Source organism: Strongylocentrotus purpuratus, unplaced genomic scaffold (assembly GCF_000002235.5).
Source record: "Strongylocentrotus purpuratus isolate Spur 01 unplaced genomic scaffold, Spur_5.0 spur5_scaffold_8, whole genome shotgun sequence".
Lineage (NCBI taxonomy): Eukaryota > Metazoa > Echinodermata > Echinoidea > Camarodonta > Strongylocentrotidae > Strongylocentrotus > Strongylocentrotus purpuratus.
In genome coordinates this window covers 2,998,747-3,070,835 of record NW_022145614.1, presented here as the reverse complement: position 1 = coordinate 3,070,835, position 72,089 = coordinate 2,998,747, and the positions used below count along the sequence as shown (strand labels likewise).

Genomic DNA, 72,089 nt, shown 5'->3' with positions numbered 1-72,089 from the left:
GTTTCTGCCCTTTCATATGACACCTCAATCAGGAAAAATGAGCGAGGAATAACTAAGTTCTGTTTGTTTAAAGTAGCCCTTACATTTTCATAATTTTAACAAACGAATTCGTTTTCACTGGGTGCCTGCCGTAGCAAAAAGCAGATTTGACAAAAGACTTAAGCCCCAGTCCCATATAAAGCCGGACCAGCACGGACGAGCACGGACCACTCCGGACCATCCCGGACCATGGTCTGGGGTGATCCGGGATGGTCCGGGATGTTTTGTTAAAAAAAGTGTGATGCTTTAAAAGCTACAGTCCCATATACGTCCCGGACCGTCCCGGACCATCCCGGACCCCATCCGGGGTGATCCGGGATTCGGTCCGTGTTGACACCGTGTTGGCACCGGGGTGGTCCTGGATGGTCCTGGATGGTCCTGGGCGGTCAATAACTCACTCCCGGACTGCCACGGATCAACACGGACCGCCCCGGCGCCACTACGGATGACCCCGGACCCAGCACGGTGGCTACACGGATCACCCCGGATCAAATTTTTGTCCCGGACCGTCCCGGACCACCCCGGCAGTTTTTGACCGTCAAAAACATCCGGGTCGACTCCCGGACCGCCCAGGACCATCCAGGACCATCCAGGACCATCCAGGACCACCCCGGTGCCAACACGGTGTCAACACGGACCGAATCCCGGATCACCCCGGATGGGGTCCGGGATGGTCCGGGACGGTCCGGGACGTATATGGGACTGTAGCTTTAACTCCGTTTCGTTGACAATCAGCCATGCAAGAAGTCTTTCGTCTACGGCTGATTGTCAACGAAACGGAGTTAAATCTTTTGTTAATTACGTTTATTGATACGGCAGGCAGCCAGTGAAAACGAATTCGTTTAATAAAATTATGGAAATGCAAGCACTACTTTAAACAAACAGAACTTTGTCATTCCTCGCTCATTTTTCCTGATTGAGGTGTCATATGAAAGGGCAGAAACTCAACTTTCTAGAAATGTGAATTTTTTTTCGAAATTCAGATACCGCCCGCCAAATGTCTTTTTAGTTTCCTTCCTTCAAATTGCTTTTAATCACTCATGCGTGAAATATGCATAATCTGAGTAGCATCACATAAAAGAGGAGACTCTAAGCTTTCCAAATATGTATCATTCATTAAAAATAGTTGTGATTAAGTTATGATAGAACATCAATACTTCTCGGTTTCGTTTTTTCTGGGACGCACTGTATAGTTTAATCCCATAAATTTCCCTTTTTATCCCCCAAAACTTGATTTCCCCATGCCTTTGCCCAGGTTATACACTGTCGCTCATATAGTTGGAATATTTTTGTTTTACCCCAATTTATATGGAATTATTTTAAAAATAATTTAAAAATAATAGATCTAGATAATAGTATACATTCTCAGATTTTATTGAATAATAATTTGCAAATGTTTGTTTAGCGAGACTGCTAAAGCATGTGTATGCTACTATGCTTATCAACTAGGGGACCTACGCCCTTAAGTAATAAATGACAGTAATAATAATAATAGCTCACATTTATAATGCGGATTAATGCCCCACAAAAAGAGGCCATTGCTTTGTCACTGAACCACGACTGTACGCAGCGGGGGCTAGGGTAGGGGGCAGTTTCCATAAATAAATAAAACACAAAGAAAATGCAATACATTTTCAATAATTTATTGCATTTTACCCCGGTCCCCAACATAAAAAAATGATAAGCATAGTAGCATACACATGCTTTAGCAGTCTCGCAAAACACACATTTGCAAATTATTATTAAATACAATCTGAGAATGTATACTATTATTTTTACATTATTTTTAAAATAATTCCATAAATTTGGGTTAAACAAAAATATTCCAACTATATGAGCGACAGTGTATGATTTGTATCATATTGCGTGAATCCCCAGTCACTTAGAAGCGCGTCGGTAGCTTGGTCGGCCATGATGTGAAATAAAGCTTTTAGCCAACCCATTTTACTGGCACGTGACACATGATGTCAAATGTAAACAACACTGTCTAAAAGCTCTCGCATAGTAAATATAGCAGTAATATGAATTATTGAAAAATTATTGCATTTTCTTTGTTTTTTTTGTTTTTGTGGGGGCGTCGACGTACCCTAGCGCCCGCTGCGTACAGTCATGAATCATTGGCTAAGCAATGGCCTCGTTACTGTGAGCCCCCAGGATCGAAACCGTGTCGATGTGCTTTATTAGTGCCCTTTTATGAGGCATTAATCCATATAACTGTTAGTTATGACTTAAGGACGTAGGTCCCCTAGTTGATTAGCATAGTAGCACACACATGCTTTAGCAGTCACGCAAAACAAACACTCCCCAATTGTCATTCAATAAAATCTGAGAATGTATACTATTATCTAGATATATTAGGAATAAATAATTGTCGAAATCATTCAATAAATTGGGGTAAAAATAATTATTCCACCATTATGACCACTAGTGTATATGGCCTACCTATATTCGTTCCATCAGCCAAAATTTGATACAGGGCGATATTGACAACATTTTTTTTTAAATGAATTTTTAAATAGGAGGTACCAAAGTTGGGTACATTTTTTTTTGATGACACGCACTGTATACTATACATTTCGGTCTCTCATATTCTTAATGTAATTGTTTTGCCCTCTCTCTCCGTGTCATTAATTGAACTCTTCTTCAATTCTTCAAAGGCGTGCTTATATATACTTTTCTCTGGACTGGACTAAGACAGAAAATACACACTTAAAAATAAGATTTATGTCCGTTCTTTAAGTAGTGTTTATTAGTTCTAAAATTACAGCTGGAAGAAAACTTCGTGACAATAATGAATCATTCATGAAAGTAGGAGTCATCAAGGTTAACATTGATTATACTTATTGAAAGCTCCTATTGGTTGAAGATGGGCCTATATAGTCCAGTAAAAGTGATAAAAGAGGTAAGGGTAGGTTTCAGTATAACATGTACATAGAGAGAAAAAGTCACAATTATCATATTGCACAAGTGGCCATTATAGTTGATAAGTGCATTACAGTAGCAGGTCCGAGCGTTTAATAGTGTAAATAATAGATGATTGGAATAATGCATCTTTTTTGTTTGGTGCATATCATTATGATATAATATCTTTATGCTCTTCCATATTTATTTATACAATTAGCTCCGGCAAACAGTTATCAGTGAGTGTTTTTTTAAAGAGAAATCCTTAACTTCCAGGTACGTATTTAACACCTATGGATCAGAGAGAGATTAACTACAGATGATAATTATATCTTGTCCCTGTGCAACTGACAGAGATTCGAACCCTTTCTGGTATACAAAGAATATAATGGACAATTAAATGAGATCTAATTTCAAAATAGTTATAACATTCGTGCTCCAATTAAGAGTAATCCCGTTAAAAGAATGTGTCCCTTTGAACTTGGTTTAGGCCTAATTCTGAATCTTATGACGCGAAAGCACAATGGGTATGAGTTGAGTGTCCAGGGTACCCAGGGCCAAGGTTCTCTCGGGCTCCTGCGGCTGAGCAAGTACTCATCCAAGAGGATGCGTAGCCAGAGTCACCGCTTTTAATCTGGAGGTCCACACTGGTACCTTGGTAATGCCAAGAGGTTGATGAGTGACAGGCTCCAGCGATTGCGTTGATCTTGGAAAGGGAAATAAGGAGATGAACAATTATTTTACCAAATGAAAATTAAAAAAAACTCTATCTTACTATATCAAATGGGAAATCCACTTTGGGGGAGGAATTACCACCTCGTTTGGAGTGGAAAGACGCGATCAAACGTCATGGAATCCACTTTCGAATGAAAATGACCAATAAGAAAGGCATAATTGCAGGTTTTGTATTGTAGGTGTTCAGTGTACCCATGGAGACTTGTTAACATGGACCTTCTTAGTAGGTACATACTTATACAGTACATGCACTTTGCTCCACAACACTCCAAAAACAGCTGGTAAGATATTTCCATTTAAAATTTTTTTTTTTTTTTAAATATTATTTATATAGGTCTTTATATATATATATATATATGTTTTTTTTTTGGTTTTTTTTTTTTTTTTTTTTTTTTTTGGGGGGGGGGGGGGTTGTTTAATACGTGAAATTTACATGATATTGGTATAATGTACCAAAAATGCCCTATTGGGTAACATTTTAGCCATAGCAAATGCATGTTACCTTTTCTACCATCAAGAAAGTATGTTACCTTTTTACTAGTCCACTGCCTCAGGGCTGCAGCTCTCTATTCGTACGTCTATGTGACGTACGTGCGCGCCCGCTCACACACTAGCTATAATTAATGACGACAGAATTACGCACGAATACAGACCCCCCCCCCCCCCCCCCCCCATTTTTTTTTTTCGGGTTGGTGAATTTGTGAAGAATGGTGAGTGTGCGCGCACGCAGTCAAAGTTAATATTTTAAACGACCAGAATTTGGTCTACCTTTTAAATCAACATGGGATAAAATTTCTACCAATATTTCTGAGAGTGACGGTTTCACATTATTCTCCAAGCTTTTAAATGATATTCATGTTTAGTGGACATATTATCATTGCTTTGTAGAATGTTTCCAAAAAAGGACTAAAAGTACATGTTTGTAGCCCGAAATTTGAATCACTGCATGATGGGAAGATACCTGGAGATAACTGTTGTATTGTCCACTATTGGCAACATCCAGGATGTACGAGAGTACGCTTGCTTTCAGAGAGACAGATCCACCAGGGGCACAACCAGATGAACAACAATATCTGCAAACATAATATCTCATCATTATTGTTCTCTAAAGATCTGTTGTGTTTTTACGACTTCTTTTTCTCTTTCTCCACCCCTCGTTCTCTCTCTCTCTCTCTCTCTCTCTCTCTCTCTCTCTCTCTCTCACTAAATTAACCTAAATTTGATGTGTTAGGAAAATCTATTCTCATTTTTTCAGTATAGAATACCTAAATAAAAATGTATGTACACGCGTTCTCACCATACATTGTTTTTGTATACGTGCCTTTTAAGAATAAGCTTCACTTGTGTGTTTTGTGCACCCCTTTATTGTATTGATTAATTGATTTATTATTAGAAGAAAATGAAAAAGATTTCGGTATTTATTGTTTCAATGAATAATAGTACCATATGCACTTTATGAGTAAATTATCGACATTGTTTTTGTTTGTGTTACGACCAATTTAAAGAATATTATTAGCAATAGCAAATGTTAAGAAATTTTCCTCTGGAATTGCACATGGCACACGAAGTGTTTTTTTTATGACGTATGACTGCGTTATACCCCTTGCGCACATTGCGTCATTTTGATGCGTTAATGCCCTATCAAGCCTGGGGGTGTTTCATAAAGCTGTTCGTAAAGTTACGCATGACTTTACGAACGACTTGTATTTGAAGTGCCAAATGAGATGGTCAATCATTATTAAATTTATCAACTAAATTTGAAATGTGCAGATATAGATTAACATTTTTATGATAACAAACATTTTTAATGCAAAGTATATTTTTTGCCATAATTCAATTGAGGTTATTGAAAATATCAGAAAAAACTTTGGGCATGCTATCTGGCACTTCATAATATACAAGTCGTTCGTAAAGTCATGCGTAACTTTACGAACAGCTTTATGAAACACCCCCCTGGGAAGAGAAATAGACCATACGCCAGTGATTCAAAACAATTTGTACACCATCTAGTTTGCATTCAAGTAACACTGTGAAATGGCACGTCCTATACCGCAGTACGTCGTTGACGCAATGCCATGTCAGTATATTGATGTGTCATGCGCTACGGGCACTAGAGACTGGATGACCTTTGACCCGCCAGTGTACTGGTGTACTGGCAAATGCGTCAATTACCTATATGGGTGGACATTGAAAAGATGCCCGTGTGCAAAAGAGATACAGACATGGATAGATGGGATATGAACTTACGAGGAACGTTTAGCTGTGCCACCGTTACAGGTATCCCTGATGTTAGACTCAGCATCAGCTCCATCATTCGCCCCGTTAGAGTTGAGATATCCGTTGTTTTCCAGGAGATATATATTGTTGTTAGCCAGTATTTGGCAGGCCATCTCCTGGGCAGCTATAAGATGGGGGGGGGGGGGGGGGGTGACAAAAATTGAATTATTTACGACTAACTCAATAAATTATTGTCATTAGTTAAATTTATATTTTTGAACTGGTGATTGATCTATTTCATTTCATTTAAATGTTTGTCCTGATAAATATCCGGGTCGCGCACCTGGGCCCCGTCTTATCGAGTAGCGATTGTTTGCAGTCTCGTATCTTTTATGTACCTAGCTGCGATTGATATCAATCGCAAATAAGTTGCGATTAATATCACCTCTTTATAAGACGGGGCCCTGAGACACCAAACTGTTGTATAAATATTTACATGGAACGTATTACAAGATTAGGTTGTTATTTAAAAATACACGTTGATTGTTTGTAATATTATAGCACTTGATGAATGACGTAATACATCATGCTAATTTGATTTGATATGATTATGATTCATTCATTTATCGTGTCGTCTTCAACGTTTACACAAATACAAATATTTCAGAAATTCATTCTATGATAACAATACACCTTCAACGGGGGGGGGGGGGGTCTGGAGGGTTATTTTACGTTCATCTCTTGTCTATCTTAGAAATTCTCTGAGGGTTTAACCTCCGCCCCACCCCCGTCTCTACGCCTACACAGTAAAAACGCTGCTTAAAAAAGTGATGTTCACTTACAGTTGTACACTATCTTAAACAACAGTTGAACAAATTGTAAACAATGTTGCTCGAAACGAAAGTAATTTTGTTAAACATTCGCTGTTTAAAATTTAATGACTGCTATATTTACTACACGAGAGCTCTTAGACAGTGTTGTTTACATATGACGTCATGTGTCACGTGCCAGTAAAGTGCGCGTTGGCTAAAAGCTTTGTTTCACATCATGGCCGACCAAGCTGTAGAGGTGTCGTGGATGAGTGGAAACGTCGCCGGACTGTCGATCACAAGGTCCACGATTCGAGTCCCGCCGCGGCACTAATATCCTATGGCAGCCTAGCATAGCCGGGTAATGTTGGAGCGCCTTGAGGACCTTGCAAGGTCGGTACGTGCGCTATATAAGAATCCAATAGTATTATTATTATTTAACAACAGCTCCTTTTTAAACAACTTTCTTTAAACAACCCAGTTGGTGTAAACAACCCCCACTGAACAACAGCTCCTTTTTAAACAACTTTCTTTAAACAACCCAGTTGGTGTAAACAAGCCCCACTAACCAAAAGCTCCGTTTAAACAACTTTCTTTCAACAACCCAGTTGGTGTAAACAACCCCCACTGAACAACAGCTCCATTTTAAACAACCGTCTTTAAACAACACCGGTTGTTTAAATTGTGATTTTAAACAAGTTGTTCAAAATGTTGATCAACTAAGTGTTTAAACTTTAAACAACTCGAGTTGCTTAACATTTTAAACAACTCTTAGATCAGGTCACCCGTTAATCCAAAGTTGTTTAAACTTTTAAACAACATGTTCACTAAAATTTTAACTGTGTATATGATATTGTACTTGAGGGCGTTCTTACAGCCTCCGCCTCCGCCTCCGCATGTTCCTTCTGGCTTGCTGAAGCAGCATTTGATACTGTTTGCCTTGGTTGGACACAGATTAGAGATGTAGTTGCTGTGAGGACACTGACTAGATTCAATACAGCTTCCCACCTGTCCATACGTCGAATGGTCGTAGTTTGCACAGTCTGCATCAGAGTCCGCTGTCGTCATATCGATAAATAAGAAACTGTATGATTATCCATTAAACGATGATGATAGTGATTTCTTTCTCCAACAGGTTTGATGGAGACCTAATTAACATTTCTTTTACGAAAATGATTGCCATAGTTACAATACTGTCCCTGTCATCCGAATTTTCAGCGGAAAAATCACTTTCATTACGATATTTTGAAAAGATTTTTGGAGAAAATATCACAAAGATTACTTTACTTTATATCTTACATCCTACATCTCAATATGCAAACTTCAATATGAAACAATTTTCTTGAAATTCTTGTATCTAAAACACGTTAATGATCAAACTTAAGAAATGGTCCTTTATTGCATCTCGCACTAAAGCAGTTGCCCGCAGAGTAGTAAATTATTACATGAATTATCAAGTAGTTTTATCCAGAGTTTTATCTACTAGTGTTCATGATCAACTAGTGTTCATGATTCCCCACTTCCTTTTATCTTATGTTGATAATGAACAAACATGTATATACTTTTGTTTGATATAGAATGAAATATATGAAATGAAATGAAAACTCAGACGAATTGGTTTAACCCTTACTGTACTGGGCTATTTCGAGCTCTCTCTGACTGGGGGGGGGGGGGGGGGGCTGGGAGGCCCCCCCCCCCTATGATCTCGGCCGTCGAATGTCCGATGAACGCGAAAATTTGCATGTTTGTAGATATTAACGTAAGGAACAAGATGGAATAATTGGTTTTTTCCTAATATGCAAATTTTGTCGTTATAGCCTAATTAATTATGCAAAATGCTAATTTTATGCATAATACAGAAAACTCTACATATTTGTCCGTAGACTGGTGAAGAATCTTGAAAATGTATTGAATAAATGTTTCCTTCATCTCAAATTCATGAGGTTTCATTATTTTTATGATATTTGAAAATGCATAGGTTAATTTGCATAAATTATGAATACGCATTCATGAATATCAAATCTGGAAATATATATATAGGGAACTAGAATCATTACAAAAATTGTCAGACTCCACTTTTTGAATGTTGAAACTCATTATTCATATGAAACTTCTTTTCTAACACAAAATAGTTATTTGATGTAATTAATAATGATAATTTATGCAAATTTGATGCAATTTTCAACTATTTAATTTCCTATGTATTTTATTGTTTTTGATTTCTTATTATATCTATTGTTTTATTTCTAATGTATTATTTTGTTCTGAAATACATCAAGTTACTTTGAGAAACATATAAAGGCAATTTGATATCAATTCATATCTTCACATTTCTGCTTGTACATGAATATATGCATATATACACTTTTTTGATGACATGCGCATACTAATTACAGGTATATCCGACGAAAATGGTATCAAAATGTGCGTAAGACTTGAGGGAAAAAAGTCATGAAACGACAATTCAAAATTCCGAGCGGTTGCGGCACAATCTCCGAAAATGTCGAGGGGGGCCTCCCAGCCCCCCCCCCCCAGTACAGTAAGGGTTAATGTAAGATGATCTCTGAGGTTTAGTTATTGCATGATTATTGCATGGTGGTATGTACAAGTTTGCGGTTTCAGCATATGGGTAGTTCTGTAAAAGAACGTTGGGTTTCGTACTTTTCTTTATTTAATAAAGAAAAGATAGTGTGAGAGAGAGATGGGGGGGGGGTATTCTTTCGGTTTCGTCCTATTAAGGCTCCATATCTCTTGCCGAATTCATTACCTGGCAGCTCAGGACTCCACTCACGAAAGAATACATCTTTTTAATTGTCTCTATTACTATCCATAAAAATACCAAGTTGTCCTTCAGAGGACAAAACCAAAAGTATACCTCTCTCTCTCACTCTCTTTTCTATCATCTTTCAAACCCAACAGTCCTTTCGAAGACTACCCACGTGGTTTAATGCTAGTGTTACTTCTTTTATTCTGCCCTACCAAACTAATTTCGATCGTATTTACCTGTAAAGCAGCATTTGACATTGGCTGGCTGTGTGGGACAGAGATTACTCTGGTACTTAGAACCAGGACAATCACCTGTAGAGATACATTCTCCTACACACCCGTACGTCTCATGGTCGTAGCTCGAACATTGCGAATCAGTATAGGCAACTGGATGCATGACAGAAATAAAAAAAATCATAAAAGCACACTACGAATCTCGTACAAAATGTATGATGTCATATTTAAAATAAATATAAACATAACGTACGGATAAAAGATATATCATGTAGACCTTAAAAAAACACAACGCACGGATACAAAAATAGATCATGTACGAATACAACATAACGAAGCAACTGGGTGACTTAAAGAAAAAAAATCATAAAAGCACAGACGGAGCTCATATAAAATGTACAACACGGATATATATATATTTTTTAAACGTATGATGTACAGAAATAAATACATAATGCATATTTTCAAAGAAATGTGTTATACAGATACATCATAATTATGATGTAGATCAAACTAAAAACGTTATGGATACAAGGGGCCAATACAGAGATACACAAAAAATTGTGCATATAGATACAAACAAATAGATAATGTACGAATACAAACATTTTAATTTGTTTTATATAATGTCGGCTGATTATCATATGCATTCATTGTCAACAATAATATTTCATTGCATTAAATACAACTATTACAGGTTCATTCGATCAGTTTGAATTGAAAGACTTATCAAGGAACAATTAACTATAGGTGGTAATCTAATATTTGGGCCCCTTTTGTATACTCACAAGCCGGGGCTATGATGCCCAATAGAAGAATGAAGGTTTTCATTTTCAAGCTGATACTTTCAAGAGACTTGACTTGTTCCTGACGGTAACTAATAGCGTTATGAATCCTCAAGTGCTTGCTACCCTCTAATATATCCACAGCTCTTTCACGCGTATATCGATTTTTATTTCTTATTTTTAATTTCTTGCCTTGCACTTTGTCGTGTGAAACGCCATATTATTTTGACAGTGATTTATCGGATATAGATACTAATCTTTTCATATATCCTTCCTGAGAGTCACCTTTGGAAAGCGAGCTGATAAAACTACGACGCCCTCGCCATCTATACTAGCCAGATATAAGCTACATGCATTCAGGATACAAAGCCCTCTTGTGTCAATTGATTTGTTCCACTAGTAATAAGAAGATTTGGATTCAGTTCTAAAGATTGATGGCTTAATATGGGCCATTATCAGATTGTCGAATAGAGGGGGATGAGCGGAATCTTGTCAACAATTCAGTAATGCGATAGGACGCCTCCCTCCCCCCTCTCTCTCTCTCTCTCTCTCTCTCTCTCTCTCTCTCTCTCTCCTCCTCCCTCTCTCTCTCTCTCTCTCTCTCTCTCTTCCAATCTCTCTCTGTGTCTCTCTCTTCTATTCTGATCTGATTATCATGACTCTGTACAGAAAATGTCATAATCTTTGATTTTCTAAGTTATTGATGACGGGAGATATTTAGTTCATTCAGGGGTTGTATAAAATTATTAAGGGTGAATATATGATTGAAAATCTTCTTATGGGAAAATGTTTCTTTTTTAATTACAAGGCAAATGGGTGGGGGCTCGCAAGATACGTAACAAAGTTGCCAATTTGTGTTTGATTGATTCACCTTAAAAATGCATAACTTTCTTAATTGTAATCTTTTTTTTGCTAAAACCAACTTAATATCAGGGTGGACTTCCCACTTTAATGCAATGAGCGCCATTATCTGCCACAGTCGGAGTAATACGGGTTACCTTCAGTATATTTACGTCAAAGACATACGGGATATATATTCGTGGTAGTTACAGCACATCATGCATCATACCCCACATACTATTCTATGTATGCCTCGATTAATCCCTTAACAAACAAAGAAAAAGGTATAAATGCTTGGATGATGCAAGTCATGTTCTTATACCAGAATGGCACTTATAGGAATCACTGTGTTGATGCTCGTGGCTTGTGCACAAGGTATGAGTGGTATACCATGCGTGTTTCTAATTTGTTATACAGGTAGAGTCCATGATATTTTTGTATATATTGTGGAATTGGAAACAATGTTTACGAATCAATATTCATAGTTATGAATAGGCTATGGAATAATAATCCATCATATAATTCAATAACTTATCTTAATAGGCAGTTTCACTCAGCGCTTTTAGAGATGTCAGCGTTGAGTGGCTAGAAGTTGTGGGTTCTAGCCCGCCGGACGCATAATGTCATTTGCCACATTGTCCATTGGCCAGATGACGAAAATAAATTGCATTTGAAATATTAGATATATATACGCTTCCTTAGAAGCATATATAGGCAGAAAATGAATCATATCTATTAGCTCTTCCGCCACCCAAAAAAATATTGATACAATTTCTTTCAATAATTACACAAATTTCCAGGGTACACGGACCCCGAGTGCTCCAGCCAAAACCATGATGATTACGGATGCTCCGGAGAATGCATCGTGACCTCATCATGTCCAGGAAACAATTACATCAGCAACCTTTGACCTTCTCAACCTTACAACGTTAAATGCTGTTTCACTGGTTAGTATGCCTACAATATTTGTTAAAAACATTTTGTATCTCTTATACGTAAGGCCATTAAAAAAACCGGAGCAACTTCAGAATACCCCACCACAAAAATTGACCAAACGTTCGTAGGGTACCAAGCGCTTCACCAATGAAGCTAAATCTCGAGACTTAAGATTTTTAAGTAACAATAAACCTAATCCTAACCATAACTTTAACCCTAACCCTAACCCTAAGTCTTTGACGTTTATATACATTAGCCCCATTGGTGGGGTATTCTAAAGTTAAGCCAAACAAAAATCGTGTTTAGCGTGCCCGCCCGCTTCTTTTTTGGGGCCGCCTTCCTTCGTTTTTTTAATAAAAAAAACAACATGAAAAACGTACTGCTAAAAAATGATCTATCTCTGATTTAAACAACAAGAAGAAAAGATGCCGGCGGCCATCTTAAAGAATAGCCCGGTTGTCAGGGTAAAAATGAAAAGGGCCTCCTCCTTCCTATTTTCAAAAAGGCAGGACGCTAAACATGTTTTGTTTTTTAAATGGCCTAAGTATAAATAAAGACAAGGAGAAAGCCCTCCCCCCCCCCGCATTCCACCTTTACATTTAAAGATCACTGATTATAATGATGTAGACAGCAGAATTTGAGATTAAATTCAAGCTAAAAAATTTAGTCCCTCCGAAAAGGTGGTATATCATTGTTATTATCATCAATTTTGATTAAATATGAAAGTCGTGTTGATAATTAGTTAGTGGCGTGTTCGGCAAAGGCTTGAGTTGGCGTTCCCCCCCCCCCCCCCCCCCCCCTCCTCCTACAGTTTGAAAGTATATCTATGAAATGCAACTTGTAGACCTACTTAACGGGGAACTACGCAATTACAGATGCCATTATGCTTAGAATCAAATTGGTAACCAAAGAAAAATATGCATAAAGTGAAATACATTGGATTTATACATGTCAATTATTTTTTATTAATTTTACTAATAACTTAATCAATAACGATTAATAATGACAGCTGCGAGTGACTCGGAATGCACAGACTACAATCACTGGCGTTATGGTACTGTTGGTTCATGTGTTGAGACATCAGCTTGTCCTGATGACTAGTGGGTTGTGTCCTACCAAGCCTGCGGACATCAAGTGCTGCTTCTCTAAACCCATGGGAACATGTAAGTTAAAGAAACCAGAACTCTCTTTTCACTGTTCTATATATCTCAGTGACACCGCCTAACCTAGTAATTTGCCCATACACTACCCCCCTTACCGACCCCCCCCCCCCGGCCCCCTAACCTCACCATCCCATCCCGCCACCCTCTCGATACTGCCAACCCAAAAAAATGTAATAATTATACATTTTTTGTAATACGTGATCGCACACGCCCCCCCCCCCCCAACACTGAAATTTGAAAATTGCCATTCTCTAAAAAGCCATATGGAAAGCGGCCTATGCGCCACATGCGGCTGTAGGCGATACGATTTGATGCCGCCGGTCAAACTACCAAGTAAAACAAAACAATTTAAAAAAAACATTATTATATAGTTGATTTTTATGCTATAACTAGATCAATAGTTCTCATTGATCTGCATGCCACGATTAAAAAATGGCCCGCCTGTCCCAGTAAATAAAAGGTGCAGAGTGAGCCGATTATACATTATAATTTTCTCTTTTAAATCAATTTTCAATCATTTCGATGCATTAGTGGATGTAGGTCAAAAGTAATTTAAAAAGCTATAAAGTTCGATCAAGATTGATACCTGTCAAAAATAGATATCCGGCGATTCACTGAGAGCAAGCCATCTGTGCATTGTTTAAACAAGAAATAAGTCCGACAAAGATAAATATAGTTTTAATTATGATAGATGAATACGAGAGGTCGTTCATTGACCCGTCCTTGGCAGTAGGATTACCAGCGATTGGTTAAGTCAAAGTAATCCATATAATCCCATTCGATACAAATTATGTAAGAAAAGAAGTTGAAGAAGTGGGCCTATATTCAATCTGACTATCATTTCAGTAATAGTTATAAAGAAGTAGCGGTATAGTATTCGTAGTATTAGTTGAAACAGTTTTAGTAATACTGGTTATAGTCTTAGTAGTGTAGTAGTACTTGTAGTAGTAGTAGTAGTAGTAGTAGTAGTAGTAGTAGTAGTAGTAGTAGTATAGTGGTAGTAGTATTAGTAGAAGTAGATATATTAGAAAGTAGTAGTAGTAGTAGTAGTAGTAGTAGTAGTAGTAGTAGTAGTAGTAGTAGTAGTAGTAGTAGAAGTAGCAGTAGTAGTAGTAGTAGTAGTAGTAGTAGTAGTAGTAGGAGTATCACTAGTAATATGGCATTTAAAAAAATGTATTTTAACATTTGTCTCTTTCCTCGGTTCGTTTTGATAAATGTTAAGTGAAGGCATTTGGAATTTTTTTTTTTTTTTTAATCAAAAGGGGCAGCAATTATTTACAACAACAAAAATATCATGTATATTATTATCACTTCGCTCATCATTCTGTGGTTACAAAAGCCCAGTTTTTGATAAACTTCATCGTAGATGGGGTACTCTTATCATTTCCATTGTATTCATTTCAATCACCTAATATCCACCAGGCCTAAAAATCATGATGATCTTTTAAAATGGGGGTACTAAATAAGAAGGAAATGCATTAGAAGTAGGGGGTACTCGTTCCCACCCAGGTTCCCTTTTTCGATGGCTTATATATAATAGCTTTATATACATTACAAAAACGGGCTAAGTTGTGTTGATTGGAGTTATCGGTGAATTAATAGATAATAATAATACATGTACTAATCAAATATTTAGATTATTAAATACTATGAACAATAATGTTATGTGTTACAATGAATGATCACCCATATTGAATAAAGCAACATTGATACACTATAAGACTTATGCATCCGTCTACCAGGTACTGCTGTTCATCGGGTTGTACGCCTGGTGGTTCAACCTGTCTGAGTGAAACCCTCCTTGAATACATCATCGATCTCGCCGACGATGGGCATTATCTACAGGTAAGGATCCAATCAGTCCACTTCTACTTAACAATCAGGGCATGTCGTCATAAGAACGTTGAAGGAGCGTTTTAGGGAGTTCACATGATTGTAAGGGAAAAGACTGTTTGATGCGCATTTCCTAGGACTGGGAGCTGAAATTGTGCGGGTGGCGCCCTTTCAATTTCATACTGTGGCTTTTTGTTTTCTTGTGTCATTATAGAGGACAAAATAAAATATAGTTCTAGAATCTTGAGAACAAAATTTGAAATAATTTTTGCAAAATATGTTTAATTTGTTCAACTGAGTTGAGGATTTTGATCAAACTCTCTGAGATCTTTCTAGTGTATCATTTATTATCGAAAGATGATGGCGCCAGTGTATAGTTGCCATCTACCCGACATGCAACCTGGAGAAGAACAACATGCTGATCGTTTTTTCCCAATTATCGGACAGGTCATATGAATAAGTTATAGGTTACCTATGACCTAGTACGTTTACTTCAAAATCATATATAAAGTGGGTTTGTGTGTATGTGTGGGGGTGGGGGTAGTCTGCCCCCCCCCCCGACAGAAACCTAATATAAAAAATGATAATAATAGCATTTTGATAAACGGACAGGGAAAAACAACAAAACTTAGTTCTACCATGAAGGAGGAAAGGTTTATTGGGTTGGCTTTGATCAGCATAGTATGCCGAATACACTATTCCAGCGTCATTGGCCGTATTGTTAGGATGCGCATGCGCAAGTGGCGAAAAAAAAAACTATTTTAAGGGTTAAGACAGATAAAAATGTTTACACATTTAACCTATGGTTCAAGGGGTATGATTTAATATATGTTTTAACACATTTGTTAAAGAATAGCCGAATATATCGCAAAATTAGTATATTTTTCACCAAATCAGAGACTTTCTTAAAAACAAGAGATGAATAATAATTCACTGTTGAACGATTATTTTGAGTTGAAATATCTACAGCTTATATTTAATAGAGCAAAACCCAAATCTTTTTTGAATAATGAAAACCTTTTCAAAGTCGATAAAACATACCATAATATGCACCAAATTGCACGATTACAAATATCAAAATGAAGGGGAAAATGCTCTCATCAAGGAAGGATGGAAATCCCACTCGCTCACTCCGCTTTCTCTGGCTCGGTCGCTTCGCTCACTCGTCCCCTACCTCTGACGCCAAATCCCAGATACGACACTGGACTATTTCAATTTAAATCAGTTTTGCTGCACACCTCTTCATAATAATCATCATGATCTTAATCTTCTTCTCCTTCATCTTCTCCTATTTCTTTTTCTTTTTCTTAATTCTTCTTCTTCTTCTTCTTCTTCTTCTTCTTCTTCTTCTTCTTCTTCTTCTTCTCCTCCTTCTCCTTTTTCTCTTTCTCCGTCTTCTTCTTAACTTAAAGATCAACGCAATCGCTGGAGCCTGTCACTCATCAAACTCTTGGCATTACCAAGGTACCATTAATTTGTGGACTTCCAGATTTTCAGCTCTAGCAACTACCAAGCTTGGATGTCAAAATGTTCTGCCTACGGAGCCCGAGAGAACCTTGGCCCTGGGTACCCTGGACATTCTTCTCACACCCACTGTGCCTTCTCTTCATAATATGATGTGTCCCAGCATGGACCTACACGAGTAGGTCCATGCACCCATGCACCCAACCAGTTGGCTTATGAGGGCCCGGGAGGGGGGGGGGGGGCTAAATTGGATGTACTCAGTTCATCATTTTGGTTTATCTGTTCAATTGTGTGCAATACATATTATTTTTTTAGTCTTCCTCACTGTTCTCCTACATTATTTGCACTAGTTTTAGAATAAGATTTTTCAGTAAGGTTTACTGTTTACTTGTTGAGTTATATTCAGGTTCTAAGAAGATCATTAACACCCCCCACCCCTCGGTCCTCACCCTTCTCGGATTCTATGTCATTATCTTACCTGAAATTGATTTAATGGAGTATGATTCTATCGACCACCAGATTCTGATGAGGTTATGGATGGAATTAATGTCGTACATACCTGACCGATATGATGGTACAATATACAAATTATTTTTTAAGCATAATTAAGTGCACGATTATTGGTGTTGTAATATATTGAATAATTCTTAGTGTGTCAAACTCATTTATAGATTTATTGTTACAACACATCAGTTGGATAAACTTCAGAGTGAATGAAGTCGCATCATGATGATCATTCAATTACATGCTTTTATAGTACTTCAGTTGTATTAACTGAATAGTCCTTATGTCCCCCTATAGAATCGTCAGTTGTCTTTGTTTGATCTAGTCAAAGTAATTATGCAATATGGGTATCCAATTTTGATACTTCACAAAATTGTGATATTGTTAGTAAATTCATCATTCATGAAGAATTTTAGTTACATTTGTTTGTCATTTTTATAATTAATCATGATAAATAAATCAACGATAACATCCATGAACCATGCATGGATACGATCACTGTCCTCCTGGCTAATTTAGTTCAGCGTTTATAAATTTCATAAGCGTCCTATCTAGTCTTCTTAGGCTGGTTTATATTTATTTATTTATTTTAATTTTATTTTATTTATGCATGTTCACAATTTCACAATTCATTGAAGTTAACATCACATGAAAAATTAATATAAGATGACAAATCATTTTCAATTTTACAATACATTTGAATTAACTTCACGTGAAAAAGAATGTAACATTGTTTTATCAAAAACAAGTTGCAACTTATATACAGTTTGAAGAGTGAACACACAAAGGTGATGAAACATAAGCAAATAGAGCTTGAATTGTTACAACACCTTTCAAATATATAATGTATGACAAATAAAATTCCTAAAGTTTTGTAGTGAACTATTTACACTATTTACAAAGTTTTAAAAAAAAGAAAGAAAAAAAAAAGAATTTCGTTAGGCCTAGTAACAAAATTATGTTAGATTTAATTAGAACTGATAAATAGATTATAATGTAAGTAATATCTTACATCTGTGAAATGATAATACATTTGAGTGATCTTTTAAAAGAGTTTGTTGATTTTATATTTCGAATATCATTAGGTAAAGAATTCCATATATCTGGACCTCTGTGTCTGATTGATTTCTGGGCTAATGTAGTGTGAGGATTGACCACATGTAAATTTGATGACTGCCTTGTTGAATACGAATGAACCATGTTATTAGGTTGGAACATTGAAGATAATGACGTAGGTAATAATTTGATATTAAAACGGAACATAAATATGGCAATTTGGAGGAAGTTAATATCATCAATCTTTAAGCATTTCAGTTTAACAAATAGTGGGGTAGCATGGTCACGATAACCAGCTCGGGTACGTATGCGTACAGCTTTCTTTTGGAACAGAAGAATATTATTAGTCACACACTTGGATGCTGCCCACAAAATATTACAATAAGAAATGTGTGGTAAAATTAGACTATTATTATATAGCATAAGTAATATATGATCATGATCATTTTCATTTTCATTTTCTTAAATATATTGCAACCGTTTAGCCCGTTTCATCTAAACGTATATCAAATTGGTTGAATAAAAATATATTGAATTTTTTGGTATTTGTATTTTGTTTAAAAAAAAAAATAAAAACTAACAAAATATCAATTTACATTAGCTGCAGCCACGCTCTCAACCAGGATTAAGGGCCTAGGATTTTAGTGGCATAAAATAAATGTATCAAAATGTTTTTTTTTCTTTCCGTTTATTTGGTTATTAGAGGACCAAATCAATTGATTAGTTTTAACGAAGAAAGCATACAAAAAGGTCGAATTTATCAGAGTTTCTGTTAATCCCCATCTAGCTCCCCTAGCTGAGAAAGAGGGTAGAGAGAGAGAGAGAGAGAGAGCAAGTATATTTCACTCATCTTCTGTTCCATCATCCAATTTAGGCCCATGCATCCAAAAAAATGAACACAACAAAACAATCCAATACTCCACTCCTCCCCATTCTTCAAGACCTGTTTTATAGGCCTATGATAAAATTGAAAAATATGATCGAATCAGCCCATAAAATTATGTTCTATGAAGGAAATATAATGTTTCTGTTGAAAGATGGCGCTAGAGCAGAGGGCTCTGCTCCCACTCGAAACAGGTGTATCTCGATCTGTCTTATTACCCCTATGCATATTGTACGCACTCGAATAAAAGGCCAAGTGCGGTGAGTTTAGAGGAGCGAATCCAATACGTGCCTTCACGGTTGTTTCATCGCAAAGCATGCCGGGACATAATTCTAGTCCATTTTCACCTTCGCCGTGATCAGCTGTCCTGTTGCAAACAACGGGATTCGTATCGAATCAACATCATAATCTTGTACATAGTCCGCTATTCTGCAGTGATTTTCTTCCAATCCAGTATCATTTGTACGGTAAGAAAACCAAAGTTTGTGGTTATTCATTTTTACGACTAATAAAGCTGATAATACGACGTAATGAGAGTGGGCCGAGATCCAACTTAAGTAAATGTAGGCCTAGATCTAGTCCCGTATGTTCAAATGTGTGTGCATTTTAAGTAGACTGATTGTCTTTTAAGCTGCTTAAGTACACTCGTCTCGTGTTTTAGGTAGAAATGTACAGTAATATGAGATTTATGTCTCATGAAATATGAATAGACTTTCTAGATCCTATAATTGATAATGGAATAGGGTCTACTAGAATGGCCGACAGTTGGGCCTAGAAAGTGATTGCAATTAGAAATTATAAATGTAAGAAAGTAAAAGAGGCCATGAAACGATAGATCTGGATCTGAATATAATAGTCTGATATCAATGAGCTCTAACGTTACTTGAGGATCTTCATGACGGGGGCGTACGGAGGATTTTTTCGAGGGGGGGGGGTAAAATTTGAAAATCACGCAGTCAATTTCACAACGACTCGGCCAGCCGGTGAATAAGCCGGGGGGTGGTAAGAGCACTTTTTTTTTCCTTCTTTTTTTCCCCGAAAATATGAAATTTGGGAGACCGATATTTTGTTCAGTTGGTGGGGGGTAAGGTCACCTTTTTTGGGTCACCCTTTAGCACAAAAAATGTTTAATTTATTTTTGTTATTAAAAAAGTGAGGGGGGGTTTCCTCAAAAACACACACACACATAGTCCAAACAAAATTGGAGGAGGGGGGGGGTTCAACCCCCGAAACTCCCTCCCTCCTGCATACACGTCTGCTACATGATCTAGTGTTGAAGAAGTGATGAGGGTTCTTTGGTCACAAACTTAAATTTGATTTTCTTTTCCCTTTTATTTATCAGTTGCAGCATCATCGAACACTATGACCCATGAATCAGAAGATAACGTAGATGCTACGAGAGAGCTCGTTTCACAATGGACAACAGAAGTGTTACGTGACTTTCTACAAGGAGGGGACTCAAGCTTGGAAATCGAGTACCGGTAGTCATTATTTTATGGGTGTTCTCTGCCTTGACTCTGGGGGTACTGTTCAGCCATCCGAGGTAGAGATAAACTGGACGATGGATGGAGAGGGGCGGGGGGGGGGGGGGGGGGGGGGGGGGGAGAAAGGCATGCAGACTGCAGAGCTGGTCGTCTACTATGTATAGAGACATTTGTGTGTACCTAGTAGATAAGGACCCTCCATCACTAGAGGGAAGAATGAGAGACTACAAAGAGGGAAAGGCATTTAGTTATTTTGCCAGTTTCTGGTTAGGGAGATATTTTTTTCATCTCGTGGGAGAAAGCTGTCTGTAATTCAAAATCATTTGATACTTGAATAAATTTAGTTCATTTTCTAGACTGTTTCATGTCAAACCGTTGATTCTACTTTCTTGTGAGTATAGTCAGAGAGATAGAGAAGTAACACGAGTAAAGAATGAAAAAGAAGCTAATATTTGAACGAGGAGGAGAAAATGGAGATTACGTTGTTGCCCATAGAGTTGGAATAATTGTTCTTACCACTTTTTATTAAATGATTGTGACCATTTGGTTTATTGTTTGTACATAAAGGTCATATGTTATAAGAACTGTATTGATCAATCTAAAGAGTCTTATAGATTGATTAATACAGTTTTGAGATGATGATGATGATTGTGATGATGAACGAGAAGGAGAAGAGGAGGAACATATCATGAGTTGATGGAGAAAAGATTGATAGAGGGGTTATCATTACAGAGAGAAAGAGAGATGGACTAACATGAGGAAGGGAGAGCAAGAATGGAGGCTATGACATCGGGGAAGAGATAGAAATCAAAATTATATTTATACTAACATTTACTAAATTAGAATAGTAAATTAGAAGATAAAGCTAAAGGAAAGAATGCAAACTAAAATTAAGCAAAGACCATCACAATATCGTTTACATTATAATATAAATTAAGTAAAGGTACATGGAAACGTGTACATTTGTAAAATTTAATCTCTTGTTCTCTTAGATCTTCCTCTTCACACCTAATTCTTGCTCTCCCTCTCTATCTCTCCCTCCCCTCTCTGTCTCTTTCTCTCTCCTCTCTCATTATCACTCTTTCTCTTTCATTAAGCGTCGACATCTCTCTCGATGCCTCTCTCTGTTTCTATGATTTTTCTCTCGTTAAATATTTAAAACATCAGGTCTGTCTGACCTTCCTCTCTTGAATAAATCATGAATAACTTCAACTCGGCGTCCTACATACAGTAATGATTGCTTAGTACTCATCTACAACCTTCTCTGTGTTGTTTTATTTTATTGATAAAATAAATATAACCATGAGATGAATACAAGTTAGATCAATATTAACAGGTTTAATGCAATGCATATAAGTTGACATCTTATGAAGAAGTAGTACCACCCCCGGCCCCCCCCCCCTCCAGGAACGGGAACGGAGGTACCGCATGCGTGTTCCCAAAATCACTGGCTCGTAACAAAGAAAAAGATCTGCCCGTATTGACTTTACACACTGGACTTTTGCTGAGAAGGGGGGGGGGGGGGGGGGGGTACCACCTTTAATGCAAACACATTTAAAGGGATCGGGTAACTTACTCTCAGATTCTGAAACAAAATCCTGGATTTAGCTCATGCTGCAATGATAAATTTAGGTCAGTCAGGAACTCAATGACTTTTACAATCCGATCGCCTGTCTGATTATCAAGATATTTACGATTGGAAATCAAAACCAAATTTTGTGTTTGCCAAACGGTTTTCATAACACTACAGTTTATTGGGGAAAACGAGTATGGTAAAAGGGGTCAAACAAAGATTTTTACTTTTTAGAGGCACTTCTTGATCATTTTGAAGCACAATTTTGTTAGGGCTTCAGTATTAATACACCATATCACAGACACTGGTAGCACGTAGGGCCATACGTCCATCTCGGTTTAAACATTGTTATACATTGTTAAACAATGCATTTTACAATACCTTTACAACATACACCACACACCATTTGCTGTCACATGGTTTGGAAATCACATTACAGATAATAATTCTACAACTGTGAGGTTTCACCCGTCGTCATTTGATACCCGAAGGAACACTTTTTTAGGGGCAAAATAACTATATGCCTTCCCCTCTTTGTAGTCTCTCATTATTTTTCCCTCTAGTGATGGAGGGTCCTTATCCAGTAGGTACATACAAACATAGTAGGCCAGTTCTGCATGCCTACCCCCACCCCCCCCCCCCCAATCCATCCATTGTCCAGTTCCTCACAGTGTCTACCTCGGATGGCTGAACAGCTACCGCGTCAAGGCAGAGAACAGCCATAAAATAATGACTACCGGTACTCGATTTCCAAGCTTGAGTCCCCTCCTTGTAGAAAGTCACGTAACACTTCTGTTGTCCATTGTGAAATGAGCTCTCTCGTAACATCTACATGCACGTTATCTTCTGTTTCATCGGCCGTGTTCGATGATGCTGCAACTGATAAATATAAGGGAAAAGACAATCATATTAAGTTCGTGACCACAAGAATGATTGTAACAAAAGAATCCTTATCACTTCTTCAACACGTAGATGCTCAAGTTGAGCTCATCGATATCAGAATTTATATCCAGATCCAGATCGACAAATCTATCATTTTCATGGCCTCTTTTACTTTTTTACACTTAGAGTCTAATTGCAATCACTTTCTAGGCCTAACTGTCGGCCATTCTAGTAGACCCTATTCCATTATCAATTATAGGATCTAGAAAGTCTATTCATATTTCATGAGACATAAATCTCATATTACTGTACATTTCTACCTAAAACACGAGACGAGTGTACTTAAGCAGCTTAAAAGACAATCAGTCTACTTAAAATGCACACACATTTGAACATACGGGACTAGATCTATCATCTAGGCCTACATTTACTTAAGTTGGATCTCGGCCCACTCTCATTACGTCGTATTATCAGCTTTATTAGTCGTAAAAATGAATAATCACAAACTTTGGTTTTCTTACCGTACAAATGATACTGGATTGGAAGAAAATCACTGCAGAATAGCGGACTATGTACAAGATTATGATGTTGATTCGATACGAATCCCGTTGTTTGCAACAGGACAGCTGATATCACGGCGAAGGTGAAAATGGACTAGAATTATGTCCCGGCATGCTTTGCGATGAAACAACCGTGAAGGCACGTATTCAGCGCGGAGGTCGAGGGTGCAGTGCAGTGCTTAATGCTTGCGACAGATATCCGACGGACGGTGTTCATCTCCCGAACAATTTAAAATACTACTATTTTGTTTGTTTCTTGTTGGATCTTAAGACCACCGAATCATCGGAAAGATTTTGAATTATGGAGATTATCGACACTAGGGTTGGAGATCAGGAGAACGATCCACCGAGGAGAAAGGTAAGGCATCTCATTTCTTTCTTGAGAGTTTCGATGATTCAAGATTTCGAATTCGCGGCTGCGGTTTCTACGGTACATGCCACTGTTTGAGCAGCCGTGCGTTTGGCGACGGTTAACGGTGGCTGTTGCGTGATGTTGTTAGTGGGTGGAGTCGTTTTTGCATGACCGTGAACGCCTGGTGATGACATTCCTTTAAATCCGCCTCATTTATTGCTGACATTTTTGCTGATTCATGTCATAGGCATTATCAGTTTATAGGAAAGTTTTAGTGATGTAGGAAACTGCACAATAGAATACAGTGTAGATCTAGAATCTCAATCTCAATCTCATACATATGATGTAGTTGTAGATCTAGTAGACCTAGATCTATGTAGAGATTCCAGATCTAGATCTAGACCTACTCTGACTCTAGGCAAAAGTTAACAATTTGACAAAGGAGTATAATTACATATACATGATAATGATATATTCATTTCGTTTATAAAGTCAATCAATCCTCGGCACCTGCTAATTCGGGTCTTTTTATTCATATTTATTCACTAACACATTCGTGTGACCTGTGTGCATACTGCATACATTATGAGCGATGCATGCCATGGGTACCGGGGTTGTCATTAATTTTTTTATTATCCTTAGAATATCTCAATTAGCATGACTTTGGTCTCATTTTGAAGTTTCTTTGCCAATGGATATTTAGCTTTTGATATTGGCTAAAACACATTCCTTTGTTTTCACATCAGTGCTGATTTTCAACTTTAAATTACCTTTAGTTTTACGTCAACAACAAATTATCATCTGTATAACTAGTAGATCAAGGTCTGAGAAGTTCATTCTTTTGAGAGAAAAAAAAAGTGTTAGAAAAGGTCCATACAAAGCAGATAGAACTTGCAAAAGAAAACAGGGTTTTGTCAATTTGCCATTTTGTACAGGTAGAATATCTTGACAAAGTTCCGTCTTATTGTTTATGTAGACGCTATACCTGCTATAGTATAGGGTCTACAGATGTATTTTCAAAACCTCAATTATTTCTCAAACCTTCCCTCACCCATTTTTCTTATGTTTGTGCTTTTAGTTTATTAAATGTGTTATCAGGGTGAACTTCCCCCCTATAAAATATCTAATTTGAAGTCCATCATCAAACCATTTCTCTAAATGGGAAACAGTGAAACAGTGCCATAGGAAAGTTGGTATTTTCCTCCTACATGTATTACAAATCTTGATGCTTTACAGTTACTACAGTACGTTCAGTCTTTGTTCCTAACCAAAAGTGTTATTTCTATATGATTCAATATTGTGGGTAGCATGAAGGTTACACGCCTACCGGAAAGATTACAGCCTGTTAAAAACCTTGATTCTTGAGTAGACGGTGACATTGAATGTAGCCACTATTTTGTAATAGTTAAAACAGATGCATATCATCACGCTACATGTAGCATCAGCACAACACCCTTATGTCTGGAACATTTTAATGTAAAAAACACAACTCCAAGCAGCTGTGCATGTTTCAAGGTTTTGAAAAGCCTAAGCAATCCAGTTTCCTCTTAATGAAATTCCTGATTGAAACAAGATATTGTTATAATTTTAAAAAGTAGAAACCATTGTTAAACAAAAAATATTTTATAACTAAATTTAAAATCATCTGAAAGATTTTTTTTTTAATTACATTTTTCTCAAAAGTATTTATGCTAGTCCAGAGTGTTTCATAAGTTTTGATGTTCTTGTACTGTACCTGTAAGATCAAATTAAGCAATTGCCTATAGATGGAAAACAGGTAAATCCTGTATTAACTATTACATGTACATGTACATTGCATAAATATGGGAATGAGTTCAGTAGTCAACAGGTTAAGCTAGCATTGAGAAATAGGCAATGCACTGTTATACTGTAGGCCTACATACATGTATATGGCATCACAACTAAAGGTGGATATTTCTATTTGTTGTTTATTGTTGTGTTTGCCTGTAGTTGCTTAGCAACAGAAAGTGAGAAAAATTGTTTATTTTTGCTTGCCTTGTAAATGCATCTATAAATAAACAACCCTTCAGATATCTTTAGCTCAAAGTGGAACTTGATCTGTTAACTAAATTTGTGCTTACTGATTAAGTTTCCTAGAATGTCAAGATTAAAGAAGGCTTAATTTGGATCAGTCAGTCTCAATCAGCTAAGATCAGGTTACCTAATATGAAGAGTCACCTTGTAACTTAAGACATCCATTCATTAAGGGATTATTTGGAGCAGACTGATAGTTTGTGAGATGGATTGATAGGGGTGAAAATAGATTTTGTAAAAATCCTTTAAGTGTTAACACCCTAGTTGGGAATAGCAGGTTCTGGCAACCACTCACAAAACTTGACAAGGGCAAGTTTTGTGTAGGATTCTATGGTATTGCCTTGTGCTTTTAAAGGGAGATTCCCTGATGTGATTTTTTTTTTTTTAAGCAGACAAATTTGAGATATATATGTAGGTGCTCTGAAATAAATTTCAATGTTTTGTCTAAATGTTATTAAATGTAATTGTATTTATAGTTTGATAAATCCCACACACACTTTAAAACTAATGAAAGAAAACAAAAATTGTTTATGGTGCAAATATTTTGTTTACTTTCAGATCCACTCTGCATTTCTAAACACACAATAATACTCCCCCCCCCCCCCCTTTGTAATCATTGTCAGGACTGTTTTATCATTCTCAATTCGATTCTAGGATCCATAGTATTCCAACAATCTGATAAAACAAGAAAGAAGAAAACATTTGATTAAAAAAAATCTTGTTTTGCTGTGTGTGTTGGGGGGGGGGGGGGGATTTGTGTTGAAAATTCTCATGGGGTGTGTTGATAGAGGAAGATGATGATGTCATATATTTGCAAACAATATGTCACGCTTCGGATGACAGGAATTTAGTCAATTTTGCTGACCAGAATGTCTGTCAACCAATTTACGATGCACACAGTTGTATTCAGTTTAGGCAGCGATTACAGTAGGCCTACAACAACATTATCATCAGGAACTTCTGCATTTAGGGCTGTACAGCTAGGTTTAACAGGAATATTAGAACTTCTGCTCTGTAATCTTTATTTTTTGAGTGGTTGCTACTGAATGGATATTGTCAAGGGGAAAATGCATGTGAGTGGTAAAATAGCATTCTTTTTCTAACTTTATAGTGCACCTGAATTTGCACTCTGAAAAAGGCTTTCTCAGAAATAGTCTAGTATATTCTTTTTCTGATTCAATCAGTAAGTTTGGAATGTACATGTACATGTAAGTAAAAATTGAATATTGAACCTGTCAAAACAGTTCAAATGAGTGCTGTCTAACTAGAATTCTCTAATGTGTCAAAGTAGTACTATACAAATTTAATTGCATGTTTACGTTCAGGCAAGTGACTACCGGTAAGCGTTGTGATTATACTTGATGTTGGGACTGTCAAAAAAGTGTTGTCTACTATTTAAATAAAATATTTGATAATGTTTGATTTCAAGACTGTACTTAAATTATATAACAAATGTAATACATACAGGTACAGGTGTACATGAAGCTGACTCAATGTCAATGTTTTCTAGGACCATTCTATCAAACAGAAACTAATTTCTCATGCTGATAAGGTACACAAGTTTTTAGTCCTCATTGCTTTTTGAAGTTTACTTAAAAATATGATAAAGCACGCACAAAATTCATGTATCGTTTGTTTTGACTTTTGAGTCATAAGGGCCTTAGCTGTGTCTCAAAGTACATGAGTTTTATCACCTCTTTTAACTCCCTTATGGCTTCCAACAGCTAATATACTTGTACGACGTTTAAAGGTCATTACTACCACATCATGATGGGTGTGCATGGATGCGTCATGTACAAACTCCAAAGTTCTACATTACATGGCAAATCAGTCAAAGTCTACTTGATTACCTGATATGGAAAATTTAAATACTGTATATATTGCACAGGGCATTTTGAATAATATTCACTGCAATTGAATGTACATGTACAGGTAAGTTCCTGCACTAATATCTATTTTATGACTTTGCTTTTTAAATCTGAAAATTTTACATGTACAGATATTGATTCTACAGTAGTATTTTGTATCATCAAGACACAATTGTATCGCCTGTATTTAATATAGAGTATTGTATCAGGACTAAATGTTATTGAATGGTGAACTTGTACTGTATATCTACATGTACTGTACATGTAAAGGTACATGTACATGTACGTACATCTACATGTGTAAATACAATGCAATGTACAAGAAGAAACGATGTGTGCTTCTTCAGTTACAGAATGTTAGTTGATTAAAACACTTAAATGCATACAACATATGTAAAGGCTGTATATGTATGCATGGGCTGTATATGTAGTATGCATGGTATTACTGGAAATCAAGAGAAAGAAAACCTCATTGTCAAACGTTTCCTTATGAAATGACAAAAGAGCAAGTTTTGGTGTTCCAATAGATTCTTTAAATCACACTGTAAGTAAAGTACACAAAGCCTCATGAATTCAAAGTTCATTTGAAATGACAATCTTCAATGTTTTCTCTCATCATACAGGGTTGTGATCCATTAAATCAGACGAGTTGATTTGAAATGACAATGTTCAATGTTTCATAGTATACAGGGTTGTGGTCCATTGAACCAGACGAGTTGATTTGAAATGACAATGTTCAATGTTTCATACAGGGTTGTGATCCATTGAATCAGATGAGTTGATTTGAAATGACAATGTTCAATGTTTCTCTCGTCATCAAACAGGGTTGTGATCCATTGAATCAGACGATGAGAAGCAAGATGCAGAATAGAAGACAAAGACTCAACCAACAGATCAATAAGGAGATGAGGATGAGAGTTGGAGCTGAGAATCTATTCAAGTAAGTTTATCTTACCGGTAGTTTCTTTTCTATCTGGTTGATGATGATGATGATGATGATGATGAACATAATGATGGACATGATGATAATTGAGACAACCAGCAGATCAATAAAGAGATGAGGATGAGAGTTGGAGCTGAGAATCTATTCAAGTAAGTTTATCTTACCGGTAGTATCTTTTCTGTCTGGTTGATGATGATGAAGATGATGATGATGATGAACATAATGATGAACATGATGATAATTGAAACAACCAGCAGATCAATAAAGAGATGATGAGGATGAGAGCTGGAGCTGAGAATCTCTTCAAGTAAGGTTTATGTACCTGTAAGTAGTATCTTTTCTATCTGGTTGATGATGATGAAGATGATCATGATGATCATGAGCATGATGATGATGTTGAACACAGCAATGAATATGATGATGATGATTGTTGTGATGACGATGACAGTGGTGATGATAATAGTATGGTGTTGATGATGATGTTGTTACTGATATTGGATGGTTTAATGGTACCAATTTATTTCATAATGTTTCTCTAATGTAGGCCTACATGTACATGTACAATACCCATTCTTGATACACACAATCTAGACCTTAGGCCTTAGGCTTACAAAGCATGTGAAATCAACCAATAATGGTATGACGTCAGATTTATGTTGAATGTTCATAATAATAACAAATGAAAAGAACTGACAAAAATACCATTTAAAGTTGCATTTACATGTATGAATGCCGATAATCATGAAAGGTATAACAAAAATACAGTACTTTTATCTCCTATATTATGGGAAATAGGGAATGAATAATAATGATACATGTACAGTAGTTGATTTAGACTTCAGATCCGCTGGCTAATGTATAACGTTATACTCCTCATCACGCTCACTCTACCATGTGTCACATTTGTACTTGTACTGTAGTATGCTACGTTACATGTTCATGAACTTGAAATGTCAGATCAGATAATGTTGTAAACAACCCCACACCATGTGTTTATGCCTAGCATGCTGTCTCCCTATGCTATTATTCCTTGATCCTTCACCCTAGCGCTCTCTCTGCCCTATTCAGTGTTACGGGGTTGCCATAGCGACTATGATTACCATGGTGACAGCTCACTAGGGGCAGTCAAGACATTGGTGGTGGTGTCTTGTTAAGTCAAGGAGCTAGCATGCAGAGTGAGATATCTCGGCTTCTTATTTAATAAAGTCGGTTTGACGGACTAGATTGTTGCTAACGGCTAGCAGTGCAAAGCCTTCAATGTACATGTATAATTTGTGGGTGTTTAAAGTTGTGTTTGAATATATTAATGTCTTAACACTGTATGGATTGCCTACATATTTGTGTAGGCTATATATTATGAAATATCAGTTTAAGTGCCAAATTGTTATATTTTATAAACTCATTAGAACAATTACTTGTATTTTGATTTGTGTACCACCTAAGCAGTTCACATAATGTTTCATGACACACTTGATGACCTTATCGGTGGCCTACAACACATGCACCGGTATTCATTGTGTTCCTACATTCATGTTTGAATGAATAAACATGTGCATCATTAGTATCACTATCAGACTGCTAATCTTGAAAGTGACACAGTGACAGTATGATTGTAAATGTAAAATTGTAGTACACATTAAAACAGTTATTTAATAAAAGAAAGGGTAAATGGTTTAGTAACTGAATATTTCCAATTTATTAAGTGTAGGCCTACATGTATCTTGTTATCTAACTACATGTAGTTGTTCCCTGCGATTAAACATTTTGAGTTGATTTATTACTGCACATTAAAGCAAGAGATTATCCAGTGTTCTCCTAAAAGAATTAGACACACATGTCATGATACAATATCAGCTGAATGATGTTTCAAATCTGAATATTAATAATTGACATGGTTTTGATTTATTTCCTGATAACAAATACAAATATTTAGTCATTTCTGCATCATAATAAATTCATAACTTCCTGCATATTCATCGTCCATTGACTTCTTACGCCACCGGAAGTCATTCTTGAAATACTGTCAGACAAATTCCATTAATGAATCACCTGTGTATAGATAGCAACGGGCCGCCCTTTATTATTTATTCTACGAAACAACCTATACATGGGGCCTACGTTTATGAGCACACGCCTCCCACTTCAACACGCCTTTCAAAAGGAGAATGTTTACCCAGCGTATCGCGCCTTGTGTTGAATCATGGTTGAGTAAATAAGAAGAATGGAATTTCACAATAGAATGAGGAGCGGCTCTGTTGTGTTTAATAAATCATTTATATTCTAGTTCAGGACCATGGTTTGGTGAGGTGCACGGGTCTGTGCTTGCTTGGTCATGTCATGCTGATTTGAGAGGTTCAGCTATGACTGAGGTCATGTGGAATTGATGTCATTCTTTGCATATTTGGGCCTATAGATACCCATAATTACCTTTACATATATAGACTACATGTAGAAAGTATCACTTTGGTGTAACTTTGGATCTATCGATCTAGGGATTCTGGTATGAAGATTTTGCAAACAAGAATGCATGAGATCATGATGAGAGCAGTTGTAGAGAGATGTTGGCATCCAGCTGGTTGATCTTTGATTTTCCGTCTAGTTGACCAAAATTTGGAAAAGTCAACTTTAGTAAAAAAAAAAAAATATTCACCCTATCATCAGAATGTAGAGCATGTTTCATTTCTTTCCTTGACATATTAAAGACAAAGCAGCTTACAATGTATAGGGGTATGCAAATACTGTGTGTACATGATGAAACTGATTTGCAGTATTCAATATTTTGATAACCCATCTGAAAAATAGAACAGAGAACATGTACCTGGTATGCTGGTCTATTGGGGACAGAAAAAGACAGCCATAACATTTCTTACATGCCTCTTTTATCTCAGACTAGAGGAATTTTAAAATTATCAAAGCTCATTTTAGTGTCTCCAACATGAACAGAAGCTTGGGGAAACCATGGAGTAATGTAGAGGGAAAACAATTGGGGTTCGCCAGATCTAAAATATGGGTATTCCTTTTGGCCTGATCAGGGGATTAATGCATTCTTGATTCTACCAATATTATTCAAATACATGTACCTGAACAATTTTATTTGTTTCAAGTATTCATCATGAAGAGGGTCCCATGCAAGTTGACAGCAGCTTTCAAAACTCGTAAGGAAAATGGTGTTCATTTTAACTCATCATTTTGTTCATTTTACACAGGAGTAGCAGGACTAAAATGTTTTTGACTGTAGACATGTGGTGCTGTCTGCATCCCGTGTTCAGGTCTGTAGATGTGTTTACGACAGCATGTGTTGTTAAGTGTGTCTACTACATTGTACATGTATGCTTCTTTGTATTTGTCTGTTAGCCCTCATTATCAATGAGCATTAATTACAGAATCTCCCTTCTGTGTAACCGACCCCCCCCCCCCCCCTTTACACATTGTTGGACATGAGGTACACTGTAGGTAGGCCTAGTAGGCTAGTTGTTTAATAAGCTGATATTGTATGATAGGATTAGTTTTAATTGCTAATTTAAGCTCTTCCTGTCTTGACAAGCCCTTCTTATCTTGTTCTTGAATGGACAATTGATTGAAGTTCAGGGGCAGCACAGGGGGCCAGGTTGTGTCACCAAATCCATATTTTGAACAACACAAGAGGATTGATCAGAAAACAAAGCAACTTACATGTAGCATAGGTCTATTTGGTATTATTCTTGTTGCAGTCAGCCCAAGGACTTGCTTGTACATGTACATGTAGGCCCATATGAACCTGATATGTGCCTTAAAATTGTATGATACTTGCCCATTTTCCAAGCAATTATTATTTTAAAAATTATATTTCGACCAAGCAAAGTTGGTTCCTTGACAAATGAAGGAGAGATTTGTGATCAAAAATTGTTAAAGCAAGTTTAGAATCATAATTCTTGACAGGTCTCCATGAAATATTCTTTCACTACCGGTAGTCACTGCCTTGTGGAGAGGGGTCGTACATTGTACTGTATGCTCTGCAGTCAGAATCATATTCTAATCAATTTCCCAACTTCATTGCTGCTCCTAACATTATTCCTATCCATACCCAAAATTTAAACTTATACTCTTTTCACACTGGTTTTGCTTAACCCTGTACTTTGCTTAGCCCCGTACTATCCTTAACCCCGGACTATTTTTTTTGGCTTTTCACACATGCTGTTTTTAGTCCCGTACTAGCGCCTATTGCGGAATAAGAAAATTCATGTTGTTCTCACTGCAATTCGTTAACCCTGGATATCGTGAATGTTATGATTGGGCATACTTCCCATCTGGCCAGCTGCGATACGCTCCATTGCGTAGTACTGGACTATTTTTCATTTCTGTTCTCATTCATTTGCTTGGCACCGCAATTGCGGGGTTAACAGGAGTTAGCCCTGCTATTTTGCAGGGCTAGTTAACCCCGTACTATAGGTGGGGTTGACCAACTTTAGCCCACTTCGGTAAAAGCCAGTCTGAACAGAGAGTGGAATAGGCTTAACCCCACCTATAGTACGGGGTTAAGAAAAATATTGCCAGTGTGAAAACAGTAAAACATGTACCTTAAAAACTCTTTAACCCTAACCCTAATTAGTATACAGTAATTTCATCTTTGACCAAATAAAGCACTGAGCAAGTGTCAGCATAGAAAATATCAGTACACTATGGGAGTACTTTACATGGAGAGGATGCTATACATGTACATGTATATTGCCACATGGCAAATTGTGTTTTTGTTAATGAAAATGTAAATCAATAGCAGCCTACTGGTGAGCACAGGCCTGGATAGTATCACCTGTCTAGCCTGTTTGTAAAGGAAAGGGTCAAGCAATTATTGATCAGTGTATTGAACCTTCATATAAAGCTGGATAAAAATTGTTAATGGGATAAAAGTAATCAATGGTGTAGAATGTGCCAACAGAAATATTATACACTGCAGGTGCCTTCTGTATGCTTGTATGTCAGCAAGTTTATTTTAGTCATTAAAAAAAAAACCCACTAATCTTTAAATTATTAATCTTATGTTCATACATACATATATTCTAGAAAAGAAATAAAAGTCCTGAATTTCCCACACGTTTTTGTAGTTTGTACGTGCACCAATAAATTACACAAGATATTACTGGAAGTAAAGGAGAAAAAAAAGAGAACAATTCGTCCTTGTTTTCACGAAGTGACGGTAGTGAGGAAAATCGTAACGCAAAGTGAATGCAATTTTATTCACTACCGTCACTTCGTGAAAACAGCGACGAATTAATAACCTACAATAGTAACATTTAAGAACATTGTGTACTGTTTAAAGTACTTATACACATGAAAATGTAATTAATATCACTAAGAACCATAAGATTTTACCATTACCAATAGTGTGTACTGGTACATGTAGGCCTAAATATTTTTTTATATTTTTTAACAGTTTTCAATTTCATTCTTTATTTTACTGCAGAGCAATGTACAAGTAGAGCTCTTTGACAAAGTTTGTGAACCTTAAATGACCTACATGTATTGTCCTGACAGATCCATTCTTACATATTGATCGATCGTCGCTTGTTTTTTTGAAGTACCGTACCTTTTCTCACCTCTCATGGATAAACCCAATTTATGAAAGTGTGAAAATAAAGGTTCCTGCTAGTACAGTTTCGCACCAAACAGATTTTGCTTATTTTGCTGTTTTTTGTAAAGTTAACTAATAAACATTGCTATAATTTTCAAAGAAATTTTCCCATACATACATGTACAGTATAACATTCTCTTCCTACTTTTTACAGAAGTTTTTTTATGTACTGAGTTAAGATACCTTAATTATTCAGAGATGAGGATTCAATAAAAATGTATCTTGTGCTCAATATCCAAAGTAAAAGAAAATGGTTATATTTTTTCTTTTTAAATTCAGTTGTATGTAGTGTTTAGTATAGGCTTCATAAAGTACATAATGTAGATCCACGTACAAAGTAAGGCCCCTTTAGGCAGGAAAGACGATGACAGCAAACTGTCCAGAGTTGCTTTGAAAAGATCTTGACTGAGCCTGATGCAAACCTACAGTTAAAACTATTTCAGTCATCAGCCTCAAATTCATTTAAAGATCTTTTTATACTCTCTCTAGTGGTAGTCTAATCAAGTAATTGATTTGATCAATCTAACTTAATCTGTTCAATTTCTTCCATCAAATTGAATGTCTTCAAGATCTGCCTTTAAGACCCTTCCCTCGCGGTTGACTCATCGTTTTACAGAGATGGGTCCTGAGATCTTAGATTAATCCGAACGATGAGACCAGTTATAGCCAGCCCTGGTGGAGACAGTCCACGGTTTAATTCTTTATGTGTATCAGCAAAGATCAGTTGGGATGATAATGCTGACTGATGCAATCATTTTAGAGGAGAGTGTCCCCATAAACAGAGCCAGAAGTCTGGTTTTTAACATCCATTTAAGTCCATGTATGTATGGCCTTAAAGTTCATGATGTGTTCATAAACATGTAGCTAATAAATACACAGATAAATAGATGAAGAAAATAACTAAGATATATGCAGAAGCTGGACTTATTTTGCGATTGAAAGCTCTAAAAGAATTGTGGAAGATAACAAATATTTTTTTACACATATTTGTGGCTTACATGTACACCCAGTAAATAAGATCGATCTGTTATTGAAAAACAAGTCAGAAAAAATCTTGGAACCAGCGAGATTTGAACCTGCCATCTACTGCTTGCTGGGCAGCGACTCTACCACCAGGCCGTCAGTGGTACATGGCACAGTCACGATGAAATTTCTCCCAGGACAGGGGCGGATCTAGCTTTTTGCTAAGGGGGGGGTTGACCAATAATGACGATGCGGAGCATCGTCCACGAGCCGCGAAGCGGCGAACCGATTTTTTTTTGGGTGTTTATTTGAACCCCGTAAGTGATGTTTTCCTGGCATCTATTAACACAATGGAGACCATAAAAAGCAGTGCATGATAACGTCTTTTTAAATCAAGTAACAGTTAAATACACAGTTATATCCAGAGTTATCATGTGTTTGGTTAAGTTGAGTTGAATATCTCCTCACAATATTTGCACTTGAAAGGGTTTCTCTCCAGCGTGCGTTCTTTTTTCTTTCTTTTTTCTTTTTTTTTTTCTTTTTTTTTCCCTTTTTTTTTCCCCTTTTTTTTTTGGGGGGGGGGCCGCCCAAGGGGGGGGGTTTAAACCCCCTAAACCCCCCCCCCCCACGTAGATCCGCGCCTGCAGGAAGCATTACATTTAACAAATATTATATATAAAAAACTATTAGATTAATCATTGCAGGGAAATCCCACTTTCATTTACAGCAGAAAATCCTGGAAGGGCTCCCTTGACTTTTGGTTTCCACTGAGAGAAGGGGGAAAAAGAGTTTATCTACATGTATGAAGCTCTTTCAAGAGTCTGTCAGTGTGAACATTCCTTCAATATGATACTGTATGATTCATAATGGTGCCCATAGCAAAAAAAAACACCATGCAGTGTGTGTCTTGCACTTTATTCACGTCTCTTTGATACTTAGTCGCATGCAGGCCGGCAGGGGAAATTGGCTTGTTTGTGAGGATTGTTGCTGATTGACCGCTCTCTTCATTACTTCCTCCTACTAATGAGGCTACCTGACAACCACACAGGTTCAATTGCTTTCGGAAATCCACCCGTGTATGGAGAGTACCTCACAAAGATATTTGTGGTTTCGATTTATAGTAGAATATCCTTTAGAAATCACTAAATATCCCATTTTAATCGCAAAAGTGCACTACAAAGTTGTACTTTCAAAAAAGTGTTCTCTTTATGAAAGAAGAGTACCGGTATGACTATTTATGCGGTGTCAGCTTTAGAACCTTGTTTGGTAGAATTTGCACATCCTATTCCTATTTTAAATCAATCGTCCTCCATCAAAATTTAAAAGCCATGTAAAATGTTATTTGGACTTTAATTATTATCAGACTGTCAGCAGTGTTTTTGTTATGTTTGGATGTAGAATAGAATAGAATTTATTGACTCTTGTGACCCCCTTCTGGGGTATGAGAGTACAACAAGAATGTATGTTCATTTGGAATTTTTTTCCAGTATGCAATATTTTGCTCTGGTTTTGAGTGACTTTTGACAGTGTAGACTTACCGGTAGTACAAGTTACAACTGTATATTGCATAATCTGATTGAAACGACTTAATGACAGTTATAATAATCCATTAGGCATACAAAGACTTTAAGAGATTGCAGTAGTTGTGTTTGTCTTGTGATAAGGATTTACAACCTGTAGTTATGCCACAGAAGACTTCACTGAGTCCATTTGGACTAAACGTTGTAAATTCATAAACTTGTGGCCTCGCACTATGTGTAAACTAAACTACGTTGCAGATTTAAGGTATTGAGGTTTTAAATCACAAATAAAGATCTCTTTTTGATCAATGAATAGTTTGATTAAGATAAGTTGTGTACTAGTCATCCTTTCAGATTTTCATATGATAAAAAAGGTCAAAATCAACAATTGACTTGTCTGGTGGTTAGGGTTGTGGTTTGATAATGATAAGTGGTACTTTTATTTTCAAAGGAATTTAAATTGTGCCCATAAATCTGCATTAAAAAAATTGACAATAAAGGAAAATGGTCTTCAATCAGGAAAGGACGTGATGAATTATAGAAGATAGTTCTACCAAAAATGATTCAATCAGGAAAAAATCAATTTGAGAGAAGAGGAAGTCGTGATAAAGATTACCGGGTATCAGCGAGGGAGCCTTGTATATTTGTACAAGTAAAGCGCACATCTCACATGTTCTGCTTCTACAATGAAGTGTACATGTAGATCCTGCACTAAAAGCAAATAAGGTGACAAAATGAATATTACCAAAACAAAAACTAATACTCTCAGAGAAAATATAAGTTAATCTACAACATGGGTATTTTGGAATAAAGCCCTTTGAAAGCTCAATGTGCTTGTATCCATAAGTACATTCATGCATCCTTCTTCGGCTCTCAGAATGTGTGATGAAATCATGTTTGTTTTTGTGTGGTCATATATATGGATGAGTGTGTTGCACAACCCTGCATTAAAAAAAAAAGAATATTTTATCATATTTGCAAGAGAGGAAAGATTTATTTTTATGTACTGATTTCTTTCATTGAAATTCTCTAGTCATAGAGCATAGATGGAATGATACTTAGCATAATGTATTGCATCTTTCATTTTGTCTAATCCATATCTGATGTAGATTGAACAATTATCTTCTATAAGCAGGAAGAGCTCTTTTTCATTGTTGTATATACGTGTACAACATGTACATCTTAATTAATGTTTATAAAAGTTAGCTCTTAATGTTATAATCATTTACTATTTGGTTGTTACAGGGCTGTAACCTATTGTGCATTATTGCATCGAATGATAACAACCTTTAAAGGCATCATTTAACAATGTTAAATCTGAGATACATGGCCCTGTGTGTTATCAGTGTCTGGGATATATTGTATTATTGAAGCCCTAAAAACTTGCGCTTCAAAATGATCATGAAGTCCCTCCTAAAACCAAAAATCTATGAGTGACTGGTTTTACTCATCTTCCCCAATAGATTTTAGTGTAATAAAAACCATTAGGAAAAAGAAAAATGAAATTTTGATTTCCAATCATAAATATCTTGATAATCAGACAAGCTATCTGCTTGTTAAAGTCATGGGATTCCTGACTGACCTAAAGGTTTATAATTAAGATTTCAGCATGAGCTAAATCCAGGGTTTTGTTTAAGAATCTGAGGCAATGTTACAGAGTCACTTTAAGCAGGCAAGCTCTGTACTATTATCCATCATAATCCAAACAAGTTTCTAATCGTTTACTATCTCTATCACTTTTACAGAGCTGCATCCAATCGTAAACTGAAGGAGCAGGTAGCCCTGGAGCTGAGCTTCGTCAACTCCAATCTACAGCTCCTGAAGGAGGAGCTAGCGGAGATTAACAGTGATGTGGAAGCATACCAGAATGATAGCTACATGAGGAGCATTCCTCTCATCCCTCTCGGACTCAAAGAAACAAAGAAGCTGGATGCCAGGGTCGCCTTCACGGTAAGTAATCAGGATGATAATGTTGCATGTTTGTAGAATGTATGATGATGATATTACCTGTTTGGAGCCAGAAGGGCATTAACTCATATGCTTTATTAACACAGAGTGAACGCCCTTCTGGCTCCAAACAGACAAATTACATAGTTTCTAGGGCTAAGCAGTAAAACCTCTGTTAGCCATAAGGCCTGTTTTCATCAGACTGAAGTTGCAAACCAACCTGCTATTTCAACTAGCCCGATCTCAAATTAGACAGCTGCCTTCATCAGCCCACATTTGCAATTAGCGGCTTATTTGGTCAAGAAAATATCCTGAGAAATCTTAGGTCTTGTTTCCAAAATAGCCCGCTATTTCCCAAAATTAAATCTGAATGTTACATTTTTATTTTAAAGCCATACATGTAGAATGTCTTAAAGGTATTTTACCAAGAAATGGTTTTATATACAAATAATATGCAATCAGCAGCGTAATTATTTGACTAAAAACAAACCCAGAAATGGGAGAATCATTTTTATCTCTAAACACTTGATGAAAGAAGCATCCATTATTTTGATCAAAATTGAGTTGTTCTATTTTCTAGTCTGAAATATTTAGCCATGTATGTACATGTACATCTTTCTCTTATTTGAAGAACATTATAGTCACACAGATGGACATGTACCGGTATATTATTTTCCAAACTGAAATGCTTGTAATCTATTTGAATGATGAGCCCATTTGCCAAGGCTAAGCACTACCATATGGATGTCAGCCACGATAGTAATGATGATTGGATGGGTCCACATAATAATAGAACACATGACAGGGCAGTCATCAAGTGAAATGAATTATGCCCTCATTATAAATGAAGATGATCCTTTTATCAAAGGTGTTCCTAAGAGACCAATTAACGTGATCATTTTATCGTAATTTTCTTATTTTTTAATTTATGGAAAGGTGTTTTATGCAGGCCATACTTGTATTTTGACAGGCTCTTTCATCAAACTAGCAATTTTTAATATCCATTTTTTTCAAAAGTATGAAAAATATATTAAATACATTAAATACATTAGAAGTGAGACTTTATGGACATGACATACATGTATGGGGATGAAAACATTTCTAGCTGTGTGAAATGTTTTCAATATCATTTTTCCTTTTTCTTTTGTTGGGGGAGGGGGGGGGGTAGTATCAGTTTATTTTAAATAAATACATCTTTTTCTCAAGATGGCACATTTTTCACAGTAACTTTTGTGCAATAAAAACAAGATATCTTTGCAAGAGTCTGCATTCATTACATTCATATCAACTTCAATGCTGTGTCGATTTTATACTAATGTGAACTTTATTTCCCCCTTTCTGTTTTATATAGGACTATATCCTAGAACATTACAGTGCAGATGCAGACAAATATGAGAATGAAATCAAAGAATTGGCAGAACTCAGACAGGTAAGAAGAGAAGATTGCAAGACAAATTCTTCAGATTGTATTAACCTATTTCGTACCATCATTTTAAGAGGCTTATCAGGTTTGTCTATCTATTAAAGAACAACGTGAAATTGAAATGAGACCACTGCAATTATGGAAGAAGAAAAATGAATGGTATGTTTAAAAATCAGAAGATTATGAAGACAACAATGTTAGTCCAGGTGATTATGTTTCTCAAAACAAGTTGAAATTCAAGTTGAAATTCAATGATTAAAATATCAAATCCATTTAGAATAGTATAATACCTTAGAAAGAAGGAGGTTACATATCCATGGAACTTGGTAGAAAGACAGGAAAAGGACAATTCTATAATCAATAGCAACAATTTTGAAGTGTTTTCTCAAAGTTTGGCCAAGTTTGAAGCGAAGATAAAATTATGCACCATGCTGTTTGTAAATGAGTCCTTCCTAACCAAATTATATCCCTCTCTTTCCTGTCTGTTTTGCAGTCGATACGAACTCCAAAGAGAAATGAGGAAGGAATCGAGCTGCTGCTGGAATACTACAATCAGTTGTATTTCATTGAGAATCGATTCTTCCCTCCAGATAGAAACCTGGGTGTTTACTTCCATTGGTGAGTCTTAATCAAATCCTTAAAATAGACGGCTGATTTGATATAGCACATTCTCTTTCTCACTGCCCTCAGGCATGTCTCCTCTTCTACCCCTCCCCCTCTCTCTCCCCCTCTCTTTCTCTCTCTCTCTCTCTTTCTTCTCTTCTCTCTCTCTCTCTCTCTCTCCCTCCTTGAATGTTTTCTTCTCTTTCTTCATACAGGTTGTACATCTTTCTTCCACTACCCTTTTCACTTTCTTTTACAAGCAAGCCAAGTACCTGCATCCTTAATTGAATGGAGCCCCATTTGTTTTCCATTTCCAGTTTTCATAAAAATATGTCTGTGTGTCTCATGCTCTATTGTAAGAGTGCAAATATATCAATTTCTACATTCTATTCTATGATATATATTCTTGATTGGTGACAACCTTTTGTCTCCTGTTCTACTGTGAGACTGCAAATATGTAAAATTCTGAATTCTATGACGTACATGTACATTCATGAATGTACAAACACAAGACGACGCCTTGTATTGGTGCATGACGTGGCATGTCATTTATGTTTTTGTAATAGAGTGCATACATCGTTCATTGAAATAATAGACGGAAATGTTGACTTTCAATTACTTCCTGCTTCTCGTCACCAGTCACCTATTTGTCCAGAAGCTACTGTATTTGATGTTGTCTTTGATGATGTTCTTTTATGATACCTTTAGAATATGTGGAAATAATACTTTTTTGTATATAATGACTTTTAAAGATGAAATTAAAAGGAATTTCTAAAAGAAAGAAAAAAACAAACATCAAGTCCTTGAATCCATAACAATACAACAATCATGATTTTATTAATTTATAAAGACAATGTTTGTGTGAATAAACTTTCTAAAAAGCAAACTTATATTACATACAACCTAATTACAGACATTGATTTTTTTAATCAAACATAAATATTTGATGTATTTGACTTTGGCTCATCTTTTACTTGATGGAGAGAATAGAAATGACTGCTATAATCATTTTAAAAGAAGGATTCTGGAATTAGTGATATTGAAGGTCCTTTCCCCAAAGTACATTGTTTATAGATGTTTTGCATATACTCCATCATGTTCTGTAGGTCAGTGGTTGTCATGTACACTTTGCATAAGCAAGAGATGGTGCCTTGCGATTAAACATAGTCACGCCATGATTATATTTGGACAGTTGATAACATCTAAAGGCAGATATATGAGAAAAATGTACAGACCTGCACCATGTAAGTTGTGATGAAATCTAGATTCAAAGATTACGGAATGGGTGTAACTGTCACAAAACAATAAAAGTTATATCATGTATGTTTACTTCGGGCCTTGAACATTCTTGACAACTGCCAAAAATGTTGCCTGAAATCATTGATCATCCATAGAATAATTGCTTTACCCCGGTATATATGTAAGAACAATTTGTCCTCCATATTCTAAGTTTGATGAACTTTTTATTGGCAGAAATTAATCAGATCAAAAGAAAATGAAACTAATCACTTCGATTTTTACTGTAATGTAACCAGCAGTTGTGTAATGGTCCAAACCAAGTCTTCGGGGATGTATTGTATTATTTCTAATCTGAAGTACACTATTTACTTTGTTATTGTGCAGGTACTATTTATTTTTAGATACTTTTCTTGAGGGAGTTCTTTGCTCTGTGTCCACCAAACCTGTAAACAGCCTGTGCGCTTTGGAAAGTTCATCCTTTAGAAAAATATATTCCAATGGGTACTCAGTATTTGTACAGTGTATTTACCCAACTCAAGAGTAGTCATAGGAAGTGCTTGGCTGGGATAATATCTCAGAATAAAGTCTCATACATTTGGATACGTGCAGGTTCTTGCATGTGAAATATGTTAGGAAATGTTTGTGCTGATTTGTGATTAAAAATGCTTCATATGATCAAAATCAGTTTCTTTTCGTACCAATGAACACGTGTAAAACGTGTTTTAATTTACAATATGTGCATGTACATGTAGCCCTCTCATCATTTCATGTACGGTTTATAATTCACCATTCAGTTCAGTGTTCAACTGTTCATGTCCTCATCTAATCACACGTTATTCATGACTCAAAATTGATCAAATCATTGATAAGATTGTGGACTACATGAATCACACTTGTTGTACCATTCAATAGGCATACTTTATCTGTTTTTTCTACATTGAACTAGTTTTACGAGTTGTTCTATAGAGCAGCAGCCCCTCTAGGGTTCTTTGCTAGGGCCATAGAGTATATGGAAAGGGGCAGAGGTGTACCCCCTGTCTTCATTGTGATGGAATCTTCTAGGGAATCTGATTGTATTGTATAACACAATGATGGGTAATCCACCTGTCATGTAATACAGCTCAATTTATCTCTGCAACTGGTGGTTGATCCATTCTTTGAATGGGGGTAATCTATGCAGAACATATTGAATATTATTATGAATTAAAGGACAGTTTCCTGCAAGAGAAGATGCCTCAAGTGCTCTCAGAGAGAGGGGAGTTTGAAACAAGTCATGAAAATGAAATTCATACAATACTTTGTCAAACAAGCATTTTTTAACAATATTTAAAAGTAGGACAATTCTTGAAAGTTCAAAAAGCTATATGCGGCCTCCATTATACATCTCTTTAAAGCCAGAAAGGCAGTGAATGTGTGTAAATTAATATGAGCTAACTTAAAGGCAGACAAGTGTCAATGCTTGGTTACTTTCAAGGAGATGTCTGCGCTGGCATGTTTAGATTGGCGCAAGCTATGAATATAGATTTTTTTCTTCTATAAAAGTGATGGGAAGCAGCGTTATTGTAGCCTTAAACATTGCTGTGACAAGGACTGAAAAAGATTCCCATGATTAAAGAAAATATTGTATCAGAAATGACAGAAGCCTATAGCCTTGTACTACCTGCTTTCCTTGTATGGTGAACTTGCATACTGGTACAACCAATCAATTTTTTTTCAAAGGAAAGGCTAAAAGAAATAATCATATATTCCAATCTGCACACATATTCATTGCCCCATTACGCAGAGCAATGATATACATGTAGTAAATCCATGTAATTGCTGTTTATTTTTGTTTCTTCTTTTTTAAGATTATGATTTCTATATGCTATCTATGACTATTGCTATTCATAGATTTTAAATGGTTTCGAAATGTAATCTACCAGGGTAGTGGATTGCATTAAATGCATTTATAGCTATTTTTTTCTAATTGATATTCGTTTGGCAGGCTATCAGATATTGCTACTGTGACAGGCTGCATGAGCTTGATTTACAAAGAGTTCATTTATGTTGGGATAGATGACAAGCATATAAACTCATGGGAATATGCATATGACTACCGTACATTATGCAATGTACATGTATTACAAAATGCTCACACTACAGGATAATTGGCAAAGAAAATGTTGTAAAAAGAAACACATTAGAGTTGGGGCCATTGGAGGGGGTGGGGGCATACATGTACACAAATAAACAAATGACACAAACTCATTTAGGTCTGCAGGTAGTAGCTAGCATACAACTCTGCTTTGCTTGAAGCTTCAGAGTGAATCAACAGTTCTAATTCTATTTCTATGTTTAGAAATGGCTTCTCTATATGTACAGCCTCTGCCTCTGACAGTACAGGGGTTCTTTGATGACCAAGGTTTGTCATTATAAAAGATTCCAAGCCCACTTCAAGCTTGGATATACTTCCATTTTCTCTCCACCAGGAGTATACTCCCTCTAAAGACTAGATAGACAATAGAACGCTTTTGTTGAGGGTAAAAGTAAACGTTGGAAGGTACAATTGACCCACTCTCTGTGGCTCCGTCACAATAGGAGAGTAAACCAAGCTGAAAAGATTTCTTTTGGCTGGTTTGTAAAGACAGAGACAATAGGAAACTGCAGCTTATGCCAGACTTCCAAAAGGAGGTATTCAAAAGAGCCTTTTTGATTTGAATGGTTTCCTATAGTGTTTGGTCAAGTCACTGGATTGTGAAGCTAGCTGGCCCTGAGATCAAGTAATGAATTATGATGACCCTAGTATATATATATATATATATATATATATATATATATATATATATATATATATATATATATATATATATATATATACTGTGTATGTTTTAATTGTAGGAGTATATACAAGACCATGAAAGATGGTGAAAGACAATGTTACCAGGCATATTTTCCTTTATTTCTCCTTATGGTTTAGTTTTAAAGGTTGGTTTTGTTTGGCATGCCCTCTGGATTTTGGTTTTCTATATTTAATTATCTCCCCCATCTTTACTCTGTACAAATGTGTACAATGTATGACAAGAAGCCTTTCATATTATAAGCAAATTCAAACCATCAATAAAACTATGTTAATATGACACCATGCACTTAATATCTTAAGAATCTTCAAGATTGAAGGAGGCAGAGTCAACAGAAGAAAATATATTTTATTAGTTTAGACAGCTCCAAAGTACAAGTACTGCCCTGTATGAATACCTACAATACATGTTCATGTAAATAGTGATTAGGGTAAGGTGGTTATGTAATAGCTAGCTATAAACATATCAAGATATAGGAGGAGAACTAATTGACAACTCTATCAATTAATCATCGCCTGGAGATGCTATTTATAGGTGTTTAATTGGCTTAATTGAATGCTGCTTGGAGATGATTTGGAATTGACTAATGCTGCAGAGGAGATGCCCAATGTGAATAGTTATCCTCAACCAAGAGATGAGTATCATTGAAAAGAGATAAGAATGAAATCTTGGGGGTATTTGCTATTAAATTTGTTTTGTAGGTCTTCTTTTTTTTTTTGAGGATCAGATCCAGAAGAATGTCTCTTTTTGTGATATTTTTATCCCCATTTTAGGCTGCATTTAATTTGATATTTTGGATTGATATTTGTTTGTTTGATTGTTTGTTTATTTGTAAGTGAGACTGCAAATCTACATTATATTGCAACGACTGTGGACTGTTACTGAACCAAAGCTCTTAAAGGTACTATGTCCCTTTTGCAGCCAACCTCAAATTCTGTAGAACTTTGCAGGAATTATGAATATGTCATGTATGTCCCATCTGTGAAATTTAAACGTTAGCAGAGTCCTCATATTCAAATTATGCAAGGAAACCCTTTTACTTGCTAGACTTCACTGTCAGACACTATTGAGTGACTGACTGGCTTTTTTTCTTCTTTGGTAATCACATACATGAAAAGAGTTGTAAAGGGTACATGAGCATTTGTCTACATCAATAACCCACTTCTTGTGATAGCCAAGATTAAACTGATTGAATCTTTGCGCAGCATAAAACGTATGACCATTCGGTACAATTGTCTGAAAATCAAGACTATTACTTTTGGGCTCTATAGACCCAAAGTCGATTTGACAACTAATAGTCATTATTTTCCCACTTGAAGACATTTTCAAGCCCCACCTTTTTTAGGGAAGTTCTAAATAAGTATTATCTTTCAAATGCAGTTGGAATTTAACTTTTTCATTTCTTTGGCCTACAAATGGGACATAGTACCTTTAATACATTGGTGATAGGGGAAGGGGAGAGCTAGGGTGGTTGGGCTAAGTTGGCAACCATAGCTTGCTGAATGCTCCTTAGCTGGCCTCTATCATCTTTGTGGGCAAAATATGGAATGTCAAAGACTCCCCAGAGATAATAATGAAGGAAACCATTCCCCACAACAATAAGAGGTGACAATGCAGATACTTGCACTCAAGTTCAACTTTCAATTTCTCAAGGATGCTCAGCATCTCACACTGTGAGACTGGTCTTGGTAGGCATCACCATCTCCCAGAACATTGGATGTGTCACTCTTCATGAATGTCATGATACTACATGCAGCTATACAAGAATGAGAGAGTTTCTGTAACATCATACAACTGCATGTACTACATGTACTATTTCTGGTAAAACAAGTGATGTGCACTGTTTAATGTATCTTACAAAACTCAAAGTACTAAACAAATTACAAGTACTAAAGAAAAATTACAAATGGCATTCAAGCTTCTGTCATTGTCATTTGTCAACATTCACCTGATAAATGAACCAAAATATATCACCGATAGATTTTAGTTTTGAGTTTTGTGATATACTGTAGGGCAATTCCACGGTAACGGAAGGACACTCAGACAAGATTTTTGAACTTCAGGTTCATACTAAAAGAAATGTTTTATTAGTATGTATTAAACTATGGGGAACAAAACGTGTTTCAGTCAAGTGGAAAGCTTCATCAACTTCACAAAGTTTGGATAAACACTAATTAACTGGAAAAACCATGTCCTTCCGTTACCGAGATAATTAATATGCACATTCTTAAACTACTTAACTATAATGACAATTTTTTTGGGGAGAATTAAAGGCACTTATATAGGTATTATATCTGTACTGTTTCACATCTTATACTAATAAAACAGTTCTTTTAGTATGAACCTGAAGTTCAAAAATCTTGTCTGAGTGTCCTTCCGTTACCGTGGAATTGCCCTGTAGCTGGAATGCTGGAGCGTCAAACTTATCCCACTCTGAAGTTGAACCATTGTAGGAAATATTTATAACCACCTCCCTCCAGCCACAATTATGAAACAAGCTATTTTCATTTTTATGTAATCTTTTTTTTAAATGGAATCCACTGCCTCCCCCCAAAATCACAATAAAGTTTAAAAACATAAACTACAGTAGTCGATCCATAGCATGCCGTCATTGTACGTGTAGTTGGTCATGTTTGCATTCGAGGTTGAACTGTACAATGGTTATTTGCTTTGTGGGCTTATATATTGTTCACTGTTTGCATAACTCTGCTTTTTTAATGAAGAAAATTGATTTGATTTTTTTTAAACAGAAGGGTAACAATTCACAGTGTGCCTGTAGCCACATAACTGTGCATGATGTATGGACATTAAATTTATCAAAGCCTTTGCTGAACGGTACATGATTTTCATCAAATGAACATTAATCATTTCACACATCATCGTTGATGCATGTGAATTCCTGGACTAAATTATATTTGAGTCATGTAATTGTTGATATATTTGTTGTTTTCTCCAGTTCTAAAATTTACTTAAATATGATGGCTTTTTGAGCAAATTATGAAATAAATCAAATTCCAACATTTAAATCATCACAAGTGTGTGTTATTTGATGAACTGCATGAATACCATTCAGAATAACAGAATACCTTAACCATATACACAAACAGTTTTAAGTAACGTTGAAACAACATCCTGGCAAATGTTTTTAAAATGTGATTTGTATTTATACAAGTACATAATGTGTGTACAAGACAATCGGCAAAGGAACAGTAATCCCAAATCAAGAAATCAAGTGGCATTTTCCATCACTAGAGAAACTTTCTACATGGGCTTTAAAATCCATTTCACCGATACTTGATGGCAGGTTTTACAGCTATATCCTTTGATGCTAAAAAGCTTTATCTTTGTTCCAAGTGTTTCAAATAGTCTTGTTGCAACCCTTCAAGAGAACAATTATTTGTTGTCATGAAATAGAGATTTGACTGGGTTTCATCTTAACGAGACCTGATTTATTAGCTATCTTTAGCTCAATAAAGCCTGTTTGATCTGTGGATCCCATTAGCCACACACTTGCCAAAAGAGAAATTATTTGAGCAGATCTACATATTGAGGTTCATGTATGAGCAAGATGTGTAGTATACAAGTGCCCATCTAATCCTACAAAAAAGAGAAAGCAGCCTGAAACCTATTGTTTTCTCTGACAGATCTATTTATCTACCGTAATTAACGGTGTATTAACCGCACCTTTTTGCCGCCGAAAAAAATTGAAAGTCGGGGGTGCGGCTTATACACGGTACACCAAAAAAACAAAAAACAAAAAAATTAAAAGTTTCGATTTATGCCCCTCCACCTGGCGCTATTGCCTGGAAATGTCTCCCAGCTCAGTAATCGGTGTGTTGACTCACTACTCGTAAACTAGAACAACACTCAAATTTGTCTGTCATCTTGGTTTGAAAGTAATCTTTCTGATAGATCTCAATATGTAGTTAATAATAATAATTGTTCAAATTTTTCTTCTATTACATGGTGTACCACAAGGTTATATCCTAGGTCCCTACTGTTTTTTAATTTACATTACCGTAATGATCTTACAAAAAATCTTGGCAATTTTTTTTTTTTTTTTTTTTTTTTTTTTAAGGGCGAAAAAAAGAGGGGTGCAGTTAATACACGAGGGCGGTTTATACAAGGTTAATTACGGTATTAATAAAAGACATGTCAGAGAAGAATTATTGTAGGGCTATTGAGAGGCCTATTAGGGGTGTTCAGTACTGCTAGTTGTTGTGGCAATTTGTCTATTCGTCTATTGAGCATTGACAAAAAGAAAATGAACATTTCTTGCTCTGTATTCCACGATAAAACAAAACAATAAAATGAGAAGGTAACTACCAAGTCTGAAATCTGTTTCTATTGTAGGTAGCACATGCATCTTGAAAGCAATTATAAATGTATTTTGAGGGATAAGTGATATTGGTTTGTTATTTTGATTAGCCTGAACAGCCCCGAAGGAAAGTTTGATCTTCTCATCTTCATCTTGTTAATTTTTCCATCAACCATCTTCACCCACTCATGTGCCTGTTTATCTGACGTTTATTACAGATGTTGATTAGATCTCACGCAAATCAGCGCCCCTGTACAAATTGATCGTGACATTGAAATAAACGACCCAAATTAGAAGAAAGGCGAAGGCAGCATGTTACATTGATCTAGGCCTAACGACTTCTTCTCATGGTTATCTCCTGCAGTGGTTTAAAATCAAATCTGATCAACAGATAGTGTCTAGATGTATCTTACAGGTAGTTTTTGTTTTTTCTAAGCCATTTTCAATAGAGTCGTTAACAAGTATGATCTGGGATGTCTATGATCTTCTTGTAATGACTAAAAATCACATCTGACAACTTGAGGGATTATGGATGAGCTCTCCTTCTACTCCACTTCCAGAATTGTCTTTCATGATAAAAATCCTGACCACCACATTTGTTATAATCTAGTAAAAGTCTCATTTTGACGGGAAACATATCATATCTCACCAAGAAGGCCTGGTGAACCTTGATCTATTAACAAGTTTGTTGATGAAGGCCTATTCTGCAGATAGTTTGCTTTTCCTGACTATCAGCGTGTCCACACACAAAACAATTTATCGCGAAACTCTATAACGAAACGTCGTATAAAGAATCATAGTCTAAATTTCAAAGTGTCCACACACAAGAAACGTCATATAAATAATCATCGTATAAATTCAAGGATGTCCATAAACAGAAGAAAGTAATCCTGAAACTCTACAGTCTGGTCTCTTTTCGCTCGAGGTCACGTTAAGCCCCGCCCAGTTAGTTACACTAGTTACACTCCCCCAGGGGGTCCCCCTGTCCACACACAACATTTCCGTGATTAGGCGTGATTCTTTATTGAGTTTCAGTTCGAAACGATGCCCAAACCTGCGTTTCGTTAGACTAGTTTCGTTATACGACGTATCGTTAGTGAGCGTCCACACCTACAATTTTCATCGTAAAACTATCGCGAAACGGTATCACTATCGCGAAACGGTATAGCTAATCATGACTAGTCACGGAAAATGTTGTGTGTGGACAGGGGGAGTGTCTTTTGTGATAAAATATTACCTTCAAATATTGCGTATGATCTGGTATTGAGCATGCTATCTAATGAGTCAGCTGTATGTTTCTCTGTAGCTTGTCACAGAAGAACAGGTAGTCAAGGTGAACAACTTGGCTGAAGTGAGCTTCATCATCAAGAGATAAAGGAATAGAAAAAACAACTTTGTTTTTATCAAATGATAACATAATAATTGAGTTTGAAAGTGCAAGCTTTCATCTTGGCAAACTGACATGTTACTGTAGCATTATCTTTGCCAAATAGGCCTATCATCATGTCACGTGAAAGGAAATTGTGATGTGTATGTGTGCCAGCAGTAATAGATGCCTTTCAAGGACTTGGTTATTCATCAATTATTCTTTGAAAGATGGTGTGTATTCCATCTGTATGATGCTAACATTGGATGAACACAAGTTTGCTATAGAACAGTTATTATTTGTTTTTGAATCAGCATACCAGTATGTACATGTTTATACTATATACCACATCAGTATATGTCCAGAGATATACTGTCTCTATCTTCTGTTATGTTGTTGGGGGGGGGGGGGGGTGCTGATTGCAATACACTTGAAATATGACATTTACACAAAAGAGCAAACATTACGAATGCAGATATTCCAAAAATACATTTGATATTCACCAAGCATTTGAGCTGTATAGTTATATTCAAGTCAACACAATGTTTTTATTCCCTCCTATTATTGCCAACTTTATCTTCTTTATTTAGAAATTGCAGAGCCATACATGTACATAGTATGTTGTTGTGAATAAGTATATGTAACAAGTTAATTTAAAAAAAGATTGAGGCCATTTTTTATATGCATTACATACACAATTCCTCTGTAAGACCTGTACTGCCAACCCCTTGTCCAGATATAAAAGAAATCATGCAAATACCGAAGCCCTAAAGTAAATATTGACAAGAATTGTGACATTTTAGTTGAGGCCTCTTCTTAGGTTATTGCCAAGCAGAGTATACCAGCCAGCTTCAGTCAAGTTATTTATTTGAAAAAGTGACCTCTCCAAAGAATTTGGATGGCGCTCCCTTATTTGGATATCGTCTGTGAATATAATTGATATTTTTCACGATTCAAGGACTGTGAAATTTATTTCCTTCTGAGATATGCCCTGTTATCGCACTTGAACTTTGTTTAAGATAAGAGGCCTCAAATATGCATCATTTTGAAATACAGCATTCAAAGATGGAATTTTGGAATGAGATTTTATGTTTACATTTTTTCATATGATACATGCTCTGATATGCAATGAAATACATGCACATAAACTTCCATATTATTATTATCATCATTTTTGGCAAAGACAAAATCAAGAAAATGTTGAAGATTGCATGCTATACAGGGTTAGATTGTTTTTTGGAGTCTGAACATATTTCTATGAAACCAACACTCTATGTAGAACATCATACATAAACAAATATTAAAGAGGTTAATGGGATGCAAACTAGCTTTTTGTGGAAGAGCTTAAGTGTTCAATAGAAAAGTACCAAGTGTCTTGCTGTATGGGCAAGATCTAGAACTTTTAGTACAACAATGTTTTGTCTGAATACAATTTTTTTTCATTATAAATCTGCTAAGATACATCTTTGTAGCCTAAAAACTAAGGATGATTCCAAATGGATTTGCTCATGAAAGAGAAAATAAAACCTTCTCCAATTTAATACCTATAAGAATGTAGAAGACAGATAATGTTCTAAATACCCTTTAACAGTCACATACATGAAGGTGCCACAATTCATGGCCAGTTGGCCACACAGTGGGTTATTGTCTAACTTCTCGCGCCACAACCGAAGAAAATAACAATAGAAAATACCTAGACTTGTCATCGCGCATGAATGGCCTATTTGTTTGTGATTCGATTATGATTCGAACACTGAACCAAACTGTTGTGGGGAGGCTAGCAGCTAGGGAATCGTGGGAATCTGATTCAGATTTGTTATGCCAGATTTATGGTGCAGAACCATGAGATTGTTTAAATTGTTTAAAAGCTCAGGCTGTAAAGCAGGAGGAGGGAACTTGAAAAGAGCAACACTTAGGGCTTGTTAGGTTTCCATTCTGCTGGCAGAAAGCTATAGTGTTCGTATGTATGGTTCATTAATTTTCAATATTTACTGGTTTAAAATACATGTAATCAATTGAAGTGAAATGGGATTTGGAAGATTGATATTTACTTGCATTATGTGTAAAATGAACTTCATTATTCACTCCATACATTGTTAATGTACCTGCATTATAGTTGGCATGTATTTCTACGTGTGAGTTTCATCTAAGTGGTCAAAGTCTGAATGCCAATTAAGTGCACCAAAAAAACTGCTTTCATTTAGTTGCCTTATAGGTGTTGAATACTGACAACAAATAAAGAATATCCAATAAGTGCTATGAACAGAAATATACAAAGGTGTATGGGGGTCAGGGGCTACAGGCCCTCATAGAAATTTGAAATTACCCATAGATTTTTTTTCTTTTTATAGGAGCTCATTTTTGTTTGCTATTGAAAGCTGAGATTTAATCACACCAAATTGTCAATAAGAAAAGGCATTGGTGTTTATTTTCAGAACCCATTTTTAGTTCTCCAGAGATTTTATTATAAGCTTTCCATTTCCAAGGCGAAATCACTCTCTGCTCCCCAGTAGAGAGTATACAGTACCTTCAAATATGAAATTTATAATCTTTTTGAAAATTGTTATTGAAAAAGAATTATTATTGCCATTTATGATTAAACATTATTTCCAATCCTTTGTATGTTTGCTACAGGTACGATGCATTGACAGGTGTGCCATCACTACAGAAGTCTGTTGCTTTTGAGAAGGGTAGCATTCTCTTTAACATCTCAGCTCTCTTTACCCAGATGGGAGCAAAGCAGGTTAGTACAGTCTGTACATTGTAAGCATTGGGGGCATATAAGGGCATTGTTGCGAACCCAACATGAGGTGGTCCCATTATAATGAATCTCTGATACTATCATTAAAATGGAACATTTACCGAAGACAGAGAGCTGAGCTGATTCAAATCTTTAAGATTATGAAAGGAATTGACCGGGTGGATATCAATAAATTTTTTCAACTAGTCCATGAATCCAGAACCAGAGGCCACACTATGAAAGTAAGGAAGCCAAAGTGTAAATCTGTGCTTCGTCAAAATTCCTTCTCTGTGCGAAGTTGCAACAACTGGAATTCCTTACCAGACTCAGCAGTCAGAGCAACAACTGTAAATCAGTTCAAATCCATCCTTGGGAAATATTGGTACAGCCACCCCTTTAAGTACAGTCCATACCAGAGAGATAGCATTACCTGGAGGGGCAAATAAGTTTATCTTTACGCTTCAACATCAAAGTAAACATAAAAGTAAGTAAGAAATGAATTGGAAGCGTCTTCAATCTTACTGATTGATATTGTCATAAAATCAATGAATCAATGATTTAAAAAAACTGTCATTTTTATCATAGAAGTAATTTAAGTCTCCAAAATGATGCTCATTGCTTTGCCCGCTTCATGAATTTCAGTCTTTTAGTCTTTATTCGGATCATTTAAAGACATGAACAATTATTAAATTGTAAATTCCATTACAATGAAATGATAAAGAGGGGAGTAATATAGCAGTGATACTAGGATAATTTGACCAGTAAAATCTGGAAAGTTGATTATTAGGTAAAAGACACCAGTGTCAAATACGAAACCTGCTTGTCAACGGAAAATGTACCAAGAGATACATGGTTATTAGAATATAGATATGGACACATGGTTATTAGAATATAGATATGGACTTCAGGAAACAGTTTGCTTTATGATGCGACTTGAGGAGACCCAGGTATTGAGAAAGAAGCGTGACAACTTCATCTGAGCTGGAATATTGCCTGGAGAAGTGATTTTAATTGGATGTGATTATTTGGCTTTTAAAAAAAAGGGCATGAATGAATCACGAATGTGGCATCATCAAGCCCTGGAGCGTTCTGCTTTCTTATTCCCATATTGCCGTTTACTTTCTCTGGATTCTCTCACCACTCATTGCCACGTAACTGTGCTTTATTAAATACAAACAAGTCAGAGTCTGTTAGGCACCTCTGAAATGAATAATTAATTGATTGCGGTTTTCTCCTATTTCATGTTTGGAGCAGTACATGGCCATGTGCTCTCATATTATGTGACCCTTCTTGTACAGGTTTCATTGTGTTCTTATCAAGGGACTTCATTTATGTACATTCACTCATCAGAATTGAGACCCACAGTTATGAAAAAAGAAAGAAATAAGTAAAACACAATCCTTAGGTATTAACAATTAAGGTAGGGAAACAGGGGCAATAGAGGTGAAGGATGACATTTTAAAAAGCATTTGTACAAACAAGAGGCAGCAATCCTGTTGCTCTTGTAAGGTTTAAAATAATTGGAGATATTTAGAATATACATATTATTTTTCTTTAAACATGCAAGATTCATTTCAATGTTATTTCAAGAGGTAGATTAATAAGAAAGCACATGTGGACACATTCTAATATTTTGTGAGACTAGTAACTGGTGTGAAAGATGCCAGAGATCACACGCCTCATCATTATTGCACTGGCCTGGGCGTGATGAAGACGCTAGCTCGTCCTAATAACAGTCTGTCTACTGTTACATGTTTTAATCAGTGGAAGTATCATAGGAGATGGCAGATTCAAACGAGGGGATTTGGCTCATGTGTATTTCATGACTCAGGCCAGGGATGGTAGATTTACTCACAAGACTCTGCCAGATTGATCTGAATTTGGTTTACTTACATATACAGGGCGTATCATAATAAAGGATATTGAAGTTTAATGACGATTTATATGAAAACTACTGATTTCATAATCAAGCATTTTATGTCTGTTGTAAAGGACAGAATGTCCTCTTGTTAATGACACCCCGATCATACTACTACTGTCACAGTTGACTGAATAACAAAGCATTGCTGTCCACCATGTGAAAGGTGCACTGTGCCAAGTTTGATAACATTTCCTTCTTAGACACATAATCCACTCATTGTTCAGCATTTCAATATGTCTGGGCTGACACAAGCACTAATCTTTAGAATTTATCTGTGAATGCTAACTTGTCACAGTGCACCTTTCACATGGTGGACAGCAATGCTTTGTTATTCAGTCAACTGTGACAGTAGTAGTATGATCGGGGTGTCATTAAAAAGAGGACATTCTGTCCTTTACAACAGACATAAAATGCTTGATTATGAAATCAGTAGTTTTCATATAAATCGTCATTAAACTTCAATATCCTTTATTATGATACGCCCTGTATAAGAGGATAATGAAAGTCATGCAATTTGGGTGTCCTCATATCCTACTTTGTGGTATGTAGGTTTGTGAGGTGGGCTTTGAGCCAGGTTTAAGTGTTGGCAGGAATTTGTGGTTTGTGACAAATGTTAGAGTATATATATCAAACTTAAATATTATTATACAGTAGGTTTGCGGATGCACCATGTGAGAGATTCTTTTACATCTAGCACACCTTGAAATAATTTTTTGTTTTCATATGTGATGGTAAATGGGTCACTCCCTGTATTTCCTTAGTTATCTGTCTCCTTTTGTCCATCTCACTCTCCCTATCCCTTTTCCTCTATCTTTCAATTCACTTTACTCATTTGTACAAGTGTCTCCATCAATAGTTTCTATTTTTTCTCTTCCCCTCTCCCAATTTACCTTCCCTTTTTTAATCCCTCTTCCTCGCTCTCATTATCTCTTTCTCTTTCTCTCTCTCTCTCTGTCTGTCTGTCTCTCTCTGTCTCTCTGTCTGTCTTTCTCTTTCTCTCACTTTATCTCCCTGCCTGTCTATTTCCCTCTCATATTATCTGTTCCTCTTTCATCACTGGTCTTCATTCTACTTTTCTGTCTTTTTCTTTTGCATTGTTTAGCAATAGAAAGTCGAAACCATTCAGAACCATTCAAGAACTTTCGGTATTTTGATAATTCCTTGAAATTCAGGCATCAGCAACCAGCAAGTCCATTGAAAGATACAGACGATTGTCATAACCGTCTGTATACATCTTTCAAACAGCCTAGCTAGCTTGCTTGTTGATGTTAATCGTGATGGAGTGTTTGATTCATAAGGTGACACTCAATGCATGCAGAGCTGGAGTGCCACCCACAGGTGTTTTGACGAAGGGAGTTGCCATTTTAGTGAGCCCTCGGCAAGATTAGTTTACATAGGCATTCTAGAATATGCGTGCTATGTGGCTGGTGACATTATCAATACATGTGCAGTGTATGTGGTGATAAATGGGGCCACAATGTTACATGGAGACTAATTCTCCTGACTGCAGTACAGATGTGAAGCTCTACCATGAAATGGTTAAAGCACTACATTGGATCATGACATCAATTTGACAGTACTTAATTCAGAGTACTTGGATGTCACATCAGACAGTTGTCTTTTGAAGGCCAAATAAAAAAAAAGTAGTGAAAATCATTTTTTGGTGGTTGGGATCGATTTCATGCATCTTCTAATCATGTGTGCCTTGACATACACCCTGTATGCACTGCTGTAGCCACGCTTATGCTATTGATTTTTTTTTTTACCATTAGCAAAGGCTTTTGATCAAAGTGTTTTATACAAGAATTACCTTTCTCACCTTCCGTATGAAGGTGAAGATACTTTGGAAATTCCATACAGAGAGAAGGATAGTTTACTAATGCCATTTAAGAACATTAAATTATCTAGCTTGCAACTCCCTGACCATCAAGCCCATTTTTATTGTATTAGTCACCAGTAATCTACATGAATTTCAATTCTGGAATTCAGAAAAATATTATACAATTGTTGACAACCTGGCTATTATTATGACGCCATTTCAATGTAATTGGGCAATAGTCCATGGCTTATTAATATAGCATTGTTGATTCCATAACACCAATCCCCTAGGAATGTAGAATATGACCCATTTGTGCATTCTTTAAAATATGGGTTGATGACAAACTACTTGTGTGATAGAATCGGCCAATTGTTTGTCTTTGTAAAAAAAACTACCGGTATCCAGGATATGAATTAGCATGCAGTAAAACTGCACTGTATATATTTGCACCTGCCGCTTTGGTTCATTGCCATGTTATCTTATATTTTTGAATTTGACATGATAAAGTCTTTGAATATTGTTCAGGAGACAGAAAGTTGCCAATGGATGCACTGAATATATGTAATGTGATGTAAGCAGGCGCGCCGGAAGCAGTTTGGGATTGGGGGGGCAAACATTCCAGGGGGCTCACTTTCCAGGGGCAGTGACGTAATGAGAAAAAAATTCGGAAGGGGGGGGGGGGGCAGACGAAAAATCTGCATCACCACCAGTCTTACACGTTATATGCAGGTCCCGCGGAACGTTTTTCAAAGTGGAGTATTATCGATCAGGTAGAGCGTAAATTGGCGTGGGGTCCAGGGCATGAGCCTCGGCAGGGGGTCAAGGGGCTGAGCCCCCGGAAGCTCAGGGGTTTTAGGTATTTAATTACGGTTAGATGAGCATCCAGGGGCCGTCTTAGGGCCCTTGGTGTGGTCCAGGGGGCAGAGCGCCCGGAAGCTCAGGGGTTTTAGGTATTTAATTACGGTCAGATGAGCATCCAGGGGCCCGCCTTAGGGCCCTTGGTGGGGTCCAGGGGCAGAGCCCCCGGAAGCTCAGGGGTTTTAGGTATTTAATAACGGTCAGATGAGCATCCAGGGGCCCGCCTTAGGGCCCTTGGTGAGGTCCAGGGGGCAGAGCCCCCGGAAGCTCAGGGGTTTTAGGTATTTAATTAAGGTCAGATAAGCATCCAGGGGGCCGCCTTAGGGCCCTTGGTGGGGTCCAGGGGGCAAAGCCCCGGAAGTTCAGGGGTTTGAGGTACTTAATAACGGTCAGATGAGCATCCAGGGGCCCGCCTTAGGGCCCTTGGTGGGGTTCCAGGGGGCAGAGCTTCCGGAAGCTCAGGGGTTTTAGGTATTTAATTACGGTCAGATGAGCATCCAGGAGCCCGCCTTAGGGCCCTTGGTGGGGTCCAGGGGGCAGAGCCCCTGGAAGCTCGCGGGTTATAGGTATTTAATTACGGTCAAATGAGCATCCAGGGGCCCGCCTTAGGTCCCTTGGTGGGGTCCGGGGGTGGAGCCCCCGTAAGCTCTGGGGTTTTAAGCATTTAATTACGGTCAGATGAGCATTTTTATGCCTCCGCCACCGAAGGTGGTGCCGGAGGCATCATGTTTTCGGGTTGTCCGTCCGTACGTCCGTCCGTCCGTACGTCCGTCCGTCCGTCCGTCCGTACGTCCGTCCGTACGTCCGTCCCGTTTGACCGTTATCACAATATCTCAAGAACCATTTAAGATTTAAACTTAAGACTCGGGAATAGTATTTATCACCATAGGAAGACGATCTGATTAGATTTTGGAGTACGTAGTTCAAAGGTCACAGGTCACAGAGGTCAACTTATGAAATTCCTTGTATTGAGTTTGTTAGCGCGATATCTCAAGAACCATTTGAGATTTAAACTTCAAACTTAAGGATAGTATGTATCACCATAGGAAGACGATCTGATTAGATTTTGGAGCACGTATGTCAAAGGTCAAGGGTCACAGAGGTCAACTTATGAAATTCCATACATTGAGATTGTTATCATGATATCTCAAGAACCACTGGAGATTTAAACTTCAAACTTGGTGATAGTGTGTATCACTATAGGAAAACAATCTGATTACATTTTGGAGCACGTAGGTCAAAGGTCAAGGGTCATAGAGGTCAACTTATGAAATTCCATACATTGAGATTGTTATCATATCTCAAGAACCACTGGAGATGTAAAAACTTCAAACTTAAGGATAGTATGTATCACCATAGGAAGACGATCTGATTAGATTTTAGAGCACGTAGGTCAAAGGTCAAGGGTCACAGAGGTCAACTTATGAAATTCCATACATTGAGATTGTTATCATAATATCTCAAGAACCACTGGAGATTTAAACTTCAAACTTAATGATAGTGTGTATCACCATAAGAAGACAATCTGATTAGATTTTGGAGCACGTAGGTCAAAGGTCAAAGGCCACAGCGCACATTATGAATGCAAAAACAGCTTGTGATCGCGTTATCTCAAGAACCGATTGATGGATTCATGCCAAAATTAGGTCATGTTTGTTACTTGCAGAGCCAATGAACTGAGTAGATTCTTGGTTCATAAGGTCAAAGGTCAAAGGTCATGGGCCCATTATGTATGCAAAAATAGCTTGTGAACGCATTCTCATTAGAACTGACAGATGGATTACTATTTAACTCAGAACATCTTGCAGAGCCAATGAACTGAGTAGATTTTATGGTCATGAGGTCAAAGATCAAAGGGTCATATATGTATATGAGAAATTGCTTGTAATCACAATATTCTGAGAACCTGTCAATGGATTACCATTGAACGTGAATTCAATTTTTTTTTTCTGTTTTGGTTTGTAAAATTGCTCTATAACGGAGGCATCATTTTCGACTGCGCGCAGTCGAATTCCATCTAGTTTACACCTTATTTGTGACATTGGCAGGTCACTTATTTTTCTCTCCGTCTTTCTTTCTTTTTCTCTTTAACATACTTTAAAAAAAAAGGAGGGGTGGGGGGGTGGGGCTCGAGCCCAGCCACTTTGCAGACCATGACATAAAGGCTTCTAAATAAGCGTATTTCGCCTGACTGTAATGTGGGAATTTCTTATTTTCCAACAAACGCATAAAAAGGTATGACTTACAAAAAAAATGGAGAAAAAATGCCGGAAAATCATGTCACAACATCAAAATTTGTAAATCACTTGTTTCGAATAAGAAATACATAACCCCACCCCCCCCCCCCCCCTATCAGTACGCCAGCGTTCAGGGGCTCATGTCTTCTCACCCCTATAACAAAAAAACGGACACGCTTTCCCATTCTCGCACAATATGTCCACGATATGCGCGTATCGCTATAATAGAGACCTCCATTTAAAATACCGTATAGGTGGCATGCGCAATGTTTATGAAATTTAATTCCTGTGAACTTTCCTTTTTCTTTGATTGGAATTGTATATGTGATTTAATTCAGGTTTTTACTATTGTTACGTTCTTTTGGATTAAAAATACAAACCATGTTTACTCCTTTACTGTTTTTTTTTTTTTTTGGAGGGGGGGGGGGGGCGTTTTTGGGGGGCAAAAATGCGTTTTGCCCCCCCACTTTTTTGACTGGGGGGGCAACTGCCCCCCCTGCCCCCCCACTTCCGGCGCCTATGGATGTAAGTGTGAGCATGTATATGTAGACAATCAATGTCAAAACTTAAAATGCTTTGATTGTTTATTTTTAGATACATATACCAGTAAAATGAATACATCCATTTGGCTCAGTAATACCATGGACTTAATAAGGATGGACATTCAACGTTATTCTTTCTTTGATCCAATCATAGTCGCCGCCTTCTGATTATGTGCATCTTAATGAGAACATTCAGCTGTTTTAACAATAACGACTGCGTAAGCATTGTCGGTCATTGACAAAGGAGCAGTTTCCCTCTCTTGGGTTTTGTTTGGATGGTGTGCTCTGTAAGAGTGTGTCTTAAATAAAAGCATCCTCAATGGGGAGCAGCAAAGTTGAAAAGCAGACGATTTTGGTGATATTAAATGTATTATTACTGATTTGCAAACTTTCGCACACACCTATGACCATATAAAACAATTAGAAGGCCATGATCTGTAGCATTCCTGTGCGGTGTAACTCTGGAATATTATGAGGAAATAGGGGGAAGCGGGATTTTAAATCACAACCCCAAAATAACCTCTATCTGGTAATATCAACATGCTTTTCAAAAAGAAATACATGTACAGTACACGGAACAACAATTTCCGATTATAAGCCAGAACTGCACATCTATTTTCCATGATTTAGGCGAGTAATTATCTTCTGCGCATGTATAGATTAACATGTGTAAAATCACTATCTTGATTCTGTCCCGGCTTTTTGCCGGCGACCATGATGAGACCAAAGGGAAGAAACATGTACGGAATGTAATATTGAGACGACATTGACGGAGACAATCACAATGAATTCGTGAAGAAAACGATGAATGTCCATCCGTAATAGGTCCATGGCAATACTTAATAACAAAATTGTAAACCAAATGTCCTTGCAAATATTTATAGAATCATGAAATCCTTCACAGAGATAATAATATCTTCAGCAGCTATTCATGAAATAAAAAGGTGACTTTTATGGATCACTACCCTGTCCCTGACACCATGTAGATGAAAGGTTCATGAATAATTCCACAAAGAAAGTAGAGGTCGAAGCGCTAGGTTTACAGCAATCTTTTGAAAGATGGCTCTTTTGTATCAACCCTCAAATCTACTAGCCAAGCTCTTTTGAATTATTCAGTGTTTGTGGTGTTTTTTTTAAGTGTGGGATGCTTTCAAGCAGTCAGCCCATAATAAATTGTACACATGTACATGTATATGAGAAAGGTACATGTGCAATTCTCTATCAGGTTTGCTCTGACTGGAGTAATTGGCAATTGCATCAAGATCCATCATCCAACTTTTGGGTCTGCCCGTTTGACACTCCACAGAATAAAATGGCAATAACCAACTAATTAAGTAAATTGATGTCATTATATTGTATATATTACGGTACTTATAAACGTTTATAGAGCTCTGATGATCACCACGAGTCATACCTGCAAGCATGAAATTGGCTTTTTTCCTATGTCACAAGATGAGTGCAACAGTAAAAAAAAAACAATATACAGTGAAACCTTCATATAAAGACCGCTCAAGGGAAACTTGAAAAGTGGTCTCTATAGACAGGTGGTCTTTATGAACAGGTTCCTTTAGTACAGGTTTCAATGAGAAACCACATTCAAGGGAAATGAAAAATGTGGTCTTTATACAGGGCTCTTTTGTAAAGCAGGCCTCTGGCACTGAAAAGACTACTCTGTTTTTTAAATAAAACTGAATAAATATAGACAGGTGATAACTAAAGCAGGTTTGACAGTATATGTATTGACTGATTTTATTTCTAATGCATCCTCAGTTTGATGAACCATAGCGAATAGTATTAACCCTTCCCCACCTCTTGTTTCTCTATCATACTACACAGGACAGAACAATGGGAGATGGAGTCAGCAAGGCCATAGAATGCTTTGAGAGTGCAGCAGGGGCATTCAAGTATCTAGGAGAGAATTTCAGCCATGCTCCTAGCATGGACATGAGCGGACCCGTCTTGGCTATGCTTGGTGGACTCATGCTGGTAAGTTGAACTAATCATAGGAGCCTAGATGGATTTCAGGCAAAATTAGATGTAGTTATTCATGGCTGAATATTATTAAAAGATACTGAGATGTAACAAACACATTTATGAATATTGAAATTCATACTGAATGAAGGATTTGTTTTAATTTTAGCTTTACTGTAATTCTTCTCAAGTAATCATCAACGTTTCAATATATTTTTTTTCTTTCTAAGGAAGTGATTTTCCTTAATAAAGATATGCATTTATCATGGGTGGAATGCTTTGTTATCTCAGGCTTAATACTGTGATGATTAGGGGATAAGATTCTAAGTATGTTGCATTTTATAGGATTGGATGCTGATAGGAGGACAATGGGATGGTATTAGAGCTGATTTATGATTTCAATCATTCTATTCTAATGTCAGCAACTAGTGCTAGTGAAAAGTTAACTAGAATGACATCTATTTATTTGATACTCCAGGCCCAGGTTCAAGAGTGCATCTTTGAGAAGCTGGTGTTAGATGGAGTAGAGGAGACGATAGAGAGCTGTGTCAGGGTTGCCAAAGAAGCTTCAGTTGTAAGTATATCATTCATGCTCCTATCTTTCCTTGCTGAAGGCTTATAGTTATAAATGTATCTAGCATAATTGCCAGCACATTATAGCTTAATTACTTATACAGTGACATTACAATGTCAGCTGAAGTAATGAAACTATAATATACCACTATTAGTATGTATTCAATAGATTCTATATCTATCATTCACCCATTATTATTGAATCAAACCATTTGTAGTGTAAATTTCAAAGTATTATAAAATCCTTTCATGTCCCATTTTTACAAAAGTGACTAATAAGATTATGAGTATTTCACAGTCTTGATATTATTGAAGTCACAAAGGGAACACTTGCAAATGCTTTTGATACTATCAAGACTAAAGGATTAAATTTGCAATTCCAATGATGAAAATGACTTTATAAATCAGTGCCTGCAAAAATAATTTTGATGAAAAAGCTGTTATAACCACAGAATAATTGCAATTTAACAAAAAAAATGCAGATCCTTTTGCAAGAATAATCATGAAACCCTCATCTTCTCTTGCAGGTGTCTGACATGTATACCAAGGTTCACAAGATGATGATGCAGGAGACGGTTAAAGACTACATCCCTTACTCATGGATCTCAATGGTCCTCGTCAAATCACAGCACTTCAAAGCAAGGGCGCACCACTACGCTGCCATTGCTATTGTCGGTCCTAGTATGAATCAAGGTATGGCAACCAAATCAGCTCTGGAAAGTCTTAAAAGTGGTAAAAAGATTATTTTTTTACACCGATGAAAAGTTTTTGTTTAAACATATCATGGTGTATCAGGGGGAATTGTTCTTTGATGCATCATATAGGTATTTATCTGTGACTGTTTTGATGTCTATGGTTAAGACAGTCTAGTCAGATTCGTACTCTCAAACTGACATTAGCTGCCAGTGTTATAATCGCCAGAAGATGTTGTTTTGGCTATTTGGCCACAACAACTATTATGTTTCTGTTTTTGGATGTATCATAGAACAAATCCAATTGATTTCAACTATCCTGTTGAACTTGTTAAGCGATCTCTTGGTTCAGGTTGCCAGCTAGGGTTTGACACACTCCTGCATGTGAGTCTAGAAGGAAAACCATAAATTACATGTCAATCTGTCTGCTCCAGGAGAGAAGAAAAGAGATTGTTCAGTCATCCATATGCCTCCTAAAAATCACAAGCTTTGCAGTAACTCTTCCGTTGTAGCAACTTAAAGAGTCTCTTTAATGACGGAATCTTTATTTTATTCCTTTTTTATATTACAGAGAAAGATTACGATTCAGAGACGTTACTGAGGCTCTTCCCCTCCATGTACAACACAGAGAAATCCGACCTTCAGCCTCCTCAGAACTGGGAAGAAAGAATGAGATTAGGTGAGTGATTACCTTTATCAGAGAGGGCGGCATTCAATGTATCCTAAGCACAGGTCAAGAGGCAAAGATCTTTCATAAGCTGTGGAATAGATGTAGAACACGATCACAAAAACAAGCTAAGGTATTTTCAGTGATCTTGGACGTCGCCTGTTGAAGTATGAAAGAGCGAACATTACAACGACGTAAATGTTATCTGAACATACAATAGGGGGTTGAACTTGTCTTGAGTTCATTTTTGCAAAGTACCTGTGATCATGTTGTACAGTAGGTGTAATCAAATTGTGATATCACCAACTTGTTTTATCCTGTCTGTTACCACTGGTAGCTACCGGCTATCACATAGTTCTGAAGCAATCTTTGTCTTCCCAATTCCTCTTCCAACTCTCAAAGGATTACAGTACAGTGTATATCACATCAATGTCTCTCTCTCTCTCTCTCTCTCTCTCTCTCTCTCTATCTCTATCTCTCTCTCTCTCTCTCTCTCTATCTCTCTCTCTCTCTCTCTCTCTCTCTCTATCTCTCTATCTCTCTCTCTCTCTCTGAAGAACATGTACATGTATTTGTGAGTGAAAGAAAGCCCCGGGCCATGCTGAGCATGACACAAGATTGAGTTTATGTGATCAATATTTGTCCCCCTCCCTTGCTTCCTTGCACAGGTGTTTGAAACCAAATATTCCACGTAGATTGAGACTGTTTGACCCAAAACTAGACACCCTCATGAAATATTCACCTGCTGTACAGAGGAGTATAGATGTTATATAAAGTCTGATTCCCCCTAACCCATTGCCTCTAGAAACAGGGTAGCATCTGTATTACAGCCTATGGGAATGTAATAATTCAGTAGTAAATGGGTTAAAGGCATCGTTTAACAATGTCATCAGTGTTATCAGTGTTATCAGTGTTATCAGTGTCTGTAATATGGTGTAATATTGAAGCCCTTAACAAAATTGCGCTTCAAAATGATCAAGAAGTGCCTTAAAAAAAGTAAAAATCTTTGAGTGACCGGTTTTACCACACTTGTTTTCCCCAATAGACCGTAGTGTTATGAAAGCATTAGGCAAACGCGAAATTTGGTTTCGATTTCCAATCATAAATATCTTGATAATCAGACAGGCGATCGGCTTGTAAAAGTCATGGTGTTCCTGACTGACCTAAAGGTTTATAATCATCATTGCAGCATGAACTAAATCCAGGATTTTGTTTCAGAATCTGAGACAAAGTTACCAGATCCCTTTAAGTATCATTGATGAGTAACATGAATGTGTTGTCTCTTAACCACCGCAGGCAAGGCACACATTCGACAGGCTCTGATGCTTCATGAGGAGGCCCTCAGGGTTCACGACCTCTCAAAGCAGCTTCGTAAGATTGACACATTGAAGGAGGTTCTTAAGAAGTTCCACAGTAAATCCATGCACAGGTACCAGTCCCTTGACAACGAGGATGACTTCTTTGAACTTCCGGATGCACCTGTAATCCTCAGTGAGTATTCGTCTTAATAATTATAATAATGATAGCTCACATTTATGATGCGCCTAATTCTTTGTTTCTAGGCGCAGTACATAATATTACCCCGGTCATCAGATTTGGGCTTACCCGCACACAATGTATGCACATTCTCCACTCCCTTTGAAAGCACAAAAATGAATGCCCCATTTTTTCTGAGATAATTCTGCACACAAACTAGAGAAGTATTATGTTATAATTCATCCAACTTCCAATTCGTTAGCTTTTTAATTCAATGAAATTAATATTGATTAATAATAATTGATCCATTTTCTTTACTTCTCCCCATTCTTATTTTCCTTATTGTTGTAAGACAATGAGGCAGTTTGATATCAAACTGTTATTTAATGGAAATCATATCATTTAATTTATTCATTTGACCAACTTCCAAATTCATTAGCTTTTTAATTCAATGGAATTATTTTGATTAACAATAATTGATGCATTTTCTTACCTTATCCTCATTTTTATTTTCCTCATGGTTTTAAGACAATGAGACAGTTTGATATCAACTGTCATGTAATTGAATCAGATCATTTTCATTAAGGAAGTCATCAGTTACTGCAGCATCCCTGATAGCTTTTTATGTCAGAATCCAAAAAGAAAATCTGTTATTTGGTGTGCAATTGATAGTGTTGAAATTCTTCTTCATACAACGTAACAACTTCTTGCTTTCTAATCACATGCATTATCTATCAATGTGAGACCTGAATAATCATGGCTTCTATCTTTCTTATTTTCAGGTAAAACCACACAGATTGCCAAGCCTCATGTTCCAGACTTCACCAGAGTCCAAGTCAAAGATATCTTCCATAATCTAGTAAGAATTCTCTCTATTATTCTGTTTGTTAGTTTGATAGAATTCTTTCTTCCTTTAAATTCCTAATGGAGAATAAAATTGTCACTGTATGTTGTTAGTGGTAAGTAGAAGTGGTTCTTTAAAACGATCTGGATATTCTCCAAAGTTCCTGAAAGTTGTAGGAATGCATATTAATATACCTCAAAAATTTGTCTCCCCATTGCCATTGTTCATCAAAAAATTGTTACTCCGCAGAAAATGCTTGGGGGGGGGGGGGGGGGGGGAGGTGATTCAAGATAATTAAATCTGTTTTAGGTATAACTTTAGATAGTTGAATTATTATAGCCCTTTGGTCAGGCACTAAACCTCATTACCTGGTCCCTCGGCGAGGACCTAAAGCCGTCGGCCATCTGGTTGCTTACTTACAAGCATTTATGCTTTTTTTTAGCAGTCTGGTAAAATATACAACCACCACCAATTATTGTTACTATTATCATTATGAAATGTAAATTTGGATCATTATTTTGTGAGCAGGCTGTATCATCAGATTGATGTAGTTGAAATTGCCCATCTTCTTAATCATCAGAAATACTCCATTCAATCCAGAATGATTTAGATCATTAACAAGAAATTGTGTAATTGTGCATGTTCAGAGATGTAACATTTCCTGTAACAATACCTTGCATTTGTTCTTGCGTAGGGTCCTCTTGCCATCTTCAACAGTCGTAACCAATGGACAGCTCCACGGATAGTGGAGATTGTGAGAGGGATGGGAGGCTATGGTTTCACGGTCAGGGGAGACTCACCGGTCATCGTGGCTCAAGTTGACCAGGGATATGCTGCAGCAGTAAGTTAGGATTTGTATACCTTTAGTGTATGTTGAGACAAAACATGTAGATCAGTTACCAAAGAGTTTGACACAATGCATGATATATGAAATCTTGGTGTGAACAAAATCACTTATTGCAAAATAAAAGTAATTCTCATTTTTTCAGTGTTCTGTAGTTTTGTAGATGATTTTGGGGGATATAATTTGCAAGTATTAAAAGATTAGCCTTATCCGTTCGAATTTGTTGGAAACAGGTTGATGTGCATCTTTATTCTGTTGCAATAATAAATTACTGGTAATGGAATTTATTAGAATGGTATTTCTGATCAGATTTTGGGTATAATGATTTCACATGAAAGAAAATGTAATTTGTAATTAGTGAAATTAGAAAAGATGTATTGTAATTGTGGATTTTTTTAATCAATCTCTTCCTCAGGCAAGTGGAGTGAAAGAAGGTGATTTCATCATCGGTGTGAATGATAATGACGTAAAGTGGGCCAAACACGAAGAGGTGGTCAAGAGTATCTTAGCCTCTCCTCATCGGATCAAGCTAGAACTCGTTTCTCCGCTGGACAAAGACTTCCTTCATCCTCAAGACATCCGACGCAAGGATACCAAGAGCCCCAAGGGATCATCGGAGCTGTCGCCCACCTCATCGCATCAGTCCCAGTCCCCTGTCAATGGATCAATGACGTCAGATTCATCGCTGGAGAGGCAGCAGCCTCCAAGGAAGACACATAAAGACTCACAGGGATTGAAAGGAAGCAATGCGTCTAAGAACAGCAAGGCTAAGGAATCTATAACATCCACGGATGGAGGGAAGGGCAGTACGGGGAAGAAGAAGTCTAAGAAACCAGAGAAGACGAGCACTGAAGAGAGGAAACGAAAAGCAGTGCAGAACTCACCGGCTGGGTTATACTGAAGCAACAGTACATCCAGCAGGATGGACCATTGACATAATAAAAGTTGAGAGAGTTGATATATCTAGCATACTAGAATGGACAGGAGGAGTATGGATTCTTGAAGAAGCTAAAGAGTTTAGTTTAGTTTAGTGGTGGTTATTTTACCTGACTGCTAAGAAAGCATAAATGCCTGTTGGTAAGCAACCATAGGACTGACGGCTTTAGGTCCACTCCGAGGGACCAGGTAATGAGGATTAATGCCTTATCATAGGGCACTACTAGCGTGTCGACTTGGTTTCGAAACCTGGGTCACCGGATTATGAGACCACTGCTCTACCAACAAAGCTATCGCGCCTCGCGTTTAGTATTGACTACAGGACGAGAGTTGCATATCATTTGAGGTGAATGCTGGGAAAGGATGACTCCAACTGTGTTTTTGTATCTATATCAATCGATGCATATATGTATATGTAGCTGTTATAGAATATGTATGAATTGATTATACACTGCCACAAAATCATGTCATCGGTCTCAACTTCTCAAGACAGACAGACAGATACTCAGAGGAAGCATCTGTGTTTTGTAATCAGCAGCTGCGTTACTTCCTGCATATTGTGCATAGCTGGTGCTGAATCGTTCTAGATGTCTCGTGGCTCTAACAGACCTGGCTCTAACAGAATTCAGTATGGATTCAGCAGGGATAAGAGGGTATAGTGAGATGAAATTTGGAAGCCTTTTGATGCCCAAATGTTGTGGATTGAGTCATTTATATGGTTTCTTGCCTCAGCTGTTATCAAAGCTTTCGTTTTCTTGCTGTGGCTACTTTGTGTGTTCAAACTCATTGTTCTGCATACCAGTTTTTATGCTTTTATTAGCTACTTGCAATTGTCAATACTTGCTGTGCGCGTTTGTTTATCAGCCATGAAGTTCGCATGAATTGAGGTTTGCGTTGATTTAAAATACCCTGTCATATTATATGTCCCTGCTGTTGGTTCTTTATATTGTTTTTGTAGAATGTCTCCTGTATTTGTATAATGTGTCCCGTATTTGTGTAATCTCTGAGCTGTCGATCATGCTTAGTTTAAAAGCAAACATCATGATGCTGTGCTACATGCTGCCTTTTTTTGTATTCAAATAGTCTGATTCAAAGAGCTGTTTACTTAAATGTTCATTCCACGCTTTCATCAACTAAACTGCTTCGTATATCATACCAAGGAAGGTATTCAATGGGGAAAATTGTGTCAATTGAATGAAATCACAATATGAAAATGAAAGTCCATTTTGTATTTTTTAAAGGAAGCATTCAACACTGTCTGATCAATAACTTGCATTTTTAAAGAATGGGAAATTTATTAAACAGAAATGTTTTTGCAAATGCTAAGTGGAATTAAAGAATGTTGTTTTTTTACACATTTTCTGTGTTTTTTATTTCAAAAATCTGCTGTAGTTTACAAGGTCATCTGTAGGGTTTACAAACCTGAGTATAGGCATTCCTGTAATAGATTACCTGTGAGAACATTTTGTAATGGGAAGCAAACGTTTTTGACCTATCACTCATAACTGACAAAAACCACTTTAATCTAAACAAGCCTGTAAGTTCTGTCTAGTGCTGTAACATCACGGATATCTCCAATTCCGTTTAACCGCCTGTCAAAACCGGACGGTTTTCGGTTAAACGATTTATTTAAAAAAATAAATTAAAAAAAAAAAAAAAAAAAAAAAAAAAAAATCATTTTTTTTTTTTTTTTTTTTTTGGCTGTGTGAAAAAGCAGGAAGGTGATTTAACTGAAGGTGCCGATTTGTGCTTGTGAACTTGTCACAAATAATAGAAATAATAGTAACAATGTCGTTTTAGAATAATGTGTAAGATCATTAAAGTAAATTAAAAAGAGTAGAGGACCTAGGATAGAACCTTGTGGTACACCATGTGTTAAACTTGGATGAATATATATTGAGATCTATTACAAAGATTACTTTCAAACCAAGATGACAGACAAATTGGAGTGTTGTTCTAGTTTCCAAGTGGTAAGTCATCACACCGATTACTGAGCTGGGAGACATTGCCAGGCATAGTGCCAGGCGGAGGGGCATAAATCGAAACTTTAAAAAAAAAAAAAAAAAAAAAAAAAAAATTATAAAAAAAAAAAAAAAAATTATTAAAAAAAAAAAAAAAAAACGGGATAACGAAACCGTCCAATTGAAAACGGAATCCGCCATGGGCGGTCGGATACCGGGCGGTTAAACGTTTGACTACAGCACTAGTTCTGTCTACTAACAAACCCTTTCTTGTGGTTGATGACTGAAATCATTTGGCAGTGGGTCATTATTGTGATGTGATGTTATTGGTAAGACATTGTTTCAATGTATGAAAAGGTGTTTATTTATTATACAATATAATGTCATGATTTACATATTATTATTAAGTTGCTCTAAAGTCATGCTGGTTCATGCTATTTTAGTTTCATTTTAATGCATTATTTTGCAATTTCTATTGTATTTTTTAATGGTTTATTGCCCCCCCCCCCCCCCCTTGTCTGTCGGTCTCTCTGTATGTACAAGTATATGTTCATGTTTCTCTGTTCATCTTTTCTTTCTTTTTTTGTATTCCTTCTAATGCAAATAATGCCATGGCATATCACTGTAAAAATATGAGATTGTACATGTATTACTGCTTTTTTTCTTCTTTTACCAACTTGACAACTCTTTGAAGTTTGTGCATCTAGACTACCGGTATAGCATACAGGTACATGTACTTGTATCTATACATTACTGAAAGGAACTGGCTTTCCTTTGTAAAAAATAAACTTGAATTGTACTAGGTAATTGTAAAACAAGGCAGAATTTTCTGTTTATAGAAGAGTATTAAAAAAAACAATGAAGTAACAAATAGTTATTACTGATCGGTCCATAGACTTTTATGAATTACGAATTGATAATGGTGCTGAGAATTTAATTGTATTTTTTCATGACCAAGTTTAGTGACTGTATGTGCTAGGTGAAACTCAAGTTGAAATGTAAATAAGAGAAATATCAGACAAAACTATTATCACCTATTTACAACAGACATACTTAATTATACTATTTAAAGTAAGACCTGAGTTGAAATCGCAGCAGAATTTTGTAATTTGACTGGTATAAAGAGCATGGGCCATATTCAATTCATTATGGGATTAAGTCAGTATTTTCTCGGCATTTTGCATGGTTAGTAATATATTTTAATTTGTTTTCAGATTACATCTTAGCATGTTACTTGAGCAAGCTGACTTCAAGGCAAATTACTTACTTTGCATTAAGTGTGATCTATTAATATAATGGTAT

General features: G+C 36.7%; 2 protein-coding genes and 2 long non-coding RNA genes across 5 annotated transcripts; 2 read left to right on the top strand and 2 right to left on the bottom strand.

Annotated features, from left to right (window-relative positions):
- Window positions 1–2,760: 2,760 nt before the first annotated feature.
- LOC100888517 lies at window positions 2,761–10,612 on the bottom strand. The gene is made up of 6 exons (XM_003724134.3): window positions 10,490–10,612; window positions 9,705–9,854; window positions 7,577–7,759; window positions 5,923–6,076; window positions 4,637–4,748; window positions 2,761–3,646 (listed from the first exon to the last, which is right to left on the bottom strand). Exons 1-6 carry the CDS (start codon window positions 10,530–10,532, stop codon window positions 3,446–3,448), a joined length of 843 nt encoding a protein of 280 aa, XP_003724182.2. The 5' UTR covers window positions 10,533–10,612; the 3' UTR covers window positions 2,761–3,445.
- An 8,979-nt stretch (window positions 10,613–19,591) lies between these two features.
- Window positions 19,592–21,080, top strand: LOC115920293. Its single transcript, XR_004062303.1, has 2 exons — window positions 19,592–19,632; window positions 20,508–21,080. It is a non-coding gene; the product is annotated as an uncharacterized LOC115920293 (long non-coding RNA).
- A 1,432-nt stretch (window positions 21,081–22,512) lies between these two features.
- LOC115920280 lies at window positions 22,513–23,676 on the bottom strand. Its single transcript, XR_004062282.1, has 2 exons — window positions 23,626–23,676; window positions 22,513–23,101 (listed from the first exon to the last, which is right to left on the bottom strand). It is a non-coding gene; the product is annotated as an uncharacterized LOC115920280 (long non-coding RNA).
- A 139-nt stretch (window positions 23,677–23,815) lies between these two features.
- Window positions 23,816–69,805, top strand: LOC580747 (rhophilin-1). Of its 2 annotated transcripts, XM_780785.4 has the most exons (14): window positions 23,816–24,022; window positions 28,764–28,879; window positions 38,719–38,923; window positions 40,272–40,349; window positions 40,837–40,961; window positions 53,341–53,449; window positions 62,660–62,809; window positions 63,273–63,368; window positions 63,895–64,060; window positions 64,631–64,738; window positions 66,023–66,217; window positions 66,985–67,061; window positions 67,741–67,887; window positions 68,306–69,805. In XM_780785.4, exons 1-14 carry the CDS (start codon window positions 23,966–23,968, stop codon window positions 68,789–68,791), a joined length of 2,115 nt encoding a protein of 704 aa, XP_785878.2. In that variant the 5' UTR covers window positions 23,816–23,965; the 3' UTR covers window positions 68,792–69,805. The 2 variants fall into 2 exon arrangements, with proteins under 2 accessions (XP_785878.2, XP_003724181.1); XM_003724133.3 differs by lacking the exons at window positions 23,816–24,022; window positions 28,764–28,879 and adding an exon at window positions 28,956–29,031.
- The last annotated feature ends 2,284 nt before the right edge of the window (window positions 69,806–72,089 follow it).

What these genes read in the sequence shown, in the direction of transcription:
- LOC100888517 (XM_003724134.3), bottom strand. Translation starts at nt 10,532, where the DNA reads ATGAAAACCTTCATTCTTCTATTGGGCATCATAGCCCCGGCTT. An exon ending in GGGCATCATAGCCCCGGCTT is followed by an intron (nt 9,855 to 10,489) that starts GTGAGTATACAA and finishes TCATGCATCCAG; the next exon opens with TTGCCTATACTGATTCGCAA. An exon ending in TGTCAAATGCTGCTTTACAG is followed by an intron (nt 7,760 to 9,704) that starts GTAAATACGATC and finishes ATATGACGACAG; the next exon opens with CGGACTCTGATGCAGACTGT.
- LOC580747 (XM_780785.4), top strand. Translation starts at nt 23,966, where the DNA reads ATGGAGATTATCGACACTAGGGTTGGAGATCAGGAGAACGATCCACCG. An exon ending in GGAGCTGAGAATCTATTCAA is followed by an intron (nt 28,880 to 38,718) that starts GTAAGTTTATCT and finishes TCACTTTTACAG; the next exon opens with AGCTGCATCCAATCGTAAAC. An exon ending in GGATGCACCTGTAATCCTCA is followed by an intron (nt 66,218 to 66,984) that starts GTGAGTATTCGT and finishes TCTTATTTTCAG; the next exon opens with GTAAAACCACACAGATTGCC.